The sequence below is a fragment of the Erpetoichthys calabaricus genome, chromosome 17, assembly GCF_900747795.2.
Source record: "Erpetoichthys calabaricus chromosome 17, fErpCal1.3, whole genome shotgun sequence".
NCBI classification, from domain to species: domain Eukaryota; kingdom Metazoa; phylum Chordata; class Cladistia; order Polypteriformes; family Polypteridae; genus Erpetoichthys; species Erpetoichthys calabaricus.
Window position 1 is genome coordinate 77,141,397 of NC_041410.2, and position 68,659 is coordinate 77,210,055.

The 68,659-nt window shown below is 41.4% G+C and overlaps 1 protein-coding gene across 1 annotated transcript; it reads left to right on the forward strand.

The window, feature by feature from the left end:
- Positions 1-8,591: 8,591 nt before the first annotated feature.
- Positions 8,592-47,196, forward strand: larp6a (La ribonucleoprotein 6, translational regulator a). Its single transcript, XM_028823187.2, has 3 exons — positions 8,592-9,403; positions 37,087-37,285; positions 45,093-47,196. The coding sequence occupies exons 1-3, from the start codon at positions 8,700-8,702 to the stop codon at positions 46,206-46,208; spliced, it is 2,019 nt and encodes a 672-aa protein (XP_028679020.1). The 5' UTR covers positions 8,592-8,699; the 3' UTR covers positions 46,209-47,196.
- Positions 47,197-68,659: the final 21,463 nt, after the last annotated feature.

Consider the following 68,659-nt stretch of genomic DNA (forward strand, 5'->3'; position numbering starts at 1 on the left):
ACTCCTGGGGAGGGTAACAATGGTCTTGAATTTCCTCCATTTGTACACAATCTGTCTGACTGTGGATTGGTGGAGTCCAAACTCTTTAGCGATGGTTTTGTAACCTTTTCCAGCCTGATGAGCATCAACAACTCTTTTTCTGAGGTCCTCAGAAATCTCCTTTGTTCGTGCCATGATACACTTCCACAAATGTGTTGTGAAGAGCAGACTTTGATAGATCCCTGTTCTTTAAATAACACAGGGTGCCCACTCACACCTGATTGTCATCCCATTGATTGAAAACACCGGACTCGAATTTCACCTTCAAACTAACTGCTAATCCTAGAGGTTCACATACTTTTGCCACTCACAAATATGTAATATTCGATCATTTTCCTCAATAAATAAATGACCAAGTATAACATTTTTGTCTCATTTGTGTAACTGGTTTCTCTTTATCTACTTTTAGGACTTGAGTGAAAATCTGATGATGTTTTAGATCATATTTATGCAGAAATATAGAAAATTCTAAAGGGTTCACAAACTTTCAAGCGCAACTGTATAACAAAATATTGTTATAGGATAGCTAGTTTGACCCCGGGATGGGAATAATACTTTTATACAGTAAACAGGATTTTCACTGGGTCAAATAAGTTGGTCTTGTCTTACTAGTCTTTCATCAGATCTGGATAAGATTGTGTGCCTCTGTTACATCAGCATGATATGCATATTCCTTAATATCAGACTGACTTTTTGCAAGGAATCACTTGGCATTGATTTTTTTGATCATTTTCATGAAGGATGGTATGCATTCTAGGCCGTAGTATTTTACTTGTATTGTTCTCTGGTCTCTTTTTTCTCTTATTGCATCTTTTTCTCTCCAGGACATTAGCCCACTATGTTAATGTACATGACATCATAGAGGCAAACCATGATAAGGGGTGGCCTATTTTACTGCTAGATCTGTCCTTTGGCTCAGCACCTTTTCTTCTACCCAGCACTGGTTTGACAGTGAATGGCACTGATATTCAGAAGTTAATTAAATATATATTATATAATGTAAATCAATAAAGATAAATCTATACAATAAGAAAAACTGTTAACAGAATATGTCAGGAGCATTAATCAAACTGCTTTGGCCTTCTGTAGCTCAATAGGACTCCTGGGAAAACCATCTAAGTTTCAACACATAAAATAATGCCCCAGGTAACTTGCTTTTCCTGTGAAATATAGCCATTTGCTGGATAAAACAAGTTCAGAAAATGGACAGATGGCTATTACCACATTGTAGACTGCCATGGTAAGACGTATGCAAGACAAACATTTTTGCTTCTTTTAAATGCACTTTATCAAGAAGGACATTGGAGCCTGATTAGCGAAGAAACTAATGTCCACACTGAAGTCAACCCAAGAAATCTCCCTTACATGGTGTTTGATCTTTGTTCCAGTCTCACAGTGAATTGGACTGGCACAGGTCTGGAGGAAACAAATCTTTACATGGAGTATTTAGCAAATGCTGTCTGGGATATGACAAATAGCTAATTATACTGTTTTGGAGCTGCCAACACAATATTAAAAAAACAACAACCTTCATTCACTTATATTGGAAGCTTTTGATTTAGCTCAAATGAATTGTGATGTACTATAAAGGACATTATTAAGTAATGTAGATTCTGTGAAAGAAAAAAAGCGTGTATTTTAAGAAACTGTTTTGAGGGGAATTGGATACAACACACCTCAGTTTATTTAAATTAGAGTCCCAATAAGAGCAAGGAGGTGTTTCATTTTTGTGTATATTCTCATTTCAAATAGAACTCGTTTTTTTTGATGGGTAACCATAATTAAACAGAATACACTTAAAATTTAAGGACCCTAATAAAGAATTGCTTATTGATCTACTACTGTGAATTCTTCACATATTGATTGAAGAATATAATCAAGAGGTACTATGGACACTAATCATTAAATTACCAATCACAAACAAGGACTTAACCAGCTAGGGTTACTTGCCATTTACTCAAAAAACAACTCGAGCGTTGTGGTACACAGTAATTAATTTTTTTTCTTTTCCAACACCCTCAGGTTACATTTTGAATGCCATCCTTTAAGAAGTAACACAATACGAGAAAAACTGTAATTCAATCATGGAAGTCACATAAGGTGAGTCAAATTTACGTCATCCCATTCCCAGGGTGCCTATAAAATTGATATTATCCAGACTCTTATAAAAATGAGGAGACGCTGGCTGGATGATGCATTATACTTTGTGTATCACTCACTAGAACACTGTAGAGAAAATAGCATGCAGTCCTCTAAAAGGCAGGTATTACTAAAACCATTAACAGATAGTCCATGACTCAGATTGCTGAAGGAATATACATTCATTTGCAGTTTGATTCAGTATTGTGTAATTTTTGAAAAAAAAAAATGCCATGACTACATACATTTTGGTTTGCTATTAAGAAGCTGTTAGGTTACTAAGTAGGTCAGATCTGGTTGCGTGCGAGTGAATGATGTTGTTTGTAGGTGTGATTTGGGCTTTATAGATATTGAACACACAGTTCACTCCAACTATGCATTCATTTTCTCCTGGGAATAAACTCTTGAAGCCCTGGGTCTATGACCTTAATAATTATTTTCATTAAATGTGACTATGCAAATATACAGTGCGTCCGGAAAGTATTCACAGCGCATCACTTTTTCCACATTTTGTTATGTTACAGCCTTATTCCAAAACAGATTAAATTCATTTTTTTCCTCAGAATTCTACACACAACACCCCATAATGACAACGTGAAAAAAGTTTACTTGAGGTTTTTGCAAATTTATTAAAAATAAAAAAAGTGAGAAATCCCATGTACATAAGTATTCACAGCCTTTGCTCAATACTTGGTCGATGCACCTTTGGCAGCAATTACAGCCTCAAGTCTTTTTGAATATGATGCCACATGCTTGGCACACCTATCCTTGGCCAGTTTTGCCCATTCCTCTTTGCAGCACCTCTCAAGCACCATCAGGTTGGATGGGAAGCATCGGAGCACAGCCATTTTAAGATCTCTCCAGAGATGTTCAATCAGATTCAAGTCTGGGCTCTGGCTGGGCCACTCAAGGACATTCACAGAGTTGTCCTGAAGCCACTCCTTTGATATCTTGGCTGTGTGCTTAGGGTCATTGCCCTGCTGAAAGATGAACCGTCGCCCCAGTCTGAGGTCAAGAGCACTCTGGAGCAGGTTTTCATCCAGGATGTCTCTGTACATTGCTGCAGTCATCTTTCCCTTTATCCTGACTAGTCTCCCAGTCCCTGCCGCTGAAAAACATCCCTACAGCATGCTGCCGCCACCACCCTGCTTCACTGTAGGGTTGGTATTGGCCTGGTGATGAGCGGTGCCTGGTTTCCTCCAAACGTGACGCCTGGCATTCACACCAAAGAGTTCAATCTTTGTCTCATCAGACCAGAGAATTTTCTTTCTCATGGTCTGAGAGTCCTTCAGGTGCCTTTTGGCAAACTCCAGGCGGGCTGCCATGTGCCTTTTACTAAGGAGTGGCTTCCGTCTGGCCACTCTACCATACAGGCCTGATTGGTGGATTGCTGCAGAGATAGTTGTCCTTCTGGAAGGTTCTCCTCTCTCCACAGAGGACCTCTGGAGCTCTGACTGAGTGACCATCGGGTTCTTAGTCACCTCCCTGACTAAGGCCCTTCTCCCCCGATCGCTCAGTTTAGAGGGCCGGCCAGCTCTAGGAAGTGTCCTGGTGGTTTCGAACTTCTTCCACTTACGGATGATGGAGGCCACTGTGCTCATTGGGACCTTCAAAGCAGCAGAAATTTTTCTGTAACCTTCCCCAGATTTGTGCCTCGAGACAATCCTGTCTTGGAGGTCTACAGACAGTTCCTTTGACTTCATGCTTGGTTTGTGCTCTGACATGAACTGTCAACTGTGGGCCTTATATAGACAGGTGTGTGCCTTTCCAAACCATGTTCAATCAACTGAATTCACCACAGGTGGAGTCCAGTTAAGCTGCAGAAACATCTCAAGGATGATCAGGGGAAACAGGATGCACCCGAGCTCAATGGCAAAGGCTGTGAATACTTATGTACGTGTGATTTCTCAATTTTATTTTGAATAAATTTGCAAAAATCTCAAACTTTTTTTCATGTTGTCATTATGGGGTGTTGTGTATAGAATTCTGAGGAAAAAAATGAATTTAATCAATTTTAGAATAAGGCTGTAACATAACAAAATGTGGAAAAAGTGATGCGCTGTAAATACTTTCCGGATGCACTATATATATATATATATATATATATATATATATATATATATATATATATATATATATCAGAAATGTTAACTGCTGTATCATTCATTTTTGCGTCCATCTTAATGTTATTAATTCATTTTCCAAATCAATTTATTCCAATACAGGGTAGTAAGGTAACGAGCTAGCATCGCCAACATTAGGCACAAAGCAGGCACTAACCCTAACCCTGCAGGATCGTAAATTTATAAAGTGTGAATTTATTTGTAAATGTGTCAGATTATACTAGATGTACTTAAAATTGTGTATTTACAGTATTTAATATTAACAATACAAAAAAAAAACCCTTTGCAATCTGATGAAGTATAATAACTGAATTTAACAATTTCACTAACAGGTTTGGGACAGTGGTTAGCTTTTAATCAATGCTCAGTGACACATGGTGCAAACCCCAGCCTAGTTATTATTTCTGTACAGTGTCAGTGTTCTTTTGGTATCTATGGTGGCTTTTTTGTTATTCCTGTTTCCCAGAGACATTTAAGTGTGGCATGAGTGTACCCTGTGCATCCCATCCAGAGCAGGTTTCGGCCTTTCTCCCAGTGGTGCCAGAAAGGACTTCTTTTCCTCATGAAAAAAAATAAGTAAATGGATGGCTTTTCATGTATCCATTAATGGTATCTGTTTGTTTAACAAACCTGTAATCTGAAAACTTTAACATTCAGAAATATATTTTTATATAAATAAAAAATAGCAACACAGAACTTGCATAGAATTTGCTTTCTTAAGTTTTTAAAATTAAAATGGAAAGCAAATGCTATCTCTGATATAACAGATAACTAATTAAACCTTTGTCCTGAAGGATAAAAATCTTCATTTTGAAACTACAGACAATATTAAAAACAAAAAAAAAGATTCCATCTACCTGTATTGCAAGTTTTTAATTTTGTTCAAACAAAACAACTATAAAGGACAATTTATAAAGGTAATTTTCCTAACTACACTTGTACAAAATATTCTTCTTTCTTGTGCATTTGTACATTCTCCCTTTCTTGTTTACCTGACTACATCTGTATATTCTTTTTTTCAATTTTAGTTTAAAATGATTGCACAATGTACAGTTTAATAGTAAAAGAACTGGAGACTGCAAGAAATTATACAGATAAGTACAAGAATCAAAGCTTTTAGGCAGAGCCATCCATCACCAGTATAGCCAGACAGTCATACATATATGTGTAATGTCATGAGGTCCAGAATCCCACATGGATTTTTGACATAAATAAAGGCCCATGACATATATAACAGCCCGTTTCTGATGCTGCAACATTTCCTAATTAATTTCCATCTTTCAGTTGACAAAACCACACTCATTGCTGCCATCACTGGAGTTATACTTGAGAATAACATTACTAAGACATTACCCTTTCTGCTGAAAATGTTTTTCCCCTATATACAGACCTTCCTCATTGTCCGGATGTTACTTTAAGATATCTGGACATGTATTTTTAAACATCTTAAAATGTATTTTAGATATCTTCATATTGATTCACATTTCAGTTATCTAAAATACATTTTAGATACCTCAAATTCATTTCATGATATCTTCAAATACGGTATTTCTCTGAACCATTTCAGATCTGTGTATTTCATCCATCCATCCATCCATTTTCCAACCCGCTGAATCCGAACACAGGGTCACGGGGTCTGCTGGAGCCAATCCCAGCCAACACAGGGCACAAGGCAGGAACCAATCCCGGGCAGGGTGCCAACCCACCGCAGGACACACACAAACACACCCACACACCAAGCACACACTAGGGCCAATTTAGAATCGCCAATCCACCTCACCTGCATGTCTTTGGACTGTGGGAGGAAACCGGAGCGCCCGGAGGAAACCCACGCAGACACGGGGAGAACATGCAAACTCCACGCAGGGAGGACCTTTGAAGTGAACCCAGGTCTCCCAACTGCGAGGCAGCAGCGCTACCCACTGCGCCACCGTGCTGCCCTCTGTGTATTTCAAGATATCTCAAATATATTTGATATCTTTAAAAAAATATGATCGTCTGAAAATATCTGAACAGCATATTTACAATACAATTTAAGATATCTCAAATACATTTCCAGATGTCATAAAATAGGTTTGTGTCCATTTTCAGAAACTTGAAATAAATTTCAAGGTATTTCAGAAATAACTTCCTGCTCAATTTGAGATATCTCAAATACTTTTCAATATATCTTAAGAGACAGGAAGTCCCATTGAAAAAATAGGAAATTTTACAGGAAGTGATTTAAAGATATCTCAAAATGAATTTCAGAAATCTTAAAATCAATTGAAGGTTGATTTGAGATATGTGAAGATATTTTTCAGATTCCTTGAAAATGGACACAGTTTTTCAGATATTTCTGAAAATGTATTTGAGATATCCTGAACTGAATTTTGAAAATCTCATAATGTATTGAAAATATATTAAAATATAATGGAACATATTTTGAAATATCTGGAAATGAGTTTCAGATATCTTAAAAAGTGAACTTATTTAATATTAATTTTATTTCAAGAAAATAACATTGCATACAATCAAGTCAAACTTAGACTGTTAAAAAAATGTAGGCAGGAACAAAAAAAAGGCTGAAACCTAAAAAAAATAGAATTCAAGGATCAGAGCTCATGAACCGAATTTTAGGAAATCTGAAATTGTTTTGAGATCTCTCTAAATGTTAATTCGGCTTGCCATAAGACTGTATGAGTATGCTGTAGTTTGGTTGTTTTTTCTACACTGTGTGTGTCCCTAAGCAAGTCACCAAACTTGCCTTTGTTTCAGTTGTATAGATATGAAGACAACTGTTCCTTATTGCACCAGTAAGATGTTTTGAGGTTGTGTTCACTATAGAAAACCCTGTAAATGTAGGCTATGGATTTGAAAAATTCCATACCCTATGTTCAGCACCTCAACTGTGGATAATTTCAGTTCTTCAGTTCTTCTGGGGTATGCATTAAAGGACTATAACTGAAAACACAAAACCTATCAGCTGCATTAAGAATAATAAACACTGTGTTTGGGGCTAAAAAAAGGCAATGAAGGGATCCCAGTGGCAGAAAATCAAATGTCCAGTAACATTAGTGCACCTGTAGATATGCTCTGTGGTGGCTGCACTACTACATTGGGCTAATGTTAAATCACCTTCAACCTGCTCATTTCGAGTGTCTATCTCCTATCTGTTTGCAAATATCCTTGTCTTTTGATACTCCAATATAAACTTAAAACCCTGCTTAATTTTTTAACAGATTAGTATTGCTAATCTGCAGAATTCAATTTCTGGTACTTATATTATCCGTACTATACATGCACACTCCATTTGCCCATCGTGTTTATAAATTGCACTAGTTTGCAACTTTGTATATACGGAATGTGTTCTGTTACAAGTAGCTACAAAGTTCAATTCCTGTACATTAAATACACACAAATACAGTAAAAGTGACTCTGATTCTGAGCCTTGAACTCAACAGCTATTCTTTTGATGTTTTAATAATAATAATAATTCTTTGGATTTATATAGCGCTTTTCTCACTACTCAAAGCACTCAGCAATTGCAGGTTAAGGGCCTTGCTCAAGGGCCCAACAGAGCAGAGTCCCTGTTGGCATTTACGGGATTCGAACTGGCAACCTTCTGATTGCCAGTGCAGATCCCTAGCCTCAGAGCCACCACTCCACCTTTACATATATTCCAACTGCCTGCATTTATTTCATTGTTTTATTCCATTTTCTGACTTCTTGTAAATTTCAACAAGAATTTTACTTTCTTACTAGAGTCAGAGTGGTCCTTAATAATGGTAGATTCTGCATAGGTGAAATCACTTGTCTGTATTTTCCATAAGATTCTTATGCTATTTACTGTAGCCGAGCAAGTTGAGATACATCTTAATGTTCAAAGTATTTTCCCTGTGATTTATCTTTTTTTTTCCTTCACTTACATGCTAGGTAAAGTGCACATGCATGAACACCTCAAACTAATTAGAAGTTACACACAGAATGCGTTTACAAAAGGGGGGAAAAATCTTTTCACAATTACACAATATTGTCTGATACTGCAGTTTGAATCAAGATATTTGAAACTTATAAAAAAGAAATCATTCATTTAAATATCCCCTTGACGATTAAAGTAGCTAATTGAGAACAAAAAGAAAACACGCCATTGCGAACGAGTATTATTTAAAATAAAAGGAAGCGGTAGTGGGTTGCACTCCACTATGGCATTAAGAAATGCTTAATTCGATGCCACACTTAAAGCCTATTATGTAATTTCAAGCGCTAATCAAAATTAACCTGTTTAATTGGGGCACTTTGCAAGACGCATTGTGCGACCTCTTTCATGAATTGCGGCTTTACTAAAATATGCAGCTTCGCCAAGCGCTTCATATATTACTCAGCTATTAGGACCCTCGGAGACACAAAGCCTCCGAGATGTACGCTCTCGTCAACGCCTTCCTGCGATGTCTTGCTCTGCTTCTACCTCCCCCTTGGCTGCAACTCGGAATTTGGTGGTGGGTTGGGGATGAGCACGGAAAGATGACATGGCCCAATCCCAGCGCTCGTGTGCGAGGACGAAAGCGGCTTACAGATCAGGAAGTAAAGAGAGGAGCGCCCCGCAGCTTCTCGTCCCCTGTTGCTCACGGTTACATCTGCCCAGTAGCAAGCCCGCCGGCCCCGGGAGCTCTCCTGGGCAGAGTTTGGCAGCTCTGGCAGACCTGGATCTGCTATCTCGGGACTCCCTCGGTCCTTCGCAGACACGTGTGTGATAATCAACCCTCTCTGCCGAACTTCTCTCCTCTTCCCTACGATTGTGCCAGTGCGGAGGGAACCAGTGTTTGGTCTGAAACGGCACTAGCAGCAAACGAGGAAGCGACGGATCAAACCTTCGGTGAGAGCACAATGTGCGCTGCGGTGGAGACTCAAAGCCAATCTGCTAACCCAATGGAAAGCATGCGGCTCAGCAATACCGAAGAGGACGGGGAGCAACACCACGAGATGGGGACCCAGGTGAAGATCACGGTGGCCATTCAGGCCGCCGAAGACGAAGAGCCCGACGGAGACGCGATCCTGCAGTTTATTGACACGCGAGGAGGGAGCTGCAGCGAAGATGACGCAGGCAGACACGATAAGTCAAGGTAAATCGGGGAAGCTATGGTGTTAGTGGGCGTAACGCGAAATTCTAACGTGCATGATAACTTTATAGATTTATAGTATGAACCTTTCCAGTCACGACCATTGAGGTCTGCTGCGTCCAAGTTGCCCGACCAGAACAGTCCTATGTATTTATTTTTGAATATGCGAAACGTGATGGTGACCGTTTGTTGCTTGGGTCAGACGCTGTTTAGAAAGCGGAGATAATGTCCTTCGAGATTGCGGCACGCTGGTTGGACTGTCTTCACCAATTTCGAAAATTTTCTGACCGATTCAGTTTTCTTTGATTTCATATGGGCGAGGGAAGATAGCAAACCGGTCCTTCCACAACACACAAATGTTACTTGGAACGTGTACCGGTACGATACTAGAAGCTTTGTTGTTGCAAATGTTCCGCTTGTGCTATGGTAGTAAAATTCAAAAGTGGAAACAGTTAAAAAGTATATTTGGCGTCCGCCTCGCGTACCCTTTCGATGATTTACACGCAGTTCGTGATCGTGCAGACGAGCACATTTACAAAAAGACAGATACGTCACGCCTGCACGTCTCGCTTCAAGATCAGGTAATCTTATTCTAGACACGATTAGAGTGACTTTCCCGTGTCACGGATTGCATCAAAATGAGCCGCTGACGCAGGTCGGACCTGCAGGAATCCCTGAAAGGACAGCAGTACGGCGGAGAAGGGCGACTTATGGCGTGAAAACGTGCAGGTCCATCTCGGTCCTACTTTTAACTTGTGCACATCAGATCTGTGATTTTTACGATTTCTGTAAATATCCCATTTTCCTTTCATACATAAAAGGTACTGACAGCTCAATTGGTTTTTACTTAGAGGGTAACAAATACCAAGATTTCTGGTCTAGACATGCAGCATGAACAGCATTGATACATATTTGGAGCACACAATGTGGGTCTATGCGGAACAAGCGTTCTACACTACAGCCAGCACCGAGTGCGAGCCCCCTAAAGGGTCCAGCCGCAAATAGACACTCCTGGCATTCATTCGAACGCTGAAACAGTTTAGAGTCGCACGGTAACCATCCAGGATGTCATTGGGAGGTGATATGGGTTTCAAGGGCCATGTCGGTTTTGAGACCCTCCGTGTGTAGTGTGTTTTTTTTTGTTTTTTTTTTTTTAATACACCTGCAGCCTTTATTTTTTTTTATTTGCTACTGTGACATCCAGTTTTTTTTATCACCAATTGGTTAAATCTTAAATTTGATCTAATTTGTTCATTGTAAATGAATACTCAGGGATTAATTTAGAAAGGAGGGGGCCCTGGGCTGGAACCAATGTTAAATCTTAGACTTGATAACTGTCAGTTATCAAGTAAGCCAGTGCCTTTTCCCCATGCAGCAGTAGGTGCAAGATAGGAAACAGCTCTGAAAATGAGGGGCACCACATGCCATCTCAGATACTGAAAACAGAGAGTCTGATCCATATCAAGTGTCAATTTTGAGAGAGAGTAGGATAGAGGGAAGAGAAAATATTTTAAAACCTTATTCTGGCACCTAGTCATTTTCACAATATCTGGTATTTGGAGCTGTTAATGTAAGTCTGGAAAAAAAAACGATGCAAACAAAAATAAAAACGTCAGCGGGTTTACTTTTTACCAGCTTGCTGATTCTGTGCACTTTTGTCAAGCTACAACCTTTACCTAATATTCAGTGGAGGTATGGCTGAGTAATTATTACGAGGTACACTTTGTCACTTCCAAACCATGTGATTTATCAACAACTTTCTGGTCAGGCATGTAAAGAGCTGAGAAAACCTTATTTTCAAAAATGTTCTCACTGCTTTGCAAAGTAACAGGTAAGTTATTGTGAACAAAATGCAAACACCTGAGTTATATGATGAAACACTCATGATCTGCTGTCCATAAGGGGTGTTTAAGTAAAGGTTTAGTTCATAAGTACATTTCAAAATTGGTACTATAAATTATTATACACATTAAGTGCACCAAAAGCCAACAGTTCATCATACCGGACATCAGACCACGTCAGCACCCTGTATTTTGGGTATTATGGCGTCATAATTTACCATTCATACAAAATCTTCCTATATTTTACTATCACTAGAACTAGAATCTATACTGCTGTCAACTACCTTTTTGTGCAATGACTGACAGTGTTCATACAAGGCAAACTGCTTTTTTTCTCAACACATTTTCCATTCCTACCACACGTTTTCAGCTCTCCTACTGCTGCAGATGCTGTCTAGCAGCCATCCTCTGTCAGTCTGTAGTTCTCAGTTTAGACGTCTCCATTGATTATGTTGTGCATCTGACTAGCAGTGGATAAGTTATCTTGGGGATAATGGCAAAGGGGTTAAAGAGGTTAGGATCAGTCAGTGTAGCAGTAAGAATTTATTTATTTGTAAAGTAATGAATGAATCTTTTTTCTTTTAATACGTCTTGATTAATGTTGGGTCCCCTGTAGCAGACTGGGCCCTGGGCTGTAGCCCAGATTAGCTTGTGTGGGAGTCCGGCTGTACGTAAAGTAAAAATTAAGTTTAAAAACTGAAGTCCTTAAAGCCTTAAGCAGACATTTTTGGAATGATTTCTTCACAAGGAAACTTTAAATCTGTGTGTATAATAAGTATATTCAATGAATTACCAAGTAGTCTAGCTTATTGGTGGACCATGAACATTCGGTGAATAGTGAATGGCCCATTTAACACTGGATACTTTAGTGCATATAGCAATGTATTTTTAACAGGAATCACACATACACTGTCGTACTTCATCCTTCTTTTTTCAAACTGCAAATCCAGGGCCTTATAAAGCCAGTGCCTTTTCCCCATGCAGCAGTAGGTGCAAGATAGGAAACAGCTCTGAAAATGAGGAGCACCACTCCAAAATAGAGAAGCAGCTACTAAAATAAGTTTGTTTTTGCTCCCTGAATGAGTTTTAACTTTAACAAGTATGTTCAGGAAAACAAATATGCTCACATGATACAAATACTTCACATTCTGCTTTGGAAGGTGAAAAAAATTGTCATGTTTTTAGACTGATACAATAAAACAGCACTTTATCATTTATACAACTGCTTGTTCATCGTAGATTTACTGTTTCGTACAAACTGCAAAAAGACTTTAAAACTGAGGGTACTAAAATTTAATGTAGTGACCTTAAGATACATATTTAAAGAAAGAGACTAAAACTGACTTGTAGAGTACTATAAAGCAGAATGATTTATGTGGAACTGATTCTTTATAATGTATACTTTTCACTGTTTGTTAATCCGTAATGCACATTACTGGCCAAATTCCCCTTCTGGGGAGGACAGTTCTCCTTGAACGTAGCCACCAGTTACCCTAACCTGCATGTGTTTGGGACATGACCGGAAAATTGGAATAGTGGGAGGAAAAACTCGTGGGGAGAACATGTAAGATGTTTACAGAGAATCGCATGCCTGGAACTTCGAAGTAACAATATTAATGACCATGGCATCCCTGTTTTCAGTATTTAGTAAATGTCATTCGTACCATGTATCTGCTCCAAACAACATAGCTTTCTTTTTAAAATGTGTAATTCAGTCCAAATAATTTAGATTAATATTACAATCTTGTGATGTTAATACTAAGGTAAGCCTGTAACAGAATTAGGCAGCAGGTAGCATTTGATTCACTGCATGATGTTTTACGCTGTGTTGTTCAAATGTATAACAAAAACATTTTTAGAAATGAAGTGCATTTAATTATTTGGTGTTCCTGTATGCTTTCAGTGTGTATGATGAACTTGATCTGAAAATTCTTTGCTTGAACTGTAACATTTGCTGAGGTACAAAATTGTTGCTGCCATCTAGTGGGGAAAAATAAGGCAGCTGCCAAAACATTTGTGCTTGCAAGAAAGACCGTGTGAATGTTGTATTTCATTATATTAACTGGATAAAGCAAATAAAAAAAGGCTTTGTTTTTCATTTGGGGCGGTTATTCTGCCGGCCATGCCTGTGGGATCTGAGCAGCAGGTGGAATTTTTTAGCAATCTATGTTTCAAGTTTTATCCATCTATCCATCCTCTTCCGCTTATCCGAGGTCGGGTCGCGGGGGCAGCAGCTTGAGCAGAGATGCCCAGACTTCCCTCTCCCCGGCCACTTCTTCTAGCTCTTCCGGGAGAATCCCAAGGTGTTCCCAGGCCAGCCGGGAGACACAGTCCCTCCAGCATGTCCTGGGTCTTCCCCTGGGCCTCCTCCCGGTTGGACGTGCCCGGAACACCTCACCAGGGAGGCGTCCAGGAGGCATCCTGATCAGATGCCCGAGCCACCTCATCTGACTCCTCTCAATGCAGAGGAGCAGCGGCTCTACTCTGAGCCCCTCCCGGATGACTGAGCTTCTCACCCTATCTTTAAGGGAGAGCCCAGACACCCTGCGGAGGAAACTCATTTAAGCCGCTTGTATTCGCGATCTCGTTCTTTCGGTCACTACCCATAGCTCATGACCATAGGTGAGGGTAGGAACATAGATCGACTGGTAAATTGAGAGCTTTGCCTTATGGCTCAGCTCCTTTTTCACCACGACAGACCGATGCAGAGCCCGCATCACTGCGGACGCCATACCGATCCGCCTGTCGATCTCACGCTCCATTCTTCCCTCACTCGTGAACAAGACCCCAAGATACTTGAACTCCTCCACTTGAGGCAGGATCTTGCTTATAATAAACATAATTTTTTTATTGGCTGTGTAAATGTTCCAGTTGGGTTTCTATATCTGTATTTCAGTTACTTTTCAAAAGTTTAGTTTGAGTTCATCTTGTTCCTTTTGCATAGTATGATTATTTTGTTGAACTTAATTTAGTACAGTATGTGTCCTGATGTTTTTCCTTTTTTTCTCTTGCAGTTCTCAAATCGAAGTAAATTTGGTACCAAAGGCTATAAGCCTTAAGCCTGAATATGAGAACTGTTAATTACAGAAAAGAAATCCAACAACAAATATTTGTGCACAATATACATTAGAGCAGTTTAAATATTGTACATTTGCTATTTTTTCTTTATTTATTCCCCTCTCCAGTAGTTGTTTTTATAATATACTATAATTGTTTTATCCATATAGAGCAGCCCCGGATGGTTCATGCTGTTAATAGTGTGCATTTAGAAAGTATTCAGACCCATCTTTTTGTCACATTTTATGTTGCAGCCTTCTGCTAAAATAATTTTTTTCCCCCCACATCAAGCAATGCTCAGTACCCCTAAATGACAAAGTGAACACAAGATTTTAGCAATTTGTGCAGATCTATTACACAAAAAAAAATCTGACATATCCGATTGATACAAGTACTGAGACTCTTTTCCCAGTACATACTGTAGCTGAAGTGTCTATAGCTTGGAGTCTTCTTTGGTATGACACAACCAGCTCCACACAACTGGGGCCTCCTTTATAAATCTTTGCATGGATTCAAGCATGAACATGTGCACACACCAGGGGAAAATGCTCATAGATAGATACTTTATTAATCCCAAGGGGAAATTCACATACTCCAGCAGCAGCATACTGATAAAAACAATATTAAAGAGTAATAAAAATGCAGGTATAACGGACAATAACTTTTTGTATAAGGTTAACGTTTACCCCCCTGGGTGGAACTGAAGAGTCACAGTGTGGGCGAGGAACGATCTCCTCAGTCTGTCAGTGGAGCAGGACATTGACAGCAGTCTGTCGCTGAAGCTGCTTCTCTGTCTGGAGATGATCCTGTTCAGTGGATGCAGTGGATTCTCCATAATTGACAGGAGCCTGCTCAGCGCCCGTCTCTCTGTCACGGATGTCAAACTGTCCAGCTCCGTGCCTACAATAGAGCCTGCCTTCCTCACCAGTTTGTCCAGGTGTGAGGTGTCCCTCTTCTTTATGCTGCCTCCCTAGCACACCACCGCGTAGAAGAGGGCGCTCGCCACAACTGTCTGGTAGAACATCTGCAGAATCTTATTGCAGATGTTGTAGGATGCCAGCCTTCTAAGGAAGTATAGTTGGCTGGCTTTTCTTACACAGAGCATCAGTATTGGCAGTCCAGTCCAATTTATCATCCAGCTGCACTACCAGGTATTTATAGGTCTGTACCATCTGCACACGGTCACCTCTGATGATCATGGGGTCCAGGAGGGGCCTGGGCCTCCTAAAATCCACCACCAGCTCCTTGGTTTTGCTGGTGTTCAGTTGTAGGTGGTTTGAGTCGCACCATTTAAAAAAGTCCTTGATTTGGTTCCTATACTCCTCCTCCTGCTCACTCCTGATGCAGCCCACAATAGCAGTGTCGTCAGCGAACGTTTGCACGTGGCAGGACTCCGATGTATATAGGCTGAACAGGACCGGAGAAAGTACAGTCCCCTGCGGCGCTCCTGTGCTGCTGACCACAATGTCAGACCTGCAGTTCCTGAGACGCACATACTGAGGTCTGTTTGTAAGATAGTCCACAATCCATGTCACCAGGTATGAATCTACTCCCATCTCTGTCCGCTTGTCCCTAAGGAGCAGAGGTTGGATGGTGTTGATGGCACTAGAGAAGTCCAGAAACATAAAAAAAAAAAAAAAAAATTATTTTATTGTAATCATTCGGTACATATAGATCAATTTGTACAAAAAATAGGATTGAAAACAAATCAAACCCCACCCCTGAGAAGGAGAGCATGGCCAAAGGAGTAAGACCTAAGGCTTGTAAACACGCCTTAATTATTGAGTTTAATAGGGCAGAAAAAGATAAATGGAGAAGGAAAAGAAATGCGGAAATAATTATTTCTTCTTATTCTAAAATATTATTGATTAGATCCGGCCAGGTTTTGAAAAAATTCTGTACAGATCCCCTAACTGAGAATTTGATTTTTTCCAATTTCAAATAATATAAAACATCGGTTTACCACTGACTTATTGGAGGAGAGTTAGGATTCGTCCAATTTAACAAAATCAGTCTGCGTGCCAAAAGTGTAGTGAATACAGTCACATTTAAGCTTGTCCTTTATCCATTTCAAATCCATCTGAAAGAACACCAAACACAGCTATTAATGGGTTAGGAGGGATTGTGACACCAAGGCTGTCTGAAAGGCACTTAAAAATTTTGGTCCAAAATGTTGTTAATTTGGTGCAGGCCCGAAACATGTGACCCTGTGAGGCAGGAGCTTGGAAGAAACATAATTCTTACAGCACCACTGCCTCTGTCCAAGTGGGAGAGGGATCGGTGTAGCATGTAGATGGCATCCTCCGCTCCCACCTTCTCCTAGTATGGAGAAGGGGGGGAAGAAAATCATGTTTATAAAACCAGACATATGCAAATTTCTACTCGACTTCCCCATTATAATTCACAATCGCCTTGTAAATGTGCGTTTGTGAACATGCTTAGATGCTAATCCACCTCATAGCCGCTATTGTCTGGCACATTTAACAAAATTGCTGACATAACAAATAGTATAATAGAAGATATGAAAAACTGCGGTCTACCAAAGCCAGTTTGCCTAAAAATTAATGAATGATCGGGTTCTTAGTTACCTCTTACTGTGGTGCTTCTCACACAATTGCACAGTTTGGTCAGACGGACGGTTCTAGGAAGAGTTATCGTTGTTCCAAATTTCCATTCAAGAATTATGGTGGCCACTGTGCTCTTGCGAACTTTCAGTGCTACGGGAATTTTTTTGTGGCCTTCTGCAGATTTTTGACTTGATGCAATCCTGTCTCTAAGCTCTGTAGGCAGTTCCTTCCAACATCATGGCTTGGTTTTTGTTCTAATACACATTGTCAGCAGTGAGACATATAGGCCTTTTCTAATCCTGTCCAATCAAATGAACGGACTACAGGTAGATCCCAAACAACTCTGCGATGATCAATAGAAATGGATGCACTCGGTCATATTTCAAGCATCATAGCAAATGACTGAATTTTTGTGTCAATGTTCGTTTTTATTTTTAATTTGTAAATATTTTGTAAAATCCTGTGGTGGTGTTTTTTTTTTTTTCCCCCAAAGATATTGAATGTTGCTTGATTTGGGCAGTGGTGGGGTGAATCTTTAAATGATTTGAAAGGCTGCAAAATAACAATGTGAAAAGGTCTGAATATATATTTAATATATAATGAGAGAGAGAATTAGATTAAACAGCAATGTTTTATTTGTCCAGGTTTGCTTTGTATGGCTGTCCATTTAGTTTCCTGTGTAGTCTACTATCAGACTGAGTCTTGCTCTTACTACTCAAAGTTTTATAAGGCTCTTTTATGAAGAAACATTGTCACATTTGGAGCAGAGTTCTGAAAGTAAACTTAAGAGAACTGAGAATAGTTAACTAATCTAAGTTATGTCCTCTGGTTCAACTACAAGAGAACCGAATTCCCCAGGGTTGTTTTGTCTTTATTCTGTGGGAGAATATGTTAAGATCACTGCTGGGGTTACTGGGGTACATGCACAGTGCTGCTTTAGAGTGTGGGCTGCACATGGCTACAAGTCCCTGGAGTCTTTTTAGTATTACAAGAACAGATTGATTTATTTTTTTCCTTCCTGGCAAATGTTCTTCATAATGAGATGATGGATTTGGAAGTAACTGGCTTGTTAGAAAATGTTACTTTGCCAGTATGCTGTCATGTTCAGAAAGCAGTGTATTGTGCTCCTTTCTAGTTGTGTGTGTGTGTGGTGTTTTTTTTTTGTTTTAAATTGTCTTAGAAATGTATGTTAGGATAACTGACAACTGTAAACTAGTCAAGTATGAGTGAATGCGTCTTGTGATTGAATGGTGGTCAGTCTAGGGTTGACTCCTTCCTTGCTCTTGATAAAGGTCAGGTTAGGTCCCATCTCCCTGAATAATGCTGAAATTATGGTAAAGCAGTTTCAGTAATGGATGAAAGTTTTCTGCTCCAGCAGTTATGAAGTGTATTGAATTTAGGTTTCCGGACAGATTGCTTAGAAAGCAGGTGCCATTTTTGCATGTTATTAGATGAAAAGCAACCTATTTTTTGTTTGGGGTGATAACTGCTAAAAAGTGAAAGATCAATTGTAAAATGATGATGAGCTGTGTCAAGACAGTAGCACATTTCATGACTTTTTATCAGAAGGAATGTCAGACCCGATGACTTCAGTGGCTGATCTCATCACCTGAGGATGTCTGATTACATTTCCAGAAATTGTAGGGCATGAAAAATCCGATGCCTCCGTGATGATCTTCCAGCACAGTTTCACATTTCCAAAGTATTGTGAACTTCCCCCTTTATCTGACAGCCAATAACTTGCTTGCTGACAGAGCTGGTTCTGTAGGAATGCTTTCCAGGTGGACAACGTTCAGCCACAATTTTTTGTCTTTTTCTTTTTGCCAACCTGTTTTAGTATTTAAAACACAGGACATCAGACAGATGAGCCCTTCTTCTGTTTACAATGTTAAAAAAAAAAAATGGTAATGCTTCATATCCCTCATAGCTGCATTGAATGTACTGTACTTCTGGTTGAGTGCTCATTGGTTGTCCGCTCTCACAAGCCCACTTTTTTGAGTTAGGACAAGGTCAAAGCAAGTCAGACTGGTTCAACTGAGTCATGGGGTATGTCGACTACATGATTTGTGGTCTCGGGGTATGAGGCAACCTCCCTGACTTGCTAAAACTATGTAAATGAAATATGCAACTGAAAATTGCTTGAAAAGTCAAGCAATATGATAGGGGCTTAAATGGGACTGAAATAGACTCTGTTTAGCCTCCATTATTAATGAATGTTACCTGAATGCTCTAAGCTGGCTCATTGAGTACATGAGTGTGTCCTGTGATGGACTTGCACTTTGTGCAGAGTGGTCCCTGAAATACTGTGAATATAGCCGGGAAAGTCTCCCACTTCTCATGTCCTTGACTTGGATAAATAGATTCGATGAATTGTATATATTTTTAAAATTCTGATTTCTTTTAATTACCCCCTTCACAAATCCACTATTATACAAGCTTAAATGATTTCTTAAACTACTGATAAGGTGGGCATTTTGTGTAATGGAAGTCCGATTTTTGTCATACTGATTCAAGGTAAACACTTTCTTTCCAAAAACACCCTCAGGTTTGCATCAAACTCTCTCTGATTAGCTCCCATGTATCAAATAGTATGATTACTGGTCAGTTAGTAAATAAACTTGCTTAAATCATCATTGACCAACAAATAACGACCTGCTCCTGTGCTTGCTAAGTGTCCAACTCCTCTGCTCACAAAATGCTGTTAACTTCTATACCCAACATCCTTTTTATTGTTATACATCTGATTGGCACCAAACCCACTGCATAAACCGCCATAAGAATACAAAGCCACTCCTGCAGAGTTATACACATGGGAGCTGAAATGTTTTGTGTTCCTTGGTATGGTACAGACTAAACAGTCTGTGGGGTTTTGTTTTTTATTTTATAAACACGCATTTTTTTTGTGTGTGTGTGTATATATGTATGTATAATTATAAATATAAATAAATATATATATATATAATATATATGGTTGAAATAGTTTACTGTCAAATAAATGCAAAGAGTACGCGACGCATGTTTCACCCTCATTATGGGCTCATCAGGCGTATAAACTCCACTGCACTCCCTCTCGGGAATCGGACGTCAGCGCCAGAGGCGATGCCCCTAACGTTGCGCCACGGCGTGTGGTTCGTTTATTTGACAGCATGTAGATCGGGGTAATTACATTCACGGCATTCGAAGTCTGTGTCACAATCTGATTGTATGGGTGGTTACCTACCAGGTAATGCTTGTGGTTGGCCAGCAATCTGCTAACATCCGCCACGGTGCCGCGCTGACGTCCGAGGTTCGATTCCCGACAGGGAGTGCAGTGGAGTTTGTACGCCTGATGAGCCCATAATGAGGGCGAAACACGTGTCGCGTACTCTTTGCATTTATTTGACAGTAAACTATTTCAATCATTCTATGATCTGCTCCTCACAAACTGAGGGCACCATGGCGGATGTTAGCAGATTGCTGGCCAACCACAAGCGTTACCTGGTAGGTAACCACCCATACAATCAGATTGTGACACAGACTTCGAATGCCATGTATATATAATACACACACACACTTTCTTTCTTATCCAAGCAACAACATTTTATTCAAATATACTGTGCATTTCTAGGTATTGGAATAGGACTTGAAGAAAACTTTCTAAAGTTCCTTTTCAAAATAAAACAGTATTTGAATTTGTAACCATTTTTTTTTCTCTACTAAGGCTCAGATTCAGGTACTAATGTGGAGTGTGTCTAGTGTATTGTTACATCACACTTCACAAACCTGGAAAGAAACAAGAAAAGAGTGTGTCTGATGCACCTTATAAATGAAGAGAGGAACTAAATTTAAGGGTGTGAGTTTTGATCAAGTTTCTTAACCAGTAATCAACCCCTCTTTATCGTTATTTTTCTTTCATATAACTTTTTTAATAATCTTTAATCAAAACACATTATAAAGCACGGGTACATTTTGCAAAAAAATTTGTTTTCACATTAAGTGAAAGTGTGTCTCCGACTGTCTCATAACATTCATTGAACAGCATTTTATACACTTTACTAGCAAAATACCCACGCTTTGCAGCAGAGAAGTAGTGTGTTAAAGAAGTTATGAAAAAGAAAAGGAAACATTTTAAAAATAACATAACATGATTGTCATTGAGGCAGGAAGAAGTGAAGCAAGGCGAACAATAAGAGGCTTGAAGTGGTGGAGTAAACGAGAGCAGTGAGCACAACGAACAGCTGAGGAAAGTAAGGAAGCGAGTGAGGGGGCACGTGAGCATGGGATGTCGTTAATGTATATAAGCAGGGAGCCAACCATGTGGTAGGTGCGCAGACCGTGGCCGTGCAGAAAAAGGAAGGGGGACAGCGGTAGCCCTTGTGCGTCTCTGCCGTGAAATACACCCTCTATTAACGGAAATGAGGAATGAAACCGCCAAATGGAGAGGTCAGTTCCGAAAGTTCCTTATGGCAATATGGTGAGAACTGCCAAAAAAGACGTTATTTTCCAAAGTTCATTACGGGGCATGGCACGAAATGAAACATACTTAACATTTGTAAGTACAATGTAAATGGGAAATTTGGGCTTCCTACGTATATTGGAAGTTGCAGAAATAGGGGAAACCCCTCCTCACTATCTATATATACAGTTTAGGAGGTACACCTGTTTCTCCCGCTCCCAATCCCCCCCTGGTGGGTGATGCAATATGGCATGAAACATATCTAACTTTTTGTAAGTACACTGCAAGGAATGGGCACGCAAAATTTCAGCTTCCCACCTATATGGAAAGTGGGAGAATTAATGATGAGTCAGTGAGGGCTTTGCCTTTTTATATGTATAGATTTAGAACTAGCATAATGGTGTGCAGCCTGTTAATTGTTAGCACTGAGGCTAAGAAGAAGCTGCTGTCCTAGGACCAATTTTCCAGAGATGTTCTTGTAGCCTATGTGCTGTGTTTAAGATGCACTTAAAATCAGTCCATGAGCACAAGTTGAAGTATATGAGCAAAATTTGCTACCAAGGTTTAGTTCATGGAGGTGGGTGAATCTGTGGGCACAGTATTTTTTGTATAATCGAACACCTGGGGCCTCATGCATAACACCATGAATAGAACTCTCACTAAAACATGGCGTATGGACAAACGTGGAAATGTGCGTACGCAGAAAAAAATTCAAATGCACAAAATTATTCGTCAGCCAACATCACGTACTTCAGCTCCATAAATCCCAGTCAGTGTGAAAAGTATCGCACTTGCACACACCTGCAGTGCCACCTCAACTCCTCCCAGAATTTTTCATATTTTAATATGCAAATTAATATAAATATCCTCTTCCCCATTCAGTGTTTGGTTAAAACACAATGGCAAAAGCACGTGAAAAACAAAATATCAGCTAATGCAAAGTGGAGGCAAGGAAAAATTTGTTGGCTTAAGCAGTGTGTTAAACAACAAAAGGAAGTTGATCGAGTGATTCAGAAAGTCACACAGTGCTCGAAATAAAAATAAAGTGGTCCGATATCAGTCGCTATGAAAAGGTGACTCCTAGCCCACCGTCTTAGTGTCATATGGAAGCGCATTAGGTTAAAGAGAAAAGAAAAAAAAAAAAATAAGGACACAGTGAAGAAAAAATGTTGAAATGTTGACTTTAATTTCGAAACTTCTACTTTAATCTTGTAGTTTTGTCATTAAAGTAGAATGTTATAAACTTCATCTTAAAATCCATGTTTGATTTACAAGAGTTTCTCAAACCACATTGTAACTAAAGTAGCACGTTAAATGCTTTATATTCTATGTGTGTGAATCACTACATGTTTCTTAAACAAGCTTTCTCTTATGGCACTGATCTCCACTTATAATGCATTACATTCATGAAATGACAGCTCTCTGAACATTTTAGACTGCTAAGACGTATACTTGATATTTTCATGATGAAATGCATTAAATCCTGTATTAAACAAGGGGGCGCAGTGGTAGCGATGAGCTGGCACCCCCTCCAGGGATTGTTCCTGGTTCCAGCAAGATACTTGCTGGAACACGCGCAACTCTCGATGAAATAATTTTATTGCAGCAGTACCGTGTCTGTCAAACAAACCAACCCCCAATTCCTGTCCATTCTTTTCTTTCTCCATATAACCATTCGCCACAATAAGCTCTGAAATGTCAAACCAGCAGTAAGCTTAGAACACTGATTCTTCAAATCTTTTAAAGAACATTGAAAAATGTTTGTAATATATGTTTAATTATTCCATCCATCTATCCATCCAAGATCATGCCAGTCCCAGCAAGCACACCGTGCAAGGCAGGACCAGTCCCTGAACGGGGTGCCAGCTCACCGCTACCTCTGCACCACTGTGCCCACACGTTTAATTATTAATAGTATACATTATTTAAATAGTTAAATTTTATCTGTATAATGTAATATACATACTTTAAGGCATTTCATCTTAAAAATGATATCAAGAGCTCCAAGAAGATAGCTCTTGGAAATCTAAATCGACCTAGAAGCCAGTCATGATCATCTGTAAATATGTGCTCTCCTCTATTGAATTGAATTCCTTTATTTTATGGTACAATGAGATTCAGTATGCAAATCCTCCATAAACTTAAAATAACAATAATACGGTTAAACAATGAAAAATAGACAGTATGAAAGCATACATACAATGTACATGTAGTGCAGATAGTGCAAATGTTTCATAAAGTGACTCGGGTTGTGCAATAATTACAACTGTAATGCAAGTTTACAGTGAAGTAATTGTAATTCTAAGTACAAACAATTCTACTGGGAGCACTTGATGGACTGATTGAGTGTGTTTTATAGCTCTGTTGGGATGAAACCGTTTGTGAACCTCAAGGTTCATGCAGGAAAGACTCTGAAGCATTTTCTGAATGAGAGAAGTTCAAATAGATTGTGCACATGGCTGAGGTAGAGTGTGCTAGATGCTGTATCGTGACAATCCTCTGCGCTCTCAACACAGCCCGCCGCAGAGCTTTCCGATCAGCTACTGTACAGGTGTGATTCCACACTCCGATGCAGTGGGTTAAAATACTCTTGAGTGGTGCACTGAGAGTAACAATGCTAAAGCAGCTATGATATTTGGAATAGTTTGGCCATTTCATGGACCATTATATTGTTACAGGTTGATTTATAATCAGATGCCTTAAATTTTATAAACAATACGCGGTTAATTTCAGTGTATTTGATAACACTGTGTCAGGGATGTTAATCTAAAAAAGAATGAGAAAGCACACAGGAACAGCGGTACTATTTTGCCATTGGGTGCCACCAGTTTGCAAGACCGAATGGAAACTTGCGTACGCACAGGGTAAGGCTGGTGTGAGAATGTGCGTGGCTTTACACCAAGTTTAGGTTTTTATACATCTCGAAGTCGGCATGGAAACGGGCATACACAACATTTTTGTGCGTATGCACTATTTATACATGAGGTCCCTGGAGTTAATTTTCGTGCAGGTTCCTATGTCTACACAGCAACAGTTTGCTGAACAACAGACATGCCAGCGGTAAGTCTTGTCGGAGGATGCATCTGTAGTACAACTGATTTGTTCTGTCAATCTTCATCTGTACAGTAACACGTTCTTGTGAGACAAAATTCTCCTCCGGTTTTGTGTGAGCTTACAGGCTGGTCCTATCTGGGTTTTCAGTTTTTGTGTCTTGGAAAAGTTATTTTCTACACCAACTGGTGACCATTTCCCTTTGATATCCTGGCTCAAGGTTATTGATGATATGCTGAATGGCTTTGCCTTACACACACCCTGATTGGTGAAATGTTTTTTTTTTTTTGTTTGTTTTTTTTTCTCGTCATATACAGCCTTAGTTATGCTATTTATCAATCCCCAACTATGCTAATGCTACTGATATGATACAGTAAGGATGCAGTCCAACCTTGTATGTGCAGTGTTTGTTTTGTATGCGGTAATGCATTGTTGGTGCACAGCTTTCTCCTTTTTTTGCCACAATATTACACATTTTGAAGCATTTCACCCTTCAAAAATGTTCCCAAAACAAAAGTCTACTGTTCCACCACTAGAAAAGCAAACAATATATTGTCTCTTTCTAAATGGGAAAACATATCTCGCATAGTTCTGTTAGGTGTAACAATGCAGCACGTCAATGTAAAATTGCATTGGGAAATTCATATACTGTGCAGGATTAGTAGGTTCAAGATCTTAATAAAAGCTAATAAAGCTATCAATCTTTAATGCATTTTCTGTTTTTTGGTTTTTTTTTGTTTTTTTTAATGGGCTACCTATAATTATAGTTTGAGTACAAGGAAAAGAATCCACGCTATAAATTGTCTGTCTGGTTATTTGTGTTACTTAAGCATTCTTGTTGTGGGTCGCTAGGCCTGTTACACTGTCTTTGTGCTGTTAGGTTTACCTGATAATTACCATGATTCTAATTCAGTTTTGTGTAGTCACAGAATCCATGACAGTTGGATAAGAAGATGCCAGAAAAGGTAAATTTCCAATGAAACCTACTTGCTGTAGCCATATGTAATCATTATCTACACACATTTAAGAGGTACACTCTTGTATAGTGGCTGCTTGCACAAAATAAGCACCATGTATATTTTTCATTTCCAGAACTTGTAAACTTGGCCTTCTAGGCCCTTGTCAGCATACAACATATATATAGAATAGCTTTAGTCTCCCAGTCCTTGCTCAGAATAAATCTGACTTGGAAACCTTAAGACATGCAAACGGTCAACTCGAGAGTATTTGCCCAAATAATGCTCATTTGGGTCTCCATCCTGATTGCCCAATAGTGTGTTTTTTTTTTAATGAAGTTGAAAGTGGGACCAGGGATAAGTTTGGAAAGGCTGGTGCTTGAAGTGTAGTGAGGGGCAATGGGAGAGGTACTGGGTGACATTAACTCCCAGCATTGTTATTCATATTGTCACATGTACAGAAACAATCTTTCTTGCTTGTCTGACCAACAAACAAAACGCAGTCACTCAGCAGTTCCAAGATAAACAAATGTATTAAAATACACAACTTCATTTCATTTACGAAAATACACAAATCAGCTTACCTGATGTACAGTGCCTCTTATTCTTGTTTCCACTTGTTTGATTATTTGTTGTTGTTTTTTTTGGGGGGGGGGGTTCTAAGATTCAGGGGGAAAGGAAAAACCAAAGAGACTTGAAAGATTGAAACAATTGATACCGTTAGCTAAACTTGTAGTCTAATGGTGACCGTATACCCGCTGCATTCATTAGGTATGTTGCCAAAAATTAGATTCTGGGGCCATGGGAAATTTTCTTCTTGGTCGTCTAATCCAGCAGCTGCAAATATTTAGGGAGTGTTGAGTCCATTTGTGTTGATTGACACTTGCTTTTTGTTCACACTGTAAATGTGGAGTACTGATTAGGATGGGTTGAGGTGCTGCTCTTTGTTGGGTGTGGCTACTTCCAGGGACACACATGGGACACACTCTTCAGTCATTGGTACCAAGCTTGCTGTACAATTTTATATTTGGCAAGTACTTTTTAAAATTTTAAAAACGTATTTGTTTGGTAATACCTGTTCCAGGCTTTTAGTTTGTAACAATTGCACAGCACCAATTCTAAAGACGTGTGTAAGCAGATGAAATGTTAAAGGTGTGTGTATGCCATACTTTGCATTATCAATGCCATCTGTTAACAATTTCTGGCAGCTTTAGTTTGTATAGTCTGTCAGTTGGAATAATTGTTGCCTGATTTGAGGCAATATTCACGTAAAACAATGAAGTAATCAAGGAGGACTATTGTGTGTGTGTGTGTGTGTGTGTGTGTATTTATAGTGTCCTGGTAAATATTCTGTTCTGTGCTGATATTTAGATTCCCCTCTCTGATCTCTGAGGAGCTGAAAAGATGCCTACTGTGGTCCCATCTGCCTCAACCCACTCACTACTGCATCACTGGAGCGAATGCTTTTCAAGATGCTCCTCAAACTCTTGTGACATATGGCCCAACAAATCTTTTCTTGTTATTGCCAAGCTACAGTGATGAGCAGTTTCCAAAATATGTAGGCCCCAAGAGATTTGCAGGATGTATGTCTTTTGCATTCATTAATTTGAAAAAGAAAAAACTGACCCTATTCTAGCATTTTTGAAAAGCAGTTTGATCTCCAAATGACTGAACTGGTTGGTTTGTTGTTTTGTCTCTGATACTTTTTTTTTGGGGGGGGGGGGGGGTTGAAAGGAAGCCTCCATATGTGATTACAAAAAGAGATTGAACCTAGAGATCAGCGCCACCACCACCTGATCAAGGCACCATGCAGTCCTTACATTGATGTATCGAAGGCCAAATGTCCACATGACCACCATCATCTAATTCTTCCATGTGAAGCTTGACAACCATGAGGAGTGATTTAGATCATTTGTTAGTTAGAATGCCCAGTTGGGGTTGGATGGTCTTTTGGCCTTGGAACCCCTGCAGATTTTTTTTTTCTCCAGCCCTCTGGAGTTTGTTTTTTCTGTCCTCCTGGCCATTGGACCTTACTTTATTCTTTATTACTTTATATTGACTGATCTTATTTTTATATTTTTGGTTTTTCTTTCTTCATCTTGTAAAGCACTTTGAGCTACGTAGTTTGTATGAAAATGTGCTATGGACATAAATGTTGTTGTAGAGTGAGTCGAAAGCCCCAAAACTAAATCAAAGTTTGAAGAGGAAGTGTTGTTGAAAAGAGGTCTTTTATGCTAATTGTGGAATTAGGTGAGTAAGCTGGTTATAGGTTTGGACAGTGGATTTCCTGGATGATCAGTATTTTTAGGGGTTCACTGTAGGCTGGAATCCTCCTGTGCACTCTTCTATGAGATACTAGGGATTGCTATTTGTGTAAGGTATTCAAAAGTTTAAAAGAGAAAAAAAAAAACCTTTAACACAGTAGAATGATATTCATTCTCTCTCAGGGTAGTACTTCAATAGATTCATTTCTTCTCATATATAATCTATATCTCATTTGTCCATCCATCCATTTTCCAACCCACTGAATCCTAACTACAGGGTCACGGAGGTCTGCTGGAGCCAATCCCAGCCAACACAGGGCACAAGGCAGGAACCAATCCCGAGCAGGGTGCCAACCCACCGCAGGACACACACACAAACACACCAAGCACACACTAGGGCCAATTTAGAATCGCCAGTCCACCTAACCTGCATGTCATTGGACTATGGGAGGAAACCAACGCGGACACGGGGAGAACATGCAAACTCCACGCAGGGAGGACCCGGGAAGCAAACCCAGGTCCCCAGGTCTCCCAACTGCGAGGCAGCACCGCTACCCACTGTGCCATATCTCATTTATGATAATGTTAAATTAACAGCCAAATTTTTCTTTCTTTAAAACATTTCCCATTTAGCTAAAAAGTTGAAATTTGGTGGGATGGTACATTGAGGTCACTAGGTGTCCACTAAGAGAGGAGATTTTTTTCAAGTTATTAATATTTAGGGGTAAAAGCACACCCCACAACAACTTAAAAAAAAAAAAAAAAAAGAGAGAAATTTTGGCCAATACGTGTGGGTTATTAATTTTTTTTTGGTTAATATCTGTTGTTGTTAATGCTATAGCGAGTGGAACATTCTAATGCACTGCATCCCCATGTCAATACAGCACTGGCCGCAATTGTACAGAGAAGTGGGGCATGCTGGTTTATGCAATGAAGGCCATCTGCAGGAGCAAAGTACAATGAACAAAATGCAGTTAGGAAGTACTTGCCATGCTAGGGGCTGTGAGCATAGTCCATTTCATGCAACTTTCATGATATTTAATGTTTTACACCCCCCCCCCCCAATCTTATCTGTACCCTTGTGCAAATGCTGAAGTGGAGAAAAAAAATTCCCATCAGCCAGTGCGTTGCTCCGGACGATTTCATCACCACTTACAATATTTAAATAAGAGTACAGTGATCCCTCCTCCATCGTGGGGGTTGCGTTCCAGAACCCCCCACGAAAGGTGAAAATCCGCAAAGTAGAAACCATATGTTTATATGGTTATTTTTATATTGTTATGCTTGGGTCACAGATTTGCACAGAAACACAGGAGGTTGTAGAGAGACAGGAACGTTATTCAAACACTGCAAACAAACATTTGTCTCTTTTTCAAAAGTTTAAACTGTGCTCCATGACAAGACAGAGATGACCGTTCCATCTCACAATTAAAAGAATGCAAACATATCTTCCTCTTCAAAGGAGTGCGCGTCAGGAGCAGAGAATGTCAGAGAGAGAGAGAGAAAAGCAAACAAAAATCAATAGGGCTGTTTGGCTTTTAAGTATGTGAAGCACCGTGCGGGAAGCCTGTCGCTTGACAAAGCAGCTGTACGGAAGGGAGCAATTTGAAGATAATCTTTCAGCATTTTTAGACGAGCGTCCGTATCGTCTAGGGGTGCGAACAGCCCCCCTGCTCACACCCCCTCCGTCAGGAGCAGAGAATGTCAGAGCGAGAGAGAAAAGCAAACAATCAAAAATCAATACGTGCTGTTTGATCTTTTAAGTATGCGAAGCACCGTGCAGGAAGCATATCGCTTGACAAAGCAGCCACATGTAAGCCCAGCAAAGAAGAGAGCAATGTGAAGGTAATCTTTCAGCGTTTTTTGAGGAGCGGCCGTATCCTCTAGGGGTGTGAACAGCCCCTGTGCTTACAATATATTTGAGGAGTTTTATTTAATATGTAATACGTGCTGTGGTTGGGTAGCTTCTCAGCCATCTGCCAATAGCGTCCCTTGTATGAAATCAACTGGGCAAACCAACTGAGGAAGCATGTACCAGAAATTAAAAGACCCATTGCCCGCAGAAATCCGCGAACCAGCAAAAAATCTGCGATATATATTTAAATATGCTTACATATAAAATCCGCGATAGAGTGAAGCCGCCAAAGTCGAAGCGCGATATAGCGAGGAATTACTGTAACATTAGAACACTCTAGACGAGAACAGGCCATTCAGCCCAACAAAGCTCGCCAGTCCTATTCACTTATTTCTTCCAAAAAAACATCAAGTCGAGTTTTGAAAGTCCCCAGCGTCTTACTGTCTACCACACTACTTGGTAGCTTATTCCAAGTGTCTATCGTTCTTTGTGTAAAGAAAAACTTTCTAATGTTTGTGCGAAATTTACCCTTTACAAGTTTCCAACTGTCACCCTGTGTTCTTGATGAACTCATTTTAAAATAAGTCTTGATCCACTGTACTAATTCCCTTCATAATTTTAAACACTTCAATCATGTCACCTCTTAATCTTTTTCTTAAACTGTATAGGCTCATCTCTTTTTTTTAATCTTTCCTCATAATTCAACCCCTGTATCCTTGGACTCGGCCTAGTCGCTCTTCTCTGGACCGTTTCTCGTGCTGCTATGTCCTTTTTTTGTAGTCTGGAGACCAAAACTGCACACAGTACTCCAGATGAGGCCTCACCAGTGTGTTATAAAGCTTGAGCAGAACCTCCTGTGACTTGTACTCCACACGTCGTGCTATATAACCTGACATTCTGTTAGCCTTCTTGATGGCTTCTGAACACTGTCGGGAAGTCGATAGCTTAGAGTCCACTATGACTCCTAAATCCTTCTCATAAGGTGTACTCTCGATTTTCCGACCGCCCATTGTGTATTCAAACCTAACATTTTTACTTCCTATGTGTAATACTTTACTTTTACTGACAGTAAATTTCATCTGCCACAAATCTGCCCAAGCCTGCATGCTATCCAAGTCCTTCTGTAATGATATAATGGATTCCAAATTATCTGCTAATTCACCTATCTTGGTATCATCTGCAAACTTGACCAGCTTGTTAGTTATATTCTAAATCATATATATATATATATATATATATATAATATGTGTGTGTGTATGTGTGTATATATATATATATATATATATATTAATATTAATATAATTAATTTAATATAATATAAATTAAAAATGGCAGTGGCTCTAGCGCTGACCCCTGAGGAACACCACTCTTAACATCGGCCAGTTCTGATGAGGTTCCTCGCACCATCACCCTACAATTCTGCACCCATCTACAAACATCACCCTGAACTCCCACTTCTTCTAATTTGATGCCCACCCTCTCATGTGGCACCTTATCAAATGCTTTCTGAAAGTCCAGATAAATAATATCATATGCTCCACTTTGATCGTATCCTTTTGTTGCCTCCTCATAGAATTCCAGCATGTTAGTAAAACACGACCTCCCTCTTCTGAACCCATGCTGACTGTTCAGAATAACTCCTGTCCTTGCCAGGTGTTGCTCAATCTTATCCTTAATAATTCCTTCCATTAATTTTCCTGTGATGCATGTTAAGCTTACTGGCCATAGTTGCTTGGATCTGCCCTGTCATCCCTTTTTATATAATGGGATATCAACACAAGATGGTTATCCTCAACCCCTTTGGGGTAACCATTTTATTTTCTTGCTGGATTTCAGTGTTTATCTTAGTGCGGTATTTCTTAGCCTTTATGGCAATGCAACCCAGTTTTACCTTCTAAGTTCTTTGAACCATAGACAAGCTTTTGAAGACCTGGAGTGGTGGTGGTGGTTTTCCCCCTTTATGAATCAACTGCAATTAAAATATCATCAGAGAGAAGGAGTGTACCCTTGGTGAAACAAGCACAGTTAGAAACTTGTATCCCACAGAACTGTCAGTCGCTTTGACGTACAGGGGTGTGTCACATGTGACAATAAATCTAAGAAACTGGTTACGCCTTTTTAATTTGTGGATAGCCTTGTTTTTTCAAAAAAGCCAACAATGTTTTTCCACCTGCATATCCTCCGGTTCACAATACCAATCCCCAATCAGCATTAAGAAATTTTTGAAGTTTGTTCAAAAAAACAAATTGAAGGATCTAAGCCATTTTCTTTAGCTGACGGATGGCTGTTTTTCAGATTGTAATAAAAGAGAATAGGATGGTGTTTTCAAGTGAGTAAGAGTAGTCAGTAACTTTTTTTTGTTACATTTATTCAAACACACTATACTGATGCATTACTAATTTTAGGCTTTGATGCTCACAGAGTGGATATTTTTAGCAGTTTTACCACTTTAAATCATCCATGTACCATTACTGAAGACCCCTTTAATACTGAGTTCTACTGCAGCATCTTTCACAACACCTCCACCAAGGGCAGCATGTAGCATGTTCCTACAGTAAGCAGCCCAAGTGAACTAATAATATTGTATACAGATAGTTATCGTATTGACGCACTTAAGCACGAGGTCTCTGCCTCCCTTTTTTTTTTTTTTTGAGCCGGTCTTAAGCCCAAATGGGAAGGTTTGGCGTCGGGAAAGGCATCCAGCCATAGAAATCCTGTGAAAACCTCTATTGGAGAAGTCTTGTCAAAGATCTAACGACCCCATATAAAAATGGGAATAGCTAAGGAAAAAGAAAACCGTATGGTATAGTATTTTTAGATTTATTCAGCTTTCTTGTATTGCAACATATAAGTGCAGATGACTTCAGAAATGGACCTTGTGCTCAAGTGTGCCAATAAGTTAACTATTTGTATGCAATATTATTAGTTCAAACAAAGGCCCTTTTGTTTTAAATTTCACATACGAGCCTTGAACCATTATTTGACATATTCCTGCAGCACAGATGCTTTCTGCTTCTCCATCTTTGCTGGACTAGTGCTGTTTTCCATCTTTAACAGTTGTTCTGGTGTGGACAGCTGAGAGAGGAGGGTTTACAGCAATTCTGCGTTGGCGGAGGGAAATGAATTTTAGCTCCTCTGCAGTCTGTTTTGTGGGTGTTTTTTGGAAACCTTAGCCGTAAGTATTTGCAAACTGTCATTGTTCTTTTGATGGCAGGGCATTGTAGTGTTACGGTGAGAATATAAATATCGTAGACTGATGGCTATATGGATACATCTATTAATGTATTCCTACATCTATTTGTTGATGCATATAGTGCATGGAAGCGTGGGTAGAAAGGTAAAAAAATAACAAGTCCACAGACTAGGCAAAGCAGATACGTAAGTCAGTCACAAACCAAGTGGCAGCAAGTCAAGTAACAAATGTTGAACCTTGAAATGATAAAGGCAGAGCAGGCCAGAGCTGCTACATTTTAAATAAGCTTCCATATTACGCATTCACATTTTTTTTAAGTGTTGCTAAAACACCACAAAGGCTTTCATCTGTCTATGTCTCTAATTATATAGTAAGATGGGGCCTGACAAAAGTGTGCTAAACTTGAAGAGCAAGTTGAATCGCCTAATTTGGGCACTAAAGCATTGATTCCTATTATACACCCGAGCCTGAGGGTGTGTAGCTTTTAAAAATGTGAGCAGTTTCAAACTTCATAATTATTGTATCGGGCCACATCTAATTTGAGTCCGTGGAGCCTCCCCGGGATATTACAGGTTTCTTTAAATTGTCCTTTCGATACTTTTTGACACGGCGTATTAGGTCACTGTTAACACTCTGAAAGTATTCAGCTGCGACTCAAGAATTTAGTCGTGCCCAACTGGTTGCCACTCAAGGATTGGCCCACCCAGCCTCCTGCATTACTAGTAGCCCTAATCTTCGTAATTTACCTGTACTTCATGACTAATGTTGTGAGATTTGTTTTTGAGTTTGGAAGTGACAAGATAAGGTAGTCCTGGTGGCGGAGTGTGGTGATGTTTATTAGAACATGCAAGTAAATTTCATTGCAGTCTGTAGGTGTAACGATAATAACAGTATAAACATATATCTATATTTCTGCTACCACTGTTATGCTAAGCTCCCAGCTATACATGTGTAAAATGTATATGGCAGAGCTAATATTGTGCTAATGTGAGGGAAAACTCCACCATTACACTTCTCTCCGTCTAGTATACATTTGTGTAAAATGGCCAATTGTATGATTTTGAGTTTGGAAGCATTGAAATATACTGAATTATAATATAAACATTAACTGTGTGCTGCTCAGAGATGCAGTCCCTGTTTTAGGAATTAATTAGGCTGATCCAGTGTACTGTAGATCTGTGGAGTAAATGTACAAATGTTGACAGTATATTTGCTAGTGTTGTCCACAAAGGTGTAATTTAGCTTTAGGGTGTGACATAAAGTGTCGAGTGAGCAAGTGTTGTCCTATGCCCCTGAATCAGTTAATGCAGCTCAGAATATGGATGGATGGATGGATGGATGGATAGATTTCTTTTCCCTTGTTGAAATTTGTCTTAATTTGAATTTTTTGCTTTTATGTAACACTGGTTAGTATGTGGGTGCAATGGTAGTAGTGCTGCTGCCTGATAGTAACGAGACTGGGGTTCATTGCGTGGAGCGTTTACTGTGTGGAGTTTGCATGTTCCCCCGTGTTCATGAGAGTTTCCTCTTGCACTCCAAAGACATACAGGTTAGATGAACTGACATGGCTAAACTGGCCTGTGTGTATTCACCCTCGGTGCTCGATCCTGCTGGTGTTCCTGTCTTGTGCCTGATGATTGCTGGGATTGACTCCAGTTGCCCTGTGACCCTGCCCTGGATAAGCTGGTTATGAAATTGGATGGATTGATGGATATTTTAACTTGAGCTTCAAATCTTTAGGGTTTTGACAACTCATGTCTACTTTAGCTTTGCAGTGTTTTTTAGTTTTCTTTCAATACCTATAACTATCATGTAAACCTGAAGGCAGCAGCCCCACTGAAAGTGCAAAGTAAGCCTCGCTGCAGTGATTACAGCCATCTTCATTTTGTTTTTGTAATAAACGGGAATGCAATCAAGTGGGTGCCGTAATAAACGGCCATTTAGCAGACCTGCAGATTTTCATCGGCACCGACTGAGAGTTCACTTGAAGTTATTTCTGAGTAGCCACTAATACTTCAGTTGTGTGGGAGAGCAGTAAGCAGAGTCCTCGGGATTTCTGAAAAGAAGCAGCAAACAAAAAAAAAATGGGGAAAGTCCCAATGCCATTATTTTACAAATACAGTAATCCCTCCTCCATCGCGGGGGTTGCATTCTAGAACCCCCCTCGAAAGGTGAAAATCCGCGAAGTAGAAACCATATGTTCATATGGTTATTTTTATATATTTTAAGCCCTTATAAACTCTCCCACACTATTATAAACATTTCCCGCACAATTATACAGCATAAACCCTTTGTATTCTCTTAGATATTAGGTAAGATTCGTTGAAATTATGTATGTAAACACAGTTTATATACAGTAAAACCTAAATAATTATTTTAAAGATATCGAACGTCTCCGATATCGCATATGTTACAGCCATTACGACAGACAGGCCACCAGCAATAAATACGTACAATGCAAGAAAAATTGTATACAGTAAAATGTGTGTACAGTGACACTAAACTATGTACATGTAATAAGTACTGTACGTAGATAATTAATTATGGTTACTCGCCAACAATGACATGATGACTTGTCCGATAACGATGAGTTTAATTTTACTGCACTACAAAGGATAGCGTTACAGCTCTTCTAAAGGAGCCTCTTCAGGCGACTGTGTAGCACCGCCGTTGTTCTTCTTCCAGCACTCTTCAATCCAAATCCCTAAAGCAGATTCCATCCAGACTACTGCCTTATCACATCCACTTGCAACTCGTTTTGTGCCCTGGTTAAAGGACACTGCGGCTGTAGATCTTATATGCTTTTCCTCCTTTTTAAATAAAAAGAATCGTGGACTCATTGATGCTGTAATGGTGTCCTGCAGCGGTGTAGCTGTTCCCTTCCTTCAACATATCCAAAACTTTTACCTTTTCTGCAATCATTTGCATCTTCTGTTGGCGCTTGGACACGGCCCCTGAAGCAGTAGCAGGAGCATGTTAATGCTGAATGAGTGAGATGAGACTTTCTGGTTAATGCAGCACTCCGTCGCTGAGCCAATCAGCAGCACACAGGAACTTAACTGCGTGCTCTGATTGGGTAGCTTCTCGGCCATCCGCCAATAGCATCTCTTGTATGAAATCAACTGGGCAAACCAACTGAGGAAGCAAGTAGCAGAAGTAAACGGACCCATTGTCCGCAGAAACCCGCGAAGCAGCGAAAAATCCGCGTTATATATTTAGATATGCTTACATATAAAATCCGCGAAAGTCGAAGCACGATATAGTGAGGGATTACTGTAGTCCCCATACTAATCACACATACCACTGAAATATAAGGGGTCATATTGTGTGTCGGGTATTCTTTGGTCGGTTGGTTGAAACCACCAAAATTTCCTCTTTTATTCACATACTGCTTCCTTCGATTAACTGGTTGTTTTCAGAACCTTCTACTGCAGTATCGCTGTATGCTACATTCAGCACCCATGGTTACTTTAATGGGTTGGTTATGGTAGCCATCCACAGAGAATGCCTGGTGCAGGTAACCTGTTCAATTTTGGTGGAAGTGCCAATCCTCTTGCTTTTATAGTGCATGTTCTTATTCCTTTTTTTAATCCATTCAATACAAAGGAACATTGTAAAATAATGCAGGCAAATATCATGACTAAATGAATTTCATTTGCAGTTTTATATTTGGTAGTGTTTGCCATATTATTTTATAGTTTTGCTATTTTATACTGATTTTCAGTAAAAGGACCTTTATTGTTATGTGAACAAGCGGAGAGTTCAAGGCAGTTTCCATCAATTACTACGTTGATACTGTCTGAGGTAGGGTGCTGACATTGTGTTGCGGCTAAACTCTGTACTATAGATAGACTGAACTTTATTTGCTCCTGGGGGTGGTCTGGGCCTATATGGGGTGTGTAGTGAGAGCTGGAGAACACCAAAGTTGGTTCTTGGGTACTGACTGCCTGCACAGCCCTTTTTTTTTTTTTTTTTGGCATTTCTTTGAATTCAGTCAAACGAGGGACCTTAGATCTGAGTAGCAACATTGGGTGTTTTTTGTTAGTGGCTTTCTGTGTGTGAGTCGCTAGTGGAGCGTTGTGATGGATTGCTCCTTGTGCCAGCCTGTCTTGACAGACTCTGCCAACAAAGATTTTTATATTTGTGACTCTGTGACTGAAACCATGACAAATGAGAGCTTTGGAAAACCGCACTCCTAGAGTATATACATAATTGTGAGTAGTCATTTAGCAGTCTGGAAGAGTGCAGAATGCTGCTAATGTCCTCAATTTTGACAAGCTGCTTTTTCCTTTAGAAATCGTGCACTGTAGATAGATAGATAGATAGATAGATACTTTACTAATCCCAAGGGGAAATTCACATACTCCAGCAGTTGTATTCCAAAGTATTACAAGTTGAAGTTCTGTATTACGGTGTGGGAATCTAAGCATTTAACATATTTAGTCATTTTTCTTTTATTTTTTACAGTGGTGCTGGAACAAGTGGAGGGGAACAAGAAGAGGAAAGCTGGCAGCCCCCTGACCATGAACTGACATCAAAGCTAGTTGCCCAAATAGAATTCTACCTCTCTGATGAGAACTTGGAGAAAGATGCTTTCCTGCTCAAACATGTCCGCCGTAACAAGCTTGGCTATGTCAGTGTCAAGCTGCTCACCTCCTTCAAGAAGGTACATATTTATATAATTTTTAATATAAAACTTTGTAAGAAAAAAAAAATGTCAACAAGCATGAGGTGTATTTGCACTCTCGGTACAGTAATGTGCTTTAAGTGCCGAGATCCAGGAGTGTTGGCCTTGGAAGTTATCCATCCATCCATCTATCCATTATCCAACCCACTATATCCTAACACAGGGTCACGGGGTGGTCTGCTGGAGCCAATCCCAGCCAACAGAGGGCGCAAGGCAGGAATAAACCCTGGGCCGGGCGCCAGCCCAACGCAGCCTTGAAAGTTAGTACTACAGACATTTTTGGCTGAGGCAATAATAGCCATTTGACTAATCATTAATATTGTTTGTTCCAAATAATTTTTGCAGTATAATGAACAGGTGTGTGTGTATATATATATATATATATATATATATATATATATATATATATATATATATATATATATATATAATGTGTGTGTGTGTGTGTGTGTATATAATATAAAAATGTATTTTTTTGTGACCTTTCCCACTCGTGATTGCAACCATATATAAGATAGATAAAGTAATGCCCTGTCCCCTGTGACAGCCTGCTACTGCAGTATTTATGCATGTACTAAATAACAAGGCACGCAAACACTGACCGAACATTATCATCACCCACAGAATCTGAAAGGTTTGCTCACCGCACAAGGTAATTAGATTTTGATTTTTTTTTTTTTTTCCCCTAGTTATTTACAGTCAAAATTCATCAAAACTGTCATCAATCATATTTGTTCTTATCGTGGAAATTGGGATGGGGTGTAGTTTTTCCACAATCACAGGAGTTCTTGTTTATTTATTCAAAAAATGCTTTAGTGCTGTCCGGTTAACTCCGAAAATCAAATAATCAGACACTGAAGTAGCCATTTGGCATACATCTATTGTATTGTATACAGTGGTGTGCTGGGGAGGCAGCATTAAGAGGAAAGACGCCTCACGCCTGGACAAACTGGTGAGGAAGGCAGGCTCTATTGTTGGCATGGAGCTGGACAGTTTAACATCTGTGGCAGAGCGAAGGGCGCTCAGCAGGCTCCTATCAATTATGGAGAATCCACTGCATCCATTAAATAATGTCATCTCCAGACAGAAGAGCAGCTTCAGCGACAGACTGCTGTCACTGTCCTGCTCCACAGACAGATTGAGGAGATCGTTCCTCCCCCAAACTATGCGACTCTTTGATTCCACCAGGGGGGGTAAACGTTAATATTTAACATTATACATAGTTATTGTCTGTTTTTTTCACCTGTATTATTATCATTCTTTAATTTAATATTATTTATTGTATCAGTATGCTGCTGCTGAAGAATGTGAATTTCCCATTGGGATTAATAAAGTATCTATCTATCTATCTATCTATCTATCTATCTATCTTTAGTCTTTTAACTGACGGCAGTGGCAACATTTGTAGAGTAGATGTTGTCTTATTAGTGTCAGATGTTTAATCTCTTTATTCCAGCCTGTCAGTGACAGTAATATTTATATATAGTAATTGAGTGAATCAAATTGGCAACTGTTCACAACCAGAATGATGCCAAAAGGACACAAAAATTAAAAGTAGTATATGTGTGTATGTGTAGTGCTCAAAGTACAGTGTATTAGAGTGGATCACAAAGAACAATCGAAAGAAAAACAAAACTCTATTTTGGCTCATCTGTCGATTTGCAGGTTGTTGAACCACCCTGACTCGCACACTTGCCAGCTTTTCTAGTTACGTAAAGACATTCAGTTCCCCCCCAACCCACTTCCTCCTTCTGCAATATGAACCTTGGCCTCCTGATTCAGCCAGTGAACCTTTGTCTCAGATAATCGCCCTACCCTAAACTACTCCTCCCTCTGGCTTAAGGCAGCTTTAAACTCCCTGCTACTCCAGAGGTTGCCTCAGACCTGCTTCATTGGCTGAAAGGCTAGATCTTAAAGGGCAGCATATTGGGGATTTTGTCGGCTACTCATTCTTTTTTTTATAACGCAACACAGCCAGGGCAGGGAGGTCTACCAAGCACTATTCTTCCAGAGAACACCACTTACTTCTCACCTCACTACTGTTCGTTCTTCCATATTTATTGTTGGGGCCTTTTAACTGTTGCACTTCTGGGCCATCTTACCTAAAAAGGTCTGCTGCCCACTGCCATCCTACACTGGTCCCCTCTGCCAGTGGAGCTTATTTGGTTGCTCATTTTGTTTCTGCATTTATTTACTGTCCTATGCCACTTTAGATGTACAGTATTCTTTTTGTCATACTGGCACCGTTGTCTACTGCTTTATTGCTCCATTAATAAAACCGAATGAGCAAATGCAAAGCTGAAAGAGGAGCATAAGAGAAAAACGGTTTCACTGACGTCACCTGCAGCGGACGTGCTGCCATTGTTTCATCAAATAATCAAATTCCAAATCCTTTAGTCAAAAGACTGAAATAGATGGAAATGAAAGCCAACATGAAAATACTTGTTTACTGTATTTACATATAAAAACGTTCACATTCTCACACCATCTTAGTCCAGTTTAGTGTTGTGGGGGTAGGCAGGAGCAGTACTGGGTACAAAGCATGACTTGGCAGCCCATGATGGGGCTCAATCGCACTCTCAGGCAAACAGTTGCAGGGGGACAATTTTTAAAATGAACCAAATATGGACACCTTTGTGGGTGTGGGAGGTAAACGCACCTTCTCGCTGTGTCTAGTGAGGCAGCTCCACAATTGAGTGATTTGTAAACTGGGTGCTGGATCTTTTTATATACCACCCCACCATAAAAAGAAAGATTTTTGTTTTATTTACTTCAGAATATTAAACCGGCTGATGGTCATTATGAACAACACTGAACATCTTCTCTGTGATACGCTATCATTGAGTACCTTTAGCAAATAACTTATTCAGAAGTGTGTCAAAAAATGGGGCCAGTTTGAACCTTCAGCATTTATAATGCCTCACTGTGACCGCTCCCTCACTAGCCAAGTCGGACATTTTTCTTCTCTTTTACTAATTTTGGTATGTACTTGAGGGTTTTTTATTTGTTACATGTGTCAAAAGCTACATATTCCTGTTGGAACAGACACTGTAATTTCTGTCTATACTGTCCGTATATGCTTTGGTCTTCTGTGATCCTGAGTTGGATTAGGTAGATTTGATCATTTTCTGTAGAACTTTTAATCTGTTTTGTTCAGTTTTAATGTTTGGTTTTTTTCCCCTCATTTGTTAAAGAAGTGTATTAATATTTAATATAAAAAAACTTTTACTAATTCATCGCTGTATTGCACGGTACTTTAAAGGTATACACATTCTGTTGTGTCACAGCTTTTAGTGCAAATTTACATTATAACTAGGGGGCTCGCCAACACCCCGGCCTGTGTTATGCGCGTCTCTGCCGCTCGCGTTTATGAAGAGGGGGGCTAAACACACCCCAAGGAGATGTGGTCGCTCCTCCAAAACCCCCTCTTAAATGGTGATACAATGGGAAACAAATAATTTTAAAAAAGGAGTACGAATCTGAAACAACATCAGATTAAAGTTTGATGTCATTCTTTTCAGAACGTATCCAACATTATATATGAAGGTTTTAAAATAAGCAGAATTTTTAAAGTGTGACAAAAAAGTGACATAAAATCGTTGCACAAAATCATTGCACTTTTAGGCTTAGGATTTTATATGTATAGAGTAGATAGGACATATAACTGCTTAAGAATGCATTTATTTTACCGTTGCAAAACTCAAAAGGGAAGATACAGTATAGTGCCATTATAATCTTATCATTTTTGGTCACACTGTTACAGGATTAAACACATTGAAACTGTGTTTGCTTCACAGACCTTGGGCATCCTTCGATTGCATGTCTGTCTCTTACAGTTTATTTGGTATTTGCCATTACACGAGGTGAATTCCAACATTCCTCTTATTCCCCAATTCACATTTATTTTTTATTTTAAACACATAACCGTATCCAGATATGGATTGATCCAGCAGCTTTGAGACACCACATTGTCTGCCTCCATTTAACTTACATGACATGAATGACAGACGGTGGTAAGAAAGTAGATGGAGAAAGTGATAGAGTTGGGGCACCACCCGGTATTACTGAAAGGCAAAAAAAAAAAGCAAAGCAGCAACTGTAAAATAGCACATTTCCATACTACAGTTCCACAGTGGACTGAACACAAAATGGTCGAACTTCTGGTTATGGAAAAGGCCGGTCCAGTTGGACAGACATCCAGAGGTGTTATCACTGCCAGTGATCCAGTCTGCAGGGAGAGGAACAGAACAGACATTAGAACACCACGTCAACCCCTGGAGCGGTGGGTAATTACAATTTTTACAGCCCTTATGCTTTCCCCAGTGCACACATGCGTGACACAGTCTAATAAAAAATATACAAAATAAAGTGGAAAAAGCACATTCCCTGGCAAAAAGGCACTCTGACTTACAACCCCAGCCGTGTATGACTGTGCTGTCTTGCATTTTCACACTGAACCAGATGTTATGCTGCTGTTTGTAAATAATGAATGACATGAAATTTTTATTTTGTAATGCCTATCTCCATTCGTTTCAGTTTAGAGAGGGCTGTCAAGTTTGCAGCTTTGTTTTCCTTCAGTAATTACACTGTAATGGTGTGGGTTTAAGGTCGTAACGAACACTGAAATCGGTGTATTAGTTGTGGCTGGCGAGAGCATCAATTAGCCAGCAGAGATGAGACCTAAAGGAGAGGTTCGGAGTTATTTCTTCACGAACAGGTTTATGTATGCCTTTGCCAAGAAAAGTTGTGTTCTAAAGTTAAATGTAAAATTTAATAAAATTGTAAATTTTAAAAAAATATTTTATAACACATGGGATGCTCCGGAAAACAAATGCATCCGAATACGCCCATTTGTTTTTTTCCTCCAGCCAAGAAAGTTGCCGGACATTGATCCGCACGTTAAGAATACACGTACACGTTGTAAAATAGCTTCTATGTGTCATTTTTGAAGCAAAAAAGAAAAAAGTCCTTATTATGGTAATAGTTATTGTCATTCTCAAACCCTGTTACTCTAATTCAGGAAAAGAGTGGGAACATACAAGGAGAACTTTCAAACTCCACGTAGCCAGTGAGGTGCTGATTTGAACTTTGTATGCTGGGTCAGTAATGTGGCAGTGCTGAGCCACCTAAGATAGATGTGTCCATTTTAACTAAACCTCTCGGATTTCTTAAAGGCATTCACACAGCCTTATGTTGACTGCTCAGCTGTTTTAAAGATGCAGACAGTTCTATTCTTAACAGGAAAAACAATATGGTATGGACTGATAAATACTTTTCTCAGCCCATTTTATATTCTTTTTCCAATCACTCTACAGTACAGTATTTCCTTGGCAAGTCTGTGTATTTTGCCAAAACAGGAGTGGAGAAAATGGAAAATTTTAAGAATTATTCAAAGGTTAAAATAGAAATAAGTTATTTGAATGACTAGCTGATAACTTTTTACAGTAGTTTATCTACTTTTGTGTATATATAAACAATAAATTGTGACATTAAAAACAGCAAAAATATTAATCGGAGTGCTTTTTAAACTGTGGGATTTTGAACACCTGCTCAATTACCCTCCTGGATTCTGAAATGCCCCTTTTTGTGTTTTAAATTTTTTAATGGGGTGATTACTATCTCACCCCGCCCCTCTAATTAATGTCTTTTATAATATCTGCAGCTATCTAAAACCTAAAACAATTTTGTTTCTACTTTAGAAAAGAAAAAAAAAAGACTCTCTTACAAAGCGCTTCAATAGACTGGATATATAGAAGATACTGCTGATTTATCCGAACATCGCATAGCGTGTGATGGAGTATGTAATGTCTTTGTCTTGGCCAGGATCTGCTAAAGGACATTTCTTGTTGGTTTTTAAGCTTTCCACATTCTGGCAACTTGTCAAAAGCATATCTGAAATAACAAAGTCCGAGTCTATGTGGGCTTGTAATTTTAAGAAGGTACAAGGTGGAGCCATGGGCCCCACTGGTTATAGGAGAGCTGGATAGAGCCAAGGGCCGTGATCATGAGAGAGAGATTGCAAAATTGAAATAGTTCTGTAGCCGTTTACTTTCCATACTGTTTGCTATAGAAAAGTGCTACAAAACAAACCCTTTTCACACTTTGCTATGTAGCTAGCAGCCTTGTGCTAAAATCCTTCAAATTCATTTTTTCCCCGTGATGAAGTAACACTCAATATCACAGCGTGAAACCAGGAGTTTAGAAATTTTTTGCAAATGAAAAATCATCTGAATTTTCACATTGACACAAGTATTCAGACCCTTTGGCAGCAATTACAGCCTGGTGTGACATGACAAGCTTCATACACCTGGATTTGGGGATTTTATTTTATTTTTTTTTTTTTTTTGCCCTTTTTCTCTGCTGATCTTCTCCAGCTCTCTCAGGTAGGATCGCTATGGTCCACGGACAGATATTTTTGGGTCTCTCCAGAGAAGTTCAGTTGGGATCAAGTCTGGACTCTGCTTGGGAAACCAAATGACACTCCCAGAGTAATCTCTAAGATACTCCTGTGTTGTCTTGTCTTTGTGCTTAGGGTCATTGTCCTGTTGGAAGGCGCACCTTCAGCCCAATGTTCTCTGGAGCTGGTGTTCATTAAGGATGGCTCTGTATTTTGCTCGGTTCAGTTTTTCCTCTACCTTTTCTAATTTTCTAGTCCCTGCCACTGAAAAATACCCCCAGAGCATGATGCCTCTACCACTGTGCCACAGGTAGTGAGTGGTGCCTGGTTTCATCATACCAGAGAATCTTTCTTTTCACAGTCTGTTTTTTCAGGTGCCTTTTTTGCAAACTCCTTGTGGGCTCAAGTGTGTCTTTTACTAAGAAGAGGCTTCTGTCTGGCCACTCTGTCGAAAAAGTGTTGCAGTGATGTTGGTCCTTCTAGAAGTTCCTCCCATCTCCACACAAGTTTTCTGCAGCTCAGCCAGAGGGACCATCAGGTTCTTGGTCACCTTTCTCACCTTGGCTCTTCTCCCACAATTGCTCAGTGTAGCCAACTCTAGCCAGAGTCACGTTTTTTCCAGACTTCTTCCATTAAAGAACAGGGAATTGCCAGTGCTGTAGGATTTTATTTATTTATTGGTAGCCTTCCCTAGATCTGTGCATCAACATAATCTTGTCTGTGAGCTCTTCAGGCAATTCCTTTGTACTCATAGCTTGGTTTTTGCAGAGCTGCATATTATCAACCATGGAAACTTCTTTAGGTGTGTACTTTTTCTCAATTAAGTCCAAACTTCACCACAGGTGGACTCCCAATAAGGTGAACAAACATCTCAGTGATGATCAATACAATAGGATGCACCCAAGCCAGATTTCAAGTATCACATGAAAGGGTCTAAATTCTTGTGTCAATGTGATGCTTCAGTTATAGTATAATAAATTTGTAGGAAAAATAGTTCTAAAATCCTGTTTTTGCTTTGTCATTCTGGAGTGCTGAGTGCTCCTTGATGGTGAGGAAAAAAAAAATAGGTTTAAATGATTTTAGCAGAAGGCTGCAACACAGTAAAGGTGAAAAAGTGGAGCAGTCCGAATACTTTCTGCATCCACTTTAAGTAGAATTGAACTCTGCAGATTCTGCTAACCAACAGAAGCCATGCTAAGATAGTTCTTCCTTATCCATAGTGCTATAGTTAATCTTCTGAAGCTGAATGGAGAGCTGAATCAAATGCACTCCTTTATTTAGGACGCCCAATTTTTGTCCTTGTCAGTGCTTTGAATATTGAATGGTCTTTGATTGTATCAACACTAGGAAGAAACGGCTATTCATTTTTTCCCTTTGTTTTTTCCCTAGGTTAAACATCTGACAAGAGACTGGAGAACAACAGCTTTTGCTTTGCGACACTCTCAGCTGCTGGAGCTAAATGAAGAGGGGCGCAAGGTGCGACGTAAAACACCAGTGCCAATATTTGCCAGTGAGAATTTGCCTAGCCGCATGCTGCTGGTGACCGATCTGCATTTATGGCCGGAGCTGGGAGTGGTTGTGGTTGAGAACAACACCGGGCCAACGCAGCAGGAGAAGATCATGGAGCACCTGCTGAAGGTATTTGGAGCGTATGGTGTTATTTCTTCTGTACGCATCCTCAGGCCTGGAAAAGAGCTGCCACCTGATCTCAAGAAGCTTAGTGGCCGCTACACCCAGCTGGGTACCAGTGAGTGTGCCATTGTGGAGTTTGAAGAAGTTGATGCTGCTATTAAAGCTCATGAAGCTATGGGTGAGAAAGAGGTAGCAGTGGGTGCGGGAGAGGATGAGAATACAACGGTTATAACCACAACAGGACCTAAGGTGGTCCTCATCGGAACTAAGCCTCCTAAGAAGAAAGTTCTAAAAGAACGTCAAAAGGAAGATGGTCCTAAAAAGAACCGTTCTCTCAATAGCCGTGTTCGAGAATTGCAGTACCTGGGAGAGGACTCTGCCTGCAGTTCTTCCGAGACAGAAAGCAACCCTAACTCCCCAAGGCAGACTCGCAAAGATCAGCTCAATAACAAGTTGAGCCCACCAGTGGGTGGCTTCCATCAGAATAATCATTTGAGCCCCAGTGTATCTCCCCGTTCCAGTCCCTGGAATAGCCCCAGAACGAGCCCCTCTGTTCAGCGCAAGACTCCTCCTTCCCGTAAGTCGCCACTAGCATGCGAGGGCAAACTGAGCCCTGAGCCTGGACGGAAGTGGGCAGACTATTCCTCGGACAGTAGCCTGACTCCTTCGGGAAGCCCATGGGTGCAACGCCGGAAGCAAGTTGCTTCTCAGGAAAGTAGTCCTGTTGGTAGTCCAATGCTAAACCGTAAGATACAAAATGCAGATGGTCTACCCCCGGGGGTCGTGCGGCTTCCACGGGGGCCCGATGGAACAAAGGGCTTCCACAATTCTGCCTCGGGGGCAGACAAGAGCAGAACAATCCCACAAGAGTAGCAAGTCACTCCTGTGCAAACCTTGCGTCCAGCCTAGAAAAGCTGAAAAGCTAACATTCCATATTCTCTAACTTTTTTTTTTTTTTTTTCCTGTGTTTCCCCCCATGGCTGTTTATTGGTAATGACAAGTCATAAGCTGTATTTTTATTTGTCTTTGTTTAATATGATGCACAGACTGTGCACGAAAGTATTTTTGTTTTAGAGAGGTATTTTTTTTATGTATGTACAGTATATATAACATGGGAGCAGTGTTGGGATTGCTCAAAAAATCCTTGGGTTGTAACTAATGTGGAATATTGCAGCTTGTGCGGACTTAATGTATTTAGTTTCCTTTTTATATTTTTTACTAGCCATGAATTTTTTGTTTGTTTGTTTTTTTTTTTTTTTTAAATGGGTGGGTTAATTGCATAAAGCTGTCTGGGAATCCCCAGGGTGTGGGATATTCAATCACTTGATAAACCAGTTTGGTTTAATGGCGTGCATGTCGTCTTCGTAGGTTTGTCCACCTTGGTGATCATCTTCTAAGTTCAGGTGCAGAGGTGACCCGTGTGTCTGTTTGGAAGCAAAATGAAAAGAATGTGAAGTGCTTGTGCCGTCTCTGTCCTAGTGTTCATCAAAGCGGTATTGCAGCTAGAAGGGTTTGGTGTGTGTGTGTGTGTTTGACTGTTTTTATTCTGTTTACACGTTGACTACAAATCATATGTTGCAATGATGGTTTATGCAAGAGAAGATGAACAGTAGACACTTAATTTTGAAGTTTTGATATCTTTTTTGGACATGGGAGATTATATCAGTTGGGTGGGCTTTTTTTTTTTGTTAAACAGGAAATGGGCGGCTGGGAGAGAGAGAAGTAACATTCAGAACTTTGTAGGGAGAACAAGTGCGTGCAGGTTTCACTTAAATATGAAACCCCTGTTCTGCCATCTGAATCATTCTATGCTGTACAAATGTGAGCTAAAACATTGGACAAATAAATGAGTCAAATTGCACTGACGGCTTATCATTTTTGAAATGTCCTCCTTTGACGTACACGTTGGTATTCATTCTATATCATCGGAAAGTGCCCGCCTAGTTTGAAGATTATCCACACTTAGTGGATGCTGCTTTCCAGTGTGTGGAAGGTAACTTGACAGCATAGTTCACATTCTACAAACACTTTGTCAGCTTTTCTTTCAATTTTCAGTCCACCTGTATTCCAGTTCACAACAGCCAAACCCTTTACCACCTTATTAAAAGGACAAGTGTCTGTGAGTCTGTCTGTGTGTCCATCTGCATGCTGAGTTTCTGTCATTCCAGCAGATGGCACATCACAAACATTTTTAGTAATAAAGTGCATTGCGTTTGTCATTCCAACGGATGGTGTATCACAAATATTAGGACTGCTTTTACGACTCCCATACCAAGTGGCATAAAAATGGAGACATGTATTGCATGGTTACTTTGATTTTAACCTGTCTTAGACTGGCAGCACAGCTAGTTACTGTATATTTTGCTAATTTCTTTATCTAAATGACTCGCTCAGGGTTACACAGCAAGTCAGGACCAGAATTTTTTTTGTTTGTTTTTAAACCCACTGTACCGTCCTCCCTGCCTACTTAGCCTCAGGTGAGTGGTATGAAGAAGGCATAAGCTCACACTGGCCTTCATCTAAGGCTGTAAAAGGAAAACCACAATATCTACACAAACAAGTGAAAACCTGGCCACTGGACGGAGATAGTGACCATGTTGTGACTCGTAAACCGGCCACAGACTAAACCACTCACCAATCTCAAAGTTTACTGCCAGTAAAGACAACAACAACTTGGTGGTTGGTGGCAGGAATGGCACTCCAGCCACCATAAAAAACCTCCCACTGGTTCCATTCCATCTGAACTAGTGTGGTGCTGAGGTGTCACCCACTGCATGGCTATATCCATCCATCCATCCATTGTCTCCCGCTTATCCGAGGTCGGGTCGCGGGGGCAGCAGCTTGAGCAGAGATGCCCAGACTTCCCTCTCCCCGGCCACTTCTTCTAGCTCTTCCGGGAGAATCCCAAGGCGTTCCCAGGCCAGTCGAGAGACATAGTCCCTCCAGCGTGTCCTGGGTCTTCCCCGGGGCCTCCTCCCGGTTAGACGTGCCCGGAACACCTCACCAGGGAGGCGTCCAGGAGGCATCCTGATCAGATGCCCGAGCCACCTCATCTGACTCCTCTCGATGTGGAGGAGCAGTGGCTCTACTCTGAGCCCCTCCCGGATGACTGAGCTTCTCACCCTATCTTTAAGGGAAAGCCCAGACACCCTGCGGAGGAAACTCATTTCAGCCGCTTGTATTCGCGATCTCGTTCTTTCGGTCACTACCCATAGCTCATGACCATAGGTGAGGGTAGGAACATAGATCGACTGGTAAATTGAGAGCTTCGCCTTGCGGCTCAGCTCCTTTTTCACCACGACAGACCGATGCAGCGCCCGCATTACTGCGGATGCCGCACCGATCCGCCTGTCGATCTCACGCTCCATTCTTCCCTCACTCGTGAACAAGACCCCGAGATACTTGAACTCCTCCACTTGGGGCAGGATCTCGCTACCAACCCTGAGAGGGCACTCCACCCTTTTCCGGCTGAGGACCATGGTCTCGGATTTGGAGGTGCTGATTCTCATCCCAGCCGCTTCACACTCGGCTGCGAACCGATCCAGAGAGAGCTGAAGATCACGGCCTGATGAAGCAAACAGGACAACATCATCTGCAAAAAGCAGTGACCCAATCCTGAGCCCACCAAACCGGACCCTCTCAACGCCCTGGCTGCGCCTAGAAATTCTGTCCATAAAAGTTATGAACAGAATCGGTGACAAAGGGCAGCCCTGGCGGAGTCCAACTCTCACTGGAAACGGGTTCGACTTACTGCCGGCAATGCGGACCAAGCTCTGGCACCGATCGTACAGGGACTGAACAGCCCTTATCAGGGGGGCCGGTACCCCATACTCTCGGAGTACCCCCCACAGGATTCCCCGAGGGACACGGTCGAATGCCTTTTCCAAGTCCACAAAACACATGTAGACTGGTTGGGCAAACTCCCATGCACCCTCCAGGACCCTGCTAAGGGTATAGAGCTGGTCCACTGTTCCGAGACCAGGATGAAAACCACACTGTTCCTCCTGAATCCGAGGCTCGACTATCCGACGGACCCTCCTCTCCAGGACCCCTGAATAGACTTTTCCAGGGAGGCTGAGGAGTGTGATCCCTCTGTAGTTGGAACACACCCTCCGATCCCCCTTCTTAAAGAGGGGGACCACCACCCCGGTCTGCCAATCCAGAGGCACTGTCCCTGATGTCCATGCGATGTTGCAGAGGCGTGTCAGCCAAGACAGTCCTACAACATCCAGAGCCTTGAGGAACTCCGGGCGTATCTCATCCACCCCCGGGGCCCTGCCACCAAGGAGTTTTTTGACCACCTCGGTGACCTCAGTCCCAGAGATGGGGGAGCCCACCTCTGAGTCCCCAGGCTCTGCTTCCTCATTGGAAGGCATGTTAATGGGATTGAGGAGGTCTTCGAAGTATTCCCCCCCACCGACCCACAACGTCCCGAGTCGAGGTCAGCAGCGCACCATCCCCACCATATACAGTGTTGACACTGCACTGCTTCCCCTTCCTGAGACGCCGGATGGTGGACCAGAATCTCCTCGAAGCCGTCCGAAAGTCGTTCTCCATGGCCTCCCCAAACTCCTCCCACGCCCGAGTTTTTGCCTCAGCAACCACCAAAGCCGCATTCCGCTTGGCCTGCCGGTACCTATCAGCTGCCTCCGGGGTCCCACAGGACAAAAGGGTCCTGTAGGACTCCTTCTTCAGCTTGACAGCATCCTTCACCGCCGGTGTCCACCAACGGGTTCGGGGATTGCCGCCACGACAGGCACCGACCACCTTACGGCCACAGCTCCGGTCAGCTGCCTCAACAATAGAGGCACGGAACATGGCCCATTCGGACTCAATGTCCCCCACCTCCCTCGGGATGTGGTCGAAGTTCTGCCGGAGGTGGGAGTTGAAGCTACTTCTGACAGGGGGCTCTGCCAGACGTTCCCAGCAGACCCTCACAACACGTTTGGGCCTACCACGCCTGACCGACATCCTCCCCCACCATCGAAGCCAACTCACCACCAGGTGGTGATCAGTTGACAGCTCCGCCCCTCTCTTCACCCGAGTGTCCAAGACATGTGGCCGCAAGTCCGACGACACGAGCACAAAGTCGATCATCGAACTGAGGCCTAGGGTGTCCTGGTGCCAAGTGCACATATGAACACCCCTATGCTTGAACATGGTGTTCGTTATGGACAATCTGTGATGAGCACAGAAGTCCAATAACAAAACACCGCTCGGGTTCAGATTGGGGGGGCCATTCCTCCCAATCACGCCCTTCCAGGTCTCACTGTCATTGCCCACGTGAGCATTGAAGGTCCTAATCTGGGATCCTGAGTTGGTTCGTCATGTGATGGGCAAAGGTCTTTTGAAAATATATAAATAGTCAACGAGTGCTCAGAAAGCCAGAGTGGCAATGTGCTGCATTTGTTGATTAGCACTGGCAAATAATAATTTCACTGTATTCTGTACCTGCAACAATAAGAACCCTACAAGTAAATTACTGTATATACTCATGTATAAGTCAGGGTCTTCAAACCGGAAAAACTGATCATAAAATCAGACCCCGACTTATACACCCGTTCAAAAATGACACTTGTTTTATTTTTTACATCTTCTTGCCTCCTCCAATCTTGTGCCAGTTTGTCAGACACGTCGAATTGTGTTGCAGCAGCGCAGTTACCAATTTCTTTTGCCACTTCAACACTTTTCAATTTAAAACCAGCTTCATATTTTCTTCTGATCGAATGCTCCATCGAAGATAAGGGATGCTCTTACGATAAAGGTGTATGAGGGTGTGAGATACACAAATGGTGCAAATATCACTTTGGAATAGTTTGAGTATTACAGTGTGATCACGTAGGAACAATACATAGAAAAAAAATGGCCGTGTGGTCCATGGTTACTCTCTCGGGTGGGTGTAAGCATATCATAATCTCTAGGACCAATTCCATGAGTTTTTCACATTCAACTTTTACAACCAACATTATAAAATACCTGAAATTATACGGTAAAATCAAGCACAAATTATCCGCAGGAGAACTTAAACACAAGTATATACGGTAAATGGTCACCAGAGTTTATAATGCGGTGCACAGTTTCACTCTTCCAGAACCTTGGTGGTTTTATTTAACATTGTGAAGCCTCTTTAGGAAATGAAAAGCTCTGTGTTAGTAATTAGTATTTTTTTTTTATTATTATTATTCTAACCCAAGTCACAAGTAGACCAGTTCTAGTAGCTACACAAGTATTTGGAAGTGAAGGACTATTTTCTTTCATTTAAGCCCTTTACATCAATGTGGACACACGTTTCTGTGTGACAGTTTCTGCTTTAAGTGCAGTCCTTTCCGGCTTCTATTCTGTGTCCTATGAAATCCCTTTATGTTGGTGGATACACACAATTGGATGAGGGTTCACCCAGGAAGGTCACACAAATTAGTTTGCACCCAAGCAGAAAAGGGTTGGTTTTTTATTTGACTGACGATTTCAAACATTTAGTATTTGAAGTCCAAAGCCTTAACCACCATGCCATACTGCCTGTGGAAACCCAGACTCTCTTTAACAGATTACACTTGTAAGAAAGACCGTGTGTTATCCAGTACTGATTACCTTCAAACCACCATCCTCAAACCCACTTGGTCAAACTATAAAGCTGGGTTGGGAAGAGTGATGAGTGAACCCCCACTGAAGCAGGGAAATCGTGGGAATGTTCACAAGCTACACTGAACCCCACAGAATGCGTTGAAGTCCATCAGGAAGGAGGAACTAGTGTGGAGTGGATTAGAATAGTGCAATGGTCTTTCAAGTGTCATTGAAGGAGAGGGAAAAGTCATCTGCCAACTGTGCCAGACCGATTTTTGTGGCCAAACGTGTGATCGGAGCTGTAAGGCAGCAGTGCTCATCACTACACCACCCTGCCTCAAAACAACAAAAGAGGCAGATGAATGATCCACAAGCAAAACACAACAAATGTCCATAAACCAAAAATAAATAAATAATGATAAATAAGTAGATCATTGTTCTCATAGACTTCAGCTTGGGGTGGGCCCGTGGCATTGATTCAAGTTGCAGCTTCTGAGCACAGAGGACTGTCTTTTTTTTTTTTTTTGCTTCCCATGTATCTGTGGAGATGCTTTACATTTTGTTTTTCCATCAAGAAGTAAAAAACACCTGGCAAATAGTAAAATATGTTTTGTGTTCATTATTTCACAGCATGTCCTGTGTTTTCTGATGAGGGGATGGCTCCTTTAAGGCCTGTTTTGTGATTGTGGCTTCACATGGCTAATTTATGTGCATAATTAGCCATGTGGTGGTGGTGCACAAGCATCAACCAAAGTCCTAATACTGTAAGTTTTTTGTTTTTTTTAATATATGTCGGATGGAAATATTGTAATGTTTCTGAGCCTTTGTGGATTTGAGGCCCTTTTAAAGTTTACTAACTACCCCCATAGGAAAATCAGAAAGCTCTGGGGGTTGATTTGACCGTGAATGGGAAAAAAAAGTAGCGCTGTTGGAGACATGACAAATATTGCATAGCCCTATCAAGTGCTTTGGTGGATGGAGTTGTAGGGGAGGCTTTGGGTTCAGCGTGTCGAATGGCTTTTTTGTCTCTCTCGTGCGGTGCTTGCATGGACTATAAGACGGCAACGATTAGGAATGCATGAAAGTTCTGTGCGGGGCAGCTAGTGCTCTGTGATGTCACAGTAGCCTTGTAAAGCATCATGGGGGGCTTGTAAAAAAAAAAAATCTCCGCCTAAGCTGGTCACAAAGCGAATTTGCAGAAAAATATTTTAACGGATCAAGGTCACTGACAGCCACAGCATATTCACTGCAAAAAACGCGTTACCGAGGTTTGACGATTAACTCAAATTGGGAACAAGGCCGTCAGAGGCACATTGTCTCATACACACACACAGCTATGCCAGGCCACGTAGCCGGACACACGCCTAAGGCATTGGAGAAAATCCCATAAAGACTTTAACCAGGCCAGACTCCAGGAGCTGTGAGGCGATAGCACTAACCACCGTGCCCCGCAATCACAAATACATGACATGCAAGACGAACCCAGGGGTGCAGACATCCAAAATGACAGATCAGGACAGCCACCATTTCGAGCGACCAAAAAGATGTTATGGAACTAAGAAAGACAAAAAAAAAAGATCATTTTAATAATTATAGATATATAAACATTGTATAATCTAAACATGGGTATATGTAAATAAGTACATATATAGAACAGAACATCTATAAAATAGTCACAGAATAATCACAATAGAACACTTTGAACAATCATTCACAGCAAACATACGTGCCACGAGCACATGACATACACAAACACACACGATTCAAACACGCGGATTCACCTGACAGCTACAAATTTAATTCATAAAAGGTGGTATGCCAGGCTGGCTACAGAAATCTAGTGAGCCTCTTTAACTAGATATTCAATATAAATTTTAATTTAAGATTTTTTTCTACATACAATTTTGGTTCAATCAGGAGTTTCAGAGGCAATGCGGGACTTGGGATTTGTCTGTTGAACTCTGGACAGTCCGCGCAAGGCGGAATGCCTGGCAACCCTGGACGAATCTAACGTGTGGCATCAAAGCATTTCTGTGTGTTTAGTGGGCACATTACAGTATTCTGGCTTACAGCTTTGTTGGAATCTATGCAGTGTGTCCAGTCACTCACATTCTGATTTCTGCTCCACACACTCAAGATTTTGCTATCCAGAAAAAAAAAGAAAATGCAAAAGCAAAATGATTTGGATGATGCATCATCAGAATTCTTGCCAGCGTTCCTTCCACTCGACATCATGACTTTTTTTTCCTAATTTATTTTCTTCCGTGTAAATTTTCACACATCAATGTGAGAAATGCATGCTAAGACTCCCACCCCAGACATGTGGAAGGTCTCCTCTGCTGCTAATCTACAGTTTTCGCTGCTGTGTGCGCTTCTCCAAGACCATATCAGTTGTGGAAACACGAAACACGGGGCTGGTGGTCAGAGGTGGGCATCTGATCTGTTTTCTGTGCTTGTTTTGAAAAATAAGATAAGCTTGGTCAGTCTTCTGTGAATAAAATATTTTTAAAAATATATGAGTATTAACTAGCACTTTTCACAATTAAAAAAATCACTTTTTTTGTTTTTGCTGTTTCATATTTCTACTGTTATATTCAAGATCGTTTAACTGAACTGGCCCTTGGCCCTTGTCCTGCCAGCATCCTGAAAGGCAAGGTGACACCAGTCACTTGTCACTATACCTACTGCTCAGACTGTCATTATGAGCCTCTTCAGTTCTAGTGACACGGGCACACTGAGATAATGGGGTCACAAAACAGAGAGTTATGTAAATTGATTTGATTTTCTCTTCCCAACATCCCCCACAAATTTGCATATTCATGCATACTCTCTACCTAGTAAATGAAGTCAAAACTATTTTACAGCATTATTTTAATACCCACTGCTAATTTACTCTGTGGTCCTGCCACATTTGTTAACAAAATTTATGTTTAAAAAAAAAAAAATTGTAACGCAATCGGAGATGTTGTTAACTATACAGAACGTTTATTTGAATGACTCTTGTTTTAGAATTTCAAAGCAAATCATTTGCATTTAAAATGATGGTGCAGTCGCAAGAAGTTCTCATGATGATGGAGGAGATACCAGGAGATGGGCCATTACACAAGGTGAGCGCAGGGACATGCAGGCCAGTCAATGGCATCGATGCCTTCATCATCCAGGAACTGCCTACACCCTTTGGTCACATGGGGCCGGGCATTGTCCTTCACCAGGGCCCACTGTGCCAGCGTAAGGGCTGACAAACAGCAGTCAGGGTACCGTTGCCCAGCTCTGTGCGACCCTCCAATGATATGCCTCTCCAGGTCACCTGTTGTCACTTCCATTCGCACCAAAGCAGGTGAAATTGATTCACAATCACTTATGCTCCCTAACTGCACAGACTGAAACCCCTGAAGATTGTGTGCCCTTCATTTTTTGAGCAGTATATATATAGTAAATGAAGGATGAACCAAAGATAAAGGGGTTTGGGGCACCCTCAGGCAAACTCTGTACGTAGTAGAACAAAATATCAAACAAGATTTAATGTGTAGTACAAAAAAATTCTTCCCACTTGCGAGTCTACAATTAGACTGACGAAAGACGGCAGTGGTGCCGGTTATGAAGGAGGTGAGGTGGAAGGGGTGGGCTCAGGAGCCCCATGACAGGAAGTGACATCACTAGCCAATGATATGTATATTTCCGAGTCTGTAGAGGGAAAGAGAGGAGGGGTGTATCTAATGGTTTTTACCATTCTTTTATAATGTACAACTTCATCACCATTTTTAATATGTCTACAACAAGTGGAGATTGCAGCACAAGGGTGCAAGTGATTGACACTTATGGCTTACTGCTCTATATGGAGTTTAATTTTTGTCTCAATTGCTGCATGTGGAGTTTGCAGATTCTGCCCGTAACCCAAAGATGTGCCTACTCAAGAATCTGATCGGGTAAGGAAAGGCAAGGGTGAGTGACTCCATTAAGGGCCGATGAGCCATCCAGGTTGGGTTCCTGTCATTAGTTCAGTGCTGCTAGGCAAGGCTTTAATTCCACTTGTTCCAAAAAATAAGAATGAATGTGAAACATGCTCGGAAGAGACTGTACTTCATAACAGCTATGCTTGAGTGCACCTCTGGTTCAACACAAATTGTTATAAAGCATGTGTCTATGAATATTAAAGTTCCTATGATGCCCAAAGAATAGTGAAGTCTATTTTATCTGAGCTCTGTTGTATTTAAACATTTTTGTAATCGCTTAACACTGGATTTCAATTTATCATATGTGATCATTTGCATTTTATTAAAGGCGGCAACATAAGATAAATTTGCTTGAAACACAATTGATTTTGTAAAGTCAACATATTACTGAACAAAAACAGTTTGTGGGTGCACTGAGAATTGGCTTGATCGATACCACCGATATCATTTGATAGACTCTCATGGCTTGACACCTACTGTTTGTTATGCTAAGGTGGGTGGATGAGAACGTCACAGGTCAATGGCAGTAAGGATCATTTGTACACTGACCTATTTTCCATTATATAGGAAATTCATTTAATGTGGGAAGTGACATTCTTCACATCTTCTATAACTCTGGGATGGCCAGTGTGCTGGGCTGGTAACATCACTTCAAGAGAGGCCCACCGAATCAACAAGCTAATTAAAAGGGCGAGTTCAGTTATAGGACACACTCTGGACCCCCTGGAGGTTGTAGTGAAGGAGAGAATTAAAACAAACCTCAGTACCATTAGGAACAATTCTGCACCTCCTCTCTTTGACACACTAACACTGAGAACTTTCAGCCAATTAATAATTCGGCAGAAGTGTGTCAAGAAAGGCGACTGGGGGGTCCTTTATACTAAAAGCAATATGTCTGCATAATGTCTCACTGGGACAAGTCAGAACTTTTTTCTTTTTAAATTTTTCTTTCTTTCTTTTTAGTCATTCACTATTTATTAATTTACCATTGTCTATTTTTCTATTTATGTATTGTAAAGGACAGCCAGGTCCCATGCCCGGCAGGGACGCCCCCGCTGCATCTGTTCCAGGGGAGCCACCGTGGGCAGCTCAATACCTCCCCCGGGACGCTTGGTGGCAGCCTCCCTGGCGGATGATGATTCCCCAACCTGGCGCATGGCTCCATGGGACATGGAGTCCTCCACAGCCTGGTTGGGGGCTTGGATGGCCGCCAGGGGGAGCTGCATGGACTTTGCAGCCCGGCTGGTCAATTCCTCAGCCCCACCTGGAAATGCAATTAGGCCCAGGTGATCAAGCACCTGGAATACTTCCAGGTGGGGTATAAAAAAGGCCAGCCACCACCACTCAAGAGAGCCAGAGTCGGGAGGAGGAGGAGGAGGAGGACTAAGCCTGAGGAGGAGTGGTGGTTAAGAAAGAGAAGAGTATTGTTGTAAGGATTGTGAGTGTTTTGGGACTGTGTTGGGCCTGTGGGACACGGGGAAGGCGTGCCCCACGGCTGAAGAAAAATAAAAGATTGTTCTACTTAAGTACGAGCCTCTGCGTCAGTCTGTGCCGCGTCAGGCGCTATATAGCGTCTATATTACAGTATCTAAAATGTCCCCCTGGGGACAAATAACATTCTCCCTATCTACTTGCATGGTTTCTGGAAAAGGAATGTACAAGATACAGGTGCAGTGTAGACCACCAAGTATGAAGCTAGATCAAGAAGCCATCTTACACTAAATCACTATTAAATATCATAGTGTATGTAAGAGGCAGTACGTAACTTTATATGGCTGTTGCTCAATAGCATGAAGAACTGCTGACACAAACACGATGTTGAAGTAACAGTTCTTGAACAATCAGACTGCAGAAGGAAACTGACAAAGCATTTGCTCTTCACACAAAAACTGAAGTACTCTACGTCAAAAGACTCCTTTAACCTGTAATTACATGGGCCACAATAAGTTGGTTCTTATTGAATGTGAACACTTGGCAACTTCTGTGGATGCAACCTATGAAATTCATCTTGAAAGAGGTTGTCAGTACAATTTTTATTTGCTGTAACAATTGGGCATCATGCCAGTTAAAAGCTACCAAAAACTTAAGTTACAACTGTCAGTTTTCCCACATTTCCCAAAAAATCTATCTGAAAATAAATGCAAGTTTGTATAAATTTGTCTTAAAATATGGTCTGATCTTCATCTAAGTTACCATAATGAACAAACACAATCTATTTTACCTAATACACAAACTAATGCATTACTACTTTATACAGTATACTGAATACATCATACAAACATTCAAGTCTGGAAAAAGTACAGTATGTGAACCCCTAGGCTATTAACTTTAACAAAAGTTAACTTGGGTCAGGAGCTGGAAAACCCGGCGTCAACCCAATGAAACAAGATTGGCGGTGTGGTTTAGAGAAACTTTGACCAATAAAACATGTCTGAAACGTTCGGTTTGCTATTCACAAGAAGCATCTTCTGGTGTAAACCATACCTTACAAAAAAACAGAAAATCTATGATCAGGAATTGTTGATTTGAATAAAGCTGGAAAGGCTTACAAGCAAATTTCAAAGAGTATAGATATTCATCAGTGCACAGTAGGGCAAGTTGTACGCAAATGGAGGCGATTTAGCACTGTGGCTACTCTCCCTTGCACTGCCAAAATTACTCAAAAGTCACACTGCAGAATGCTCAGTGAGCTAAAAAAAGACCTGTAGAGTAACAGCTAAAGACTTCATTGGAATAAGTTAACATCTCTGTTCATGACACCCCCATATGCTAAACACTAAACATTTCATGGTGCCCATGACAGGACACTAAGGCCGGGTTTATACTTCACGCGACGCGGTGCATGCTCCAGCAGACGCTCCTGCTACACAAGCGTTGTAGTGTTTATACGTGTGCGCATACTTTATGGAAATCTGAGGAACTCAGCAGGTGGCAGTGCGAGATATCACAGTGAGAACAGGTTCGGCTTCACTGTGTTGTGAATTGCCTGGAACACCCATTAAATTCCGATGACACCTTACCACAATATCTCTGAAAAGGATGTTTAATGATTAAATCCATCAATCCAGGGATGTGTCCATTCCAGCAAGCATTGGACACGAGGCAGAAACAATCCCTGGACGAGGCCTCAGCTCATCGCAAGGTGAATACAAGCACTCACATACACTGGAGTCATTTTAGCTGCAGCAAATCCCCAAATCTGCATATCTTTGGAAGGAAACCGGAGTATAGTGTGGAATCCAAGCAGGGAATACCAGCAACGTGACTCCCTGCGAGACAGCAGTGCTACCGCTCCGCCACCGTGTCACCCCATGTGTGTAATTATTAACAGTATTAATTATTTAAATTAACGATTTATCTGTAAAAAGTAACTTATGTCCAGAATTGAACCCTGTGTTTCTTTAAGAGTTTGTATATAGTTGATTTCATAAAAGACAAGGGGCAGGATGGGAATAAAGGGCGTGTAGTGAACTGGGGGTTTGTGGGAAAGAGAAGGTTTAAGAATAAAGACAAAAATGTTTGGCAAAACCGGTGTGCGACGAGTTTTTGTATCTGGATACAACCATTTTGGTGACGAGGATGGGATAGTTCACGTTACCACCTCCTAACCCGTTCCTAACCATCCCAGGAGAGCCTCCGGTACCCTGGCAGAGATGGATTGAGTTGTTCGAACTATATTTGGTAGCCCTTGATGTTTAGGATATGGCGGATGCTAGGAAGAGGGCTTTGTTGTTGCACTGTTTGGGAGTAGAGGGACAGCGCATTTTCTCCACGTTGCAACCAGATGCACCTACGTATGCAGCAGCAAAGGCAGCATTAGCGGCATATTTCAGCTCTGGTCACAGTGTTCTTATGCATCGTTTTCATTTTCATCAACGAGCACAGCAGCCGGGTGAGTCGATAACTCAGTACGTCTCTGCTTTACATGAACTTGCGCGGCATTGTAATTTTGGAACCCTACAAAACGAAATGATCCGCAATCAAATCATAGAGAAATCCAAATGCAATCAACTTCGTGCTAGATTACTGCTTGAACCCGATGACCTCACACTAGAGAAAACGGCGTCACTAGGAAAACAGACAGAAACCGCTGTCGCGGATGCGCAAAAGTTGCAAGGAGCGCACGCAAAGACTTCAATTCAAATCCCTGTGCACAAAGTCACAGCTGCGATTGCATCGCAACGTTGTTCAAACTGTGGGTCAAATCAGCATAATAGGAGGGCACCCACATGCCCTGCACAAGGCCAAGAATGCCACCGCTGTACCAAGCTTAATCATTTTGCACGCTGGTGCCGGTCGGCTCTTTCAACTGTTACTGCATGTGAGCCTGCACGGGAGTATTGGCGTGCGCACTCGCCAGAACCTATAAATTGGGTGCAGCGGGACACACCGTTCTTAAAAGACTGCATCTGCGTGGTAGGTGGTGTGGAAATCCCACTTCTACTAGATACTGGTGCTAGTCTCTTTTAAATAAAACCACGTTTGACAGGTTTTTTTCTCATGTACCTGTTAAACCTGCAGCTGTACAACTCACTGGCTATGATCAGTCTCCTATAAATGTCCTGGGTACAGTTACTTTCACTGTGAGTTACAAAGATAGAACAACTTCAGCAGTGTCTTTCCACATCACAACAGGTGGAGCTAACATCATGGGGCTTGATCTTTTCCTTGCTTTAAGCTTTACAGTATCAGACTTTGAGGGTTGCCAAATTTTGCAAGTTGTGGACTCCTGGCTACAGAGGTTTCCAGCCTTATTCACAGGTCTTGGCTGCATTACTGGCTTTGTCCATAAGCCGACAATTAACGATTAACCCAGACATAGCCCCAGTGATTCAGCCCCTTCGTCGGATTCTGCTGGCACTACGTGAGGAGGTCTCTGCGGAGCTGGAATCGAGCCAGTTGATGCTTCACCTTGGATATCAAATCTTGTTATGGCACAGAAAAAGAATGGCAAAATTTGTTTGTGTGTGGATTTGAGGGACGTTAATAAAGCCATAATTCCTGATAAATATCCATTGCCTACAACAGAGGAGCTCACAACGCAGTTTCAGGGCTCAGCCGTTTTCACTAAATTGGACCTGATACAGGGTTATTTACAGGTGCCATCAAATGCTGCTAGCCGGGATTTGACTGCTTTTGTTTCTCACTTGGGGGTTTTTGGTTCACACGGATGGCTTTTGGATTAAGCTCAGCTCCAAGCTGTTTCCAAAAGATCATGTCACTACTTCTGGCACACATGCCTGGTGTGTCGATATATCTAGATGACATTGTGGTACATGGCCCCACACAAGAACAACATGATATTCGTTTGCAGCAGGTACTGCACCGACTGGAGCAAAAAGTCAGGCCAGCTTAAATGTTGAAAAGTGTATTTTTAGCGCTCCAGAAATTGACTTTGTGGGGCACAAACTTACGCGAAATGGCATTCAGCCCTTGCTGTCTAATGTGGATGCTATACTAGCCTTGCCAGAGCCTAAATCAACTACCGAGTTGGCTTCCTTTTAGGGTATGGCGAATTACTACCTTCGTTTTCTACGACATTATGCTGACACAACAGCACCGTTGAGGGCCCTTTTGAAAAAGGATGCTACATGGGTTTGGACTGCTGCTTGTACACCGGCAATTCATGACATCAAACAACAGCTCACAAGGCCACCGACACTAGCTCATTTCAGCCTAGCTGCCCCACTCTGGTCACATGTGATGCCTCAGCTGTGGCATTGGGTGCTGTTCTATCCCAGATAATTGATGGTGTGGAGCGCCCAGTTGCTTTTGCCTCGCGTGCCCTCACAGAAGCTGAATAGAAGTACTCTATGGGAGAGAGAGAAGCACCGGCTTGCTTGTGGGCCTGTGAACGTTGCCATATTTATCTTTATGGCCGGCATTTTACATTGCGCACTGACCACCAGGCATTAACCACTCTTCTGGGCAAGGGGGGGTTCAGGTCACACGCCACTCCGACTCCTCCGGTGGGCAGATCGGTTAAACCAGTATAACTTTAAACTACAGTTCACACCTGGCTATGAAAATTCAGTTGCTGATTTACTTTCTAGGGCTGTTTCCTTATCCCTGCCTGTGGGTATGGTCACAGAGGAGGAGAGTGCCTGGATTCACATGCTGCAGGAAGCACTTAAGGGCACAGTGGCCAAAAGTTGTGGAGCCAGCACTACTTCCTTTTTTCCGGGTGCGAGATGAACTTTCTTGTTGGGATGAGGTATGTGTAGCAAGCCACCGAACCTTAATCCCTGAATCTCTCCGGCCAAGAGTACTCAACATGGCCCACAAGGGTCATTTGGGAATTGTGAAAGTAAAACGACGTTGCAGGGACACAGTCTGGTGGCCAAATATTGACCGTGATGTGGAACTACTGGTGAAAGACTGCTCAGCTTGCTTAGCGAGTGGCAAGACACTGAGGCCCACACCAGCTCCTTTGAGACCTGTGGCATGGCCAGAATCCCCTTGGGAACACTTAGAAATAGATATTTGTGGGGAACTCCATGGGGCTCCGGCTCATGCAAAGTACCTTTTGGTTGTGCATGACTTGTATTCAGAATAGCCTGAGGCCATCATGCTGAGCTCCACCACAACACACTCTATCACACGCTCCCTAAGCCACCTATTCAGTCAGTGGGGTTTGCCAAGTGTGCACGGTGGTGCAGTGGTAGCGCTGCTGCCTCGCAGTTAGGAGACCCGGGTTCGCTTCTCCCTGCATGGAGTTTGCATGTTCTCCCCGTGTCTACGTGGGTTTCCTCCGGGCGCTCTGGTTTCCTCCCACAGTCCAAAGACATGCAGGTTAGGTGGATTGGCAATTCTAAATTGGCCTTAGTGTGTGCTTGGTGTGTTTGTGTGTGTCCTGCGGTGGGTTGGCACCCTGCCCGGGATTGGTTCCTGTCTTGTGCCCTGTGTTGGCTGGGATTGGCTCCAGCAGACCCCCGTGACCCTGTGTTCGGATTCAGCGGGTTGGAAAATGGATGGATGGATGGATATTACAACAGACAACGGACCCCAGTTTTCATCAGCAGTGTTTACTTCTTTTCTCAAAGACAATGGTATTAAACACATCAAAACAGCAGTGTATCACCCTGAAGCTAATGGTGGGGTGGAGCACCTGAACCGTAGGTTGAAAGAGAGCATCAGGGCATACTTAATGGAAGGAAGGATTTTTGATGATGCTCTCCACCTAACTCTGCTGCACACACGAGCTTCCCTGCATGCGACTACAGGTGTCTCCCCTGCTTCTTTAATAATAATAATAATACATTTATATAGCGCCTTTCCCATGCTCAAGGCACTTACAGAATAAAGAACGGCAGAATATACAGTATATAGCATTGTACAAACCAGATAAATAAATAAAGAAGATTAAGACAGTAAATTCTGAGAAAAAAAAACAGACAACATAATTGATGGTCTCGCACACACACACAGGTTACATGAGCATCTTGACAGAGAGGTAAACTGAGAGAAGGGTAATAAAGTCAAGTAGAGCTAAAAGCCTTCCTGAACAGATGAGTTTTGAGTTGTTTTTAAAAGAATTCATGGAGTCAGCTGACCTGATTAATTTTGGTAGGTCATTCCAGAGTCTGGGCGCTATACAGCTGAAGGCCCTGTCACCCATGGAGTGTAGATTAGTGAGGGGCATGATTACCAGAATCAGAGGACCTTAGTGGGCGGGCAGGCACATAGTGATGGAGAAGGTCACTGATGTAGTTTGGTGCGAGGTTATTTAAAGCTTTGTAGGTTATTAGTAGGACTTTATATTCGATTCTGTAGGACACAGGGAGCCAGTAAAGGCAGAGCAGGATGGGTGTGATGTGCTCGCTGCTGCTGGTTCGAGTAAGGACTCTTGCAGCCGAGTTTTGAATAAGCTGGAGCTGTGATATAAGATTAGAAGGGACACCTGCCAGTAGGGAATTACAATAATCGATGCGGGATGTGATAAAAGCGTGGACAAGTTTCTCAGCATTAGAGAAGGAGAGGAAGGAGCGAACACGGGATATGTTACGAAGGTGAAAGTAAGAAAGTTTCTTAATGTGATTTATGTTGGCGGAATAAGTGAGGGAGGAATCAAAAATGACACCAAGATTTTTTACAGTAGAGGCAGGTCTGTCGAGATCACTGCCAAGATGGACTGGGAAGGAGCTCATTTTATTAAGTTGCATTTTAGTCCCAATTTGCAGGAGTTCAGTTTTATTGCAATTTAATTTTAAAGAGTTCTGCTCCATCCAGGTTTTAATTTCACTAAGGCAGGTTGTGAGCTGAGAAAGCTCTGATGAAGTTCCACTTTTAACATTGAAGTAGAGCGGAGTATCAGCTGCATAAAAATGATAACCCAATCCATAACTATGGATAATATGGCCAAGGGGAAGCATATAAATACAGAAAAGCAGAGGACCGAGGACAGAGCCCTGAGGGACTCCTTGTGTGACTGGCGCTGAGCTGGATCTGCTGTTGCCAAGACTAACAAACTCTTGCCTCTCAGTCAGATAGGACTTGAACCACTGGAGGGCAGTGCCAGAGATACCCAGCATGTTCTCCATTCTGGACAGTAGGATGTCATGTCTAACAGTGTCAAATGCTGCACTGAGGTCTAACAGAATTAATATGCTAGTTTGTCCAGAGTCTGCTGCCATAAGCAAATCATTGGTTACCCGTAGCAGAGCAGTTTCACAGCTGTGCCGCGCCCTGAAACCAGACTGAAAGGGTTCCATCAAATTATTAGAGGTTAGGTAATTGGTGAGTTGGGAAGCTACAACACGCTCAAGAACTTTTGACAGGAAAGGTAAGTGGGAAATAAGCCGGAAATTGTTAAGATTGTCAGCATCAAGGCCAGACTTTAACATTGGGGTTACAGAAGCAATTTTAAAAGTGAGCGGCACGGAGCCAGTGTCAAGGGATGAGTTTATTATTGTTGTAACAGTCGGGATTATGGCATGAAGGCAGGATTTAAGTAGTGTGGTGGGGATGGGGTCCAGTACACAAGTAGTCGGCCTCATCTTACAAAGCAGGTTATTAACAAACGCAGAAGTGACTGGTGAGAACTTAGAGGAGCTGGATGGAGTGGGAAAACAGGGAGAGATATAAACAGATGATGTATTTATGTTAGTTGAATTATTTAGATCTTTAATTTTGTTACGGAAAAAGTGGAGGAATTCCTCACAGACTTCAGTAGAAGAGGTAGTTGGACCAGATGCGGGTTCGAGTAGTTTATTAACTACAGAGAACAAAACCCTTGGGTTATCATGGCCACTTTCTATTATTCTGCCATAATGGGTGTTCTTGGCAGAAGTTAGTGCTTCTCTGTAAGCTCTTTGGTGGTCAGAGAAAGCCTGGGTGTGCATGGTGAGGCCAGTCTTGCGTGACATTCTCTCAAGGCGTCGGCCAGCTGCTTTCATAGATCGCAATTCTGAGTTATACCAAGGAGCTGAGCGTTTAAAGGAAACCTCATGTTTTAAAGGAGCTGTTTTATCTAATGCTGAGTGAAGGGCTGTGTTATAGTGGTGAACAAAACTATCTAGTGTTGATGGAATAGGTGAAGACAGTAAAAGATCAGAAATGGATCCAGAAAGGATAGAGGGACAGATATTTTTAAGGTTTCTGTAAGAAATTTGTCGTTTACAGGTAAGAGGTGGGAGAGGTAATAAGACAGTGAAAAATACTGCTTTATGGTCAGAGAGTACAAAATCAGTGCTGTAAATGTTGACAACAGATAGTCCAGAAGTGCAGATCAGGTCCAATATATGACCGCCAGAATGGGTTGGAAAATCAACATGTTGTGTCAAGTCAAAACAGTCCAGTAAGGACAGGAATTCATTTCTCAGTTTAGATGTGGGGGTGTCAATATGGATGTTGAAATCACCAAGAAGGATAATTCTCTGAGAGTAAGAGCTTAGGTGGGTCAAAAGTTCAATCAGATCGGATAAGAAGGATGCATTGTATTTTGGGGGACGATAAAGAACAATGAGAGCCAGGCACTCAAAAGACAATGGGCAGTCAATTGGGATTCTTTTAACGTTTAAGTCTTCTCTGATAATTACTGCAAGCCCGCCGCCATGTCTTGAGCTGCGAGGCTCTGAGTGGAAAGTGAAACCAATTGGAGTCACCTCTGTGAGACACGCAAATTCGTTTGGTTTTTGCCAAGTCTCCGTTAGACACAGAATATCAAGTTTGGTGTCAGTGATGAGTTCTGACAACACCAATGCTTTGCCATTAAGAGACCTCGAATTAAACAGTACAATATTACATAATGAGGCTTCTTTCTGCACAGAGCCGCAATCAGGGTTTATTTCCACATAATGCAAATTTGGCACACTGACAATTCTATTTCCAGGGTCATGAGAAGGACGGCGTATTCCTGAGCAAATGCTGCCGGTGGTCTTTTCATTTGCAGCCCGGCGGTGGCGGCGACCTGACCCGCGATGTATATATTTCGGGCGCTGCAAAATACCGGCGTCCTTTAGGATGTTGCAGTCAGACCATTTGCTCTGGACAAACTGTTTAATAAGAAGGAGTTTGTCATGAGAGTATTTTAGCATGATACTGGGCATTACTTATCTGAATAGCAGTGGAGAAGCAGCACAGCACAGGGGAACCGGTAGGACAGGCGGGTGTGGTAGCGTAGGTGAGCAGCCATAACAATCAGCAGAAAGCGTAGCAGGAGTTGGAGGTTCCAATACACAGCCACAAACAGTAACGCTTGGTAATTTCAGGCGTGATCGCCCCGGAGCCAAGCCAGGTTAATATGAACATCAGATCAGTTCCCAGTCGTACAGTACTGTAAGATGAAACGGGAGCAGATCAGCAAAGCGAATTTAAAATAATCACGGAGACAGATCATCCCGAGGTCCTAGATTGCCAGGCACAAAGAAATGCTTGAAGGTTCTCGTCCCGTGATCCACAGACTCAGCTGTTCCCAGTCAAAGTAGAGTCCATAAAATCTGTAAATATAAGCCAAATCCATACAATTCGAGTCAGCTGTATCCACGAACTATACGTACAATAAAAGAAATAAAACAAACGTAAGAAAGTGTAGAATTAGGCGAATTTTGCGAAAAGTGTTGTTTACAGGGAGGACACAACATGCGTGCACCAGCGTCCCCTCACCTGTTACTGATAGGTCGGGAACTAAAATTGCCTTTAACGCGACTAGCACCAAAATCCAAACCTGGTTATGGGGCACAGATGCCCACAAAAGCAGCTCAAAAGGTATTACAGTCACAGTATCAAATGGAATGTAATTATGACAGGGCCAAACATGCAAAGTCACCCATACTGGCTGTTTCAGATTGGGTAAGGGTAAAGCATGCAAATCGCAAGAACAAGCTACAGTATTACTGGTCAGATCCCATTCAAATTCTAAGGCAACTGGGCCCTGCCACTTTCCAGCTGACAGATGGGTCACGTTGGCATGCTAATCGTCTGTGTGCAGTGCCACCACCTTCTTCAGCTAGCACTACACTTTCGGAGACTTCGGTCCTCACTTGGCAGTGCCCCTCAACAGAAGCTACATCATTGGGGTTGTCTTCCCAGACCCTTCCTGCTTCTTCACAAAGTTATCATCGACCCCAAAGAGTACGGGTTCCCCCGCATTGGCTCAGTGACTATTGTAACAGAAGTTTAAGGGGGAAAGGAGGGAAAATGTTATGTCCAGAATTGAACCCTGTGTTTCTTTAAGAGTTTGTATATAGTTGATTTCATAAAAGACAAGAGGCAGGATGGGAATAAAGGGGGTGTGGTGAACTGGGGGTTTGTGGGAAAGAGAAGGTTTAAGAATAAAGACAAAAACGTTTGGCAAAACTGGTGTGTGACGAGTTTTTGTATCTGGATACAACAGTAACATACACACTTTAATGCATTTCATCATGAAAGTGATATCAAGTATAAATCTAAGGATTCTAAATTTGCAGAGAGTTGGAATATCATACATTTAATGTGTTCTGTGTGGTGATCTATCACTGCTTGCCACTGCTGTCAGGTCCAAGAAGCTCATAGCAATTAAAACTGGGATGACGTTTACGACGGTCTGCTTTAATGATAAAGTAAATTATAAGGTTAAAGTGGACATTTCGAGATTAAAGCCAAAATTTCCACTTTAATCACAAAATACACGTTTTCACCATGTCCTTAATTATTTTTCTCTGTGGCTCAAATACAACGCTGTACATTATGTTGCTGCTGTGAAGTGATTCATCAAACATCGAAGTGCACACATCGATCCCATAGGATCCGCATAGAGGCTTTCTGTCACATGTAGATAGTAAACTGAGATTCTGACGTCACATTCCAACTTTTATCACACTGCGCCCCCCGACTTTTTGCTGGTACTGCAACTCGCGCACGCGTCGTGTTAATTTCTGAGGACCTGCTCAGAGGACGCGTCAAATGAATGCTGGAACGCGTGGCAGCCATGATGCGTGCGCATACACATTCTGAGCGTGAAGTATAAACGAGCCCTAAGGAGGAAGCCACCGATATCCAAAACAATCATTACTGCACGCCTGAACTTTTCAAAACACCTCCACATCGAATTTTTTGGGAAGTACACACAGCAGCACACATGCTGTAAAAAGGGCTCTGCATACCAACATGAAACCAACTTCCCAACGCTTAAGTATGGTGAAGGAAACATCAGCATTTGAGATTGCTTTGCTTCCTCAGGCCTGGACAGCTTATCATCATGGAGGGGAAAATGAATTCCCAAGCTTATCAAGGTATCCAACAGGATAACGTCAGGGTGGCTTTCCACCAGCTGAAGCTCTGTAGAAGTTTGGTGATGCAGCAGGACAACAACCATAAACATCAAAAAAATCT

What these genes read in the sequence shown, in the direction of transcription:
- larp6a (XM_028823187.2), top strand. Translation starts at nt 8,700, where the DNA reads ATGTACGCTCTCGTCAACGCCTTCCTGCGATGTCTTGCTCTGCTTCTA. An exon ending in GGCAGACACGATAAGTCAAG is followed by an intron (nt 9,404 to 37,086) that starts GTAAATCGGGGA and finishes TATTTTTTACAG; the next exon opens with TGGTGCTGGAACAAGTGGAG. An exon ending in TGCTCACCTCCTTCAAGAAG is followed by an intron (nt 37,286 to 45,092) that starts GTACATATTTAT and finishes TTTTTTCCCTAG; the next exon opens with GTTAAACATCTGACAAGAGA.